Below are 72089 nucleotides of genomic sequence, written 5' to 3' on the forward strand. Positions count from 1 at the left end.
TCAATATGACTGGATCCACTAGAGCCCTGGCACCAACTCTTGTTGTGGAAGCATACCCAACAATATTGCACAGAACGTAGGTACGTAGTATTTGTGGATTTCGGTTTAGTATGTAAATTTTGGTGCTTCAACTGCCAGAGTTATTATCTAATCGATTAAGCAACTCCTAAAACAAGCACAGTAACACTACCCGAAGCGGGATTTGAATGGTGACGTTTTGGTTGTTAGGTAGTACACTGCACTCGTAATTGACCTGGGACGTGATCACGGATGTTCATAATGCAAGCTCATTATCATTAACAACATATATAATGATAACGCTATCATAGTTATTCATATGTTGCATTGTACAGTTCATTATGACGTAATTCTTGATGCCATCACATTTCATTGGAGGTATGTCGTATGATTTGTGATCGTTAAAATAAATGAAGTAAAATCTTGGGAAGCGACGGCGATCTACCATTTAAGGGGATGTCTTTATTTTACGTCAGACTTTTTGGCAGGAGGGATGTGCCATTTCATGCGAGTTCCCTACGTAGTGAGGGATACGTACGTACGTTCAGGAGGAAACTCTCGAAAGGTTTATTACTTCATCATTTTACGCATCGTTTATGAAGAAAGACTTTGAATTATCCTTGAAGGGAACAACGGATAATCGTATTGAAAATCGCTTTCGTCTTGCGTAATTTTGCTATTTCAATCTTATTTATAAAAGGTACATATTTGATCTGTTAATGATAAAGCTGAGTCATTTTGAGGAAGAGAGAGGTTCATTTTTCAAGATTCTTACAAATGTGAAGGGGTGAAAAAAGTCGAAATTAACTGATGTCATTGAAGGACAGCACGTTATAAGATCCCGCATCCTTAATACATCGGCCAGAATTCTTTCACCATGCGATATTCATGCATACCCTTGTCGAGCCGATAATCTCGTATAACATAGTCTTGCCTCTGTTGTTACTGTGCAGTCCATCATACTGTGACATTTGCGATGATAAAAATATAGAAACCATAAGGTTATGCAAAGTGGATATTTCCAGCGTCGAGTTGATGAAATTTATTCTTAAATACCTTAAGTGAGGGGATGGAAACATTTATCCGATAAAAAATTTGAGCGCAATAGTGAAGAACCAAGATGGCACAAAAAACTTTCTAAGAGTAAAAAAACATAGTTATCAGCACGAAAGTTTGTTTCATATGTGAGGGTACAGCTTGCCTAACACTAAGTCCAACAACGAGTGAAATTCATGCACCAGAGTAAGGGGGCCAAGATCATTTCCTCCTGCTGGCTGTTATTTCCCAGGAATATGTGGTAGCCGAAAATTACACAACCTGGGTGAAGCGAAGAGTGTCCAAAGACATCAGGCGCAATGGAACCCGAGCCTTACGGTTAATAAATAGTCCAGCGTTCCACCAACTGGAGTACCGCGACCCCGTTAGAAGAATCTTTTGCCTCAAAATAGCTAGAGTTGTAACGATGAGGATCAAAAGAAAGCTCTCAAAGGAACACTAACAGAAAAAAATGTCATATGAGCAAAGGGCCATAAATTCAAAACGGCACTGAATGATAATATTCAGAGAATAATCCTAAACCGTTTTGTCACACCTTAAAAAATAAAAGCAATTGTAAAAGTATTAGCGGATACAATAACGAAATTATCACCGACATGGTAAATTAGGCCAATGCCTTTGTGCATTTCTTTACTAGGCCTACATAGGAAATATCGGCGCACCAAATGAAATTACTTGAATACATGATGATTAAATGAGCTGCATAATTATGCAACAATTTCAGAGCGTAAAAATCATTCGCCTTGACCGGGATTCGAACCCAGATCCCTCGATGTCTGGCCGAGTGCTTTAGTTGCTTAGTGATATGTTGTCAAAGGTAAAAACAACCTACGTGTTTAAAGTTGGCTTTAACCTCGTGGACGACTACGAATGCCTGTGACATTGTATGCACGGTATTGCGTCACAACATCTCGTTCCTTTAAAGACCCCAAAATGTCAGCACTTCAGAGGACGCGTCGATAGTTGAACTGCCTTAAGCATTTGGCCGGGAATCGAAGAATTTGCGTTTGATACCCGCTCAAGGTGAATGATTTTTATATAGTAGAAATAATATTATATTAGTATAATAGAAATTCATATTAGCGGATGACTCCGTTAAGTTACTGCTGCGGCATCTCCCGCAGTTTCTTGGAGCTGCCTAGTGACAATAAAGAAAAGAAAGGCATGAATGCAACACAAAGAAACATTTCGGTATCGAGTTAATGTCAGTGTATAATTCCACGAAAAGTAAATATTGGCTAAAGGATTGGCACCTTACAAACTCACGGCCAATAGTTCACACCCTCTTCGTTTCTTGCTAAGAGATGTTTTACTACGTTGACGTGATTTTAGTTACATTCCATTGAATTGCATTCCCTGTTCATTTCCATTCACAAATCTTCAACATTATTTTATATAGCTCATTTAAAACTAGTCGACGGAATGGAGAGAATACAGACCTCACTTGCCAAACGTTATTAAAATGAATCACTCTTTAATATTCCATTACTAAATCAAAGCGTAGTATCCACTTCAATTGCTTCCTTTGAATTCCTTTCAACAGCCCTCTCTCCTCAACTACCATACTTTTTCCTATCATCTCCTCACCCACATCACAAAAACATCCAATCCACACCTATCATCTTACTTCAACGACTTGAGTTTTCGCGCTGTACAAAACAATGCCCCAAGTCAATTTTTTTCGGTAATATTTTCCTCTTATCCTAAATGTTCCAGCCATCAACGCTAGATCAATAATATAGAGGGAGAAAAAAAAATCATTCAGGGAAATCATGAAGAATTACGCTATGGCGATAAATAATACCCCTGCAGAATGGATTTCCGACTTAAGAAAGAGTATTAGGAAGCTGAGGACGTGATAGCCCAGGGGTAGAGCGTCGTCTACTAACCGGATGGCCAGGGTCCAATTACTGTTCATGCCTCTGACCACCCTCAGATTTACACAAACTGCATGCATTTCCGGGTACCAGAACTTCCTGGGATATGAGCAGGCCCCCCTACCCTGATATGCGAATTTTGTGTTGGGTGAGCACTACCCTCACCTATCAAACCGACCTTCCGGTTGATCACTGTGTTTATGGCTTTTATTAGGAAGCTTTTGGGTTCATTCATAGCAATTATGAGAGGGAATTAGCTAAATGACTACGCAGTATCGGAATTGATTTCCATTCTGAAAAAAGCAATATGTTGTAAAAACCATAAGTTTGACATCAGCTAAGATAAATAACTAAATAAATAAATAAAGGTTAAGATTCTCATGATAATAGGCAGAAGAGTGCAGTATAGGGAAAATTATTTGCAGGTTGGAGATCGGTCGGGCTCTAGAAAACAGAGGGACACATGATGGAAAAATAGTTCTTCATAAGAAAACTGACAGAAATCAATGGAGAATAAAAAATGCAATGCAGTCACAAGTCCCTTTTGCAAACATTGGAGTAGATGAGAGGAAAGTCCATTCGATAATTATTATGTGAATCAAACGTCACCAATAAGTTCAAGAATTTCAGCCTTGACCGGAATCCCGGTCAAGGCGAATGATTATTACACTCTGAAATTTTAGCATTGAAATGCACATTAGCGGATGACTCCGCTAAAAGTTACTGTTACGGCATCTCCCGCAGTTTCTTTGGAATTAGTCACCAATAAGGTTAGCAGAGCATTCCTATCGAGACAGAAAAAAGACTGAGAACTAAGACACGACTGTTCAATGTCACTAATTATCTGAAACGTATGGATCTGTTTGTTTCCGAATCGAACGTTGAGGAGAAACAATAAGCACAGTTTGAGTTTATCAACATTTGAGTTCGGCGAAGAGAAAATGAGCGGAAAGGAAGACAAACAAAGTGGGATTGTAAGGCAAGAAGGTTGCAGGGGGAAAAATCAAAGACAGCAACACACACGAATAGAAAATAAAATGAGTGGCGATTGCATTTGGAAAACTGCGATTGAAAGGAGGAATTTGGGTGAGAGAGGGGCGACAAAAATAGTCATAATCGACAAACTTACTGGGATTTAGAAAGAAATGTAGATACGACGAAGTTTGTTGTAATGATAGCAGATCGGTTATTTGTGCGATTTACATCGCACAAATAACCGACCTGCTTTCTTAGCAATGTGTCTGCACATTGCTAAGAAAAACTCGGCATCTTAAATGAGCTTTGCAATGAACAAACCTACCAACATAAAAACCGGTCGAATGCTTCTAAAATTAAGAGTAGCAATTAATAATTTAAAAAAATACACCGCTACAATAGATTAGGTGTAACTAAATGTAATGAGATAGATAGCCTAAATATAAAATTCTTAACATTTTCTGTACAAATATTCCTTAGCCAGTGAAAGCAACCTACTTTTAAATAATAGGAAAGATGCTAGTGAATGTGTAGTCGCTCAAAATAAGGTTATGAGGTTTTGAGCTACTACATAAAAAATGAATCGAATGATCGCAAATTGAAATCACCACATGAACTTCTTTCGTACTTCCCAGAAGGATACCTAGCTCTTTTTCTTTAAGGGCCAACATCAAAATTATATATTATTCATTCATATCTTGCACGGGATTCACCGAGAGAATGAAAAGCACCACGAAATATATGATTATTACTAAAAATTAACATACTCGTATTACACAAAACGTGGGTACCCACAGTCTGCTCAAGTATTTGCTTAAGTTGATTTTTAAGTCTGTCTGCAGCACTGAGGAACTAAAAAATTCTCATCTACACATCTCTGAACAGTAATTAAGTACAGTCTTCGAAACAAATGGAGAGGACTAAGACTAAGCTCTTTTGCCAAGTCACTTCGACATTTGGAAATGCATCTGTAGATGGTCTCATGATTAAAATTGGGACAAGAGATATGATGCTAGTGTGTATTGAGTAATCTCATAATCATGTTTGCTTCGAGAAACTCATGATACGTAAATATTAAAATGCCAATGGTCGCGAATATTATTGACTTTAACAATGGAGTTTTGACTACTTTTTAAACGTTATTCCCCTTTTTAAATGTTATTATCCTGATATGTGATGCTCGCAATCTTTCCGAACCTTTAAAAGAGTGAAAAGTTCAGAACATCGAGGTCTAAAGACAATACGATATTTAATGAGTATCTGCTTATCTCTCACTCTATTCAGCTCAGTGGTGCTTCACGGATAATTCGCGGACATATAAAAATAATTAAAATATGCAAAAATCAATCAAACACCAGAAAGACTGGTAATCAGCTGCTCATATCCTTGCGGTACCAAATATCTAGCAACAAAAGAAATTCATTGAGAGGTACAGCCATCTTACCTTGTAGAAACTCAATTCAAATGCAAGCATCTGGTGGACGAATAATTTAATCGTTTCAAAAGCGGTTATGCGATCAGAAAAGGAATGAAAATGCAATCGAGAACATTTATATGACAGAATGTTAATCACAAGACTTTCAATATGGTTCATAAAAACTGAAGTTCAACTGTTCTCATCATTTGCATTGGACCATTTTACAAATCGTGTTACGGTAAACTAGCGCCTGGCATATTAGTAAACTTCTTCTTCACTTACAAACAAACCCGGCCGATTCAATTAAAAACGTTTGAGCAGTAAAGAAATTCAGAGATTTCTGAAAATCAACCTTCTTTTAAATAAAGCTTGCCTGCAATTCCTAAATATTAATTATACGCTATTGTTTTTGGAATCATAACCTGCCTATCATAGCGGATTCTCTGTTTTACAACCAACTCTTGCCAGGACGTGACACCTTCCATTTAGCTTCTTTGCATCTTATCGAAGTTCTTTAAATGTTAAGTTGTAGTGGTGCGACGTCCCCGGACCAAGTTTAGAGCTCCAAATACAACAGATGATTTGAATATATATACGAATATACGTATACGAATTTAAAAGGGTGACTGAAGTGCCAAAAAATTAGATGAAAAAAGAAGAGGTCATGAGGTTAATTCAGTGCTAATAACAGCATACCTGAAATTTTTTAAATGAACGAATAATAACAGAGATACGGAATTCTCAGCGAACTTAATGAGCTCACGGGTGATAGCAACTAAACAAAATCCAAAACTTAACCTGGGTCATGTTCGAGTAAAATTATTCTGGTGTGTATTCACCCCCTGCCATACACCATAGCGGTGGCTTGCAGAGTATATAAATAAAGAAACCCATCTAAAATTCCTATCAGATGTATATATGTTACACTAGTACGAAGGGCGCATTTAATTAAAGCTAATATTGGCAGCAAAGAATGAAATGAAGCGAAGTACAGAAACTTCTACTGGGAAAGGCAGTTTCCTTCGAAGGGCATCAGAAGTTAGCTCAACGAGGGGCATTTCTGACACTATATGTACTGTTGAAACACTTCCCTGCCCACGGTTCGAGGAAATTATTGATGATTCATGTGATGAATGAAATACGTCCTAGAATAACTTGAAATTGAATAACAGCTCTTCAAGAGAAATATATTTTTGGAATCTTAAAATGGCATCTTACTGGCAAGAATTTGACATTACTTTCATTTCCAAAGACGGTGGCTCAGTTACACTCTGCTACTTCCCGTGGTTGAAGATGAATACCCTGGATAGTTGAATCCGTTTATGAAGAGCCCTCCATGCTGTAGAGATAGATTACCCAAGCATAAAATGAAACAGATTATAGCTTACATTATAAATCATTTTCGTTGAAGTTAGCTAGCATCTCAATACAGTGACTCATTATACGGCAAATAAGTACATTATTAATAATGCACATGCTCTTCCGAAATGGCCACAGAGTGCAAGCGGAGATATGCTATCAAAATAAAGAAACGAAATCGATCGATATCAGGTATAATAATTTCGCAGCGAATGATTGCTCTTGCGCTCCTTCACAAAGTTCAGTTGGCGCCACCGTAAACAACATGCATAATACCCTAATGGAGTGAGTACTTTATAGATGGCAGCACATGACGGTAACCCGCGAATACCACAGCGTTATAAAACATCACCATAATTGCTGAACTATTCGAGGATGAATTAAACCAGTTCTTTGGACATAAGAAGACCACAATGTAAGCAAATAGGAATTTCTAGAGAAAACCCACATTTGTTCACGCTTCTATATGCTCTTGCAGTGCGAGGTATTACGTTGCGAATACTTCTCACTCTAAGCAGCTAAAATGCCACTAAAAAAGAAAATACGACGTTCATCTGAAATATTTCCGCATTCTTATAACAATACTCCTACGGGAACGGCATTTGTTGGCAATCAAACAGCACCAGGAAAGGGATTGGAATACTAGATTTTGAAGAATTTATTTGAGTTATCGCCGACGCAGGAGATGAAGATTTAGCCAAAAGAAAACAAAATCATTAGAATACTCGAGGAAAGCCGAGTAGGCCATTTAAGTAGAAGGGATTAAATTATAAGGTGGAACAGTAGCCATTTAGTAATATTTCATCTATGCACAGGGTGGACATAGGATACCTGCACTAGTAAGAAAGGAATTGACTAGTATACTTCAGTAAATATGTGAAGGTCAGCACTTTTCAATATGGAATAAAGTGCTTAAATAACATGACCTAGTTTCTGAAGCAAGATGAATCAAGTACAACAGAGGTTTTAGAGATATGAGCGTGGCAGACAAAGAAGGAAGTAATTTTGATAGGGAGGAAGACATATACTAAAGTTAAAGTGTGAGCAAAAAGTGGAACTTACCTATTGAAATCTGAACAAGGAAAATTGAGATAATACTGAAAGGTGATGGCATGTTCAATCCAGTAATAATGTAGGGGATAAGAAGGGGTGGGTTTTAAATGCAGCATTAACACACGGAAGTTAACAAGAAATGATAACTAAGGTGCCAACAGACTCTGATTATCTCCATGGTGAAAACTAAAGCATTGATAGAGAGCTAATTGCATATCCATCAACCTTTATTATTAAAGACCTAAAAACAAATAGGTTAACTCCCTGGGCTAATCAAGGCAAGGGATTTTGCATTTACCACCAGAAAAACAAGGATAACCAACTTCTCTTATAAAATGGGCATCTATGATAAGTTTGCAGAAAAAATGCACCCAGGGAAATTTATTTAAATGCCCTGATTTTCAAATGGGTAACGTGATCATTTGTATTAAAATTTGCAAACAAAATGGCAAAAAAGCATTTCTGCCCCCAAGCTAAACAGGAAAGTTATTAAATTTAAGGCACAATAGCTGATCTCCCAGTTGGTCAATGTCAATTCTCAGCAAATTAAATCCAAAAAATTGGTACATCCACATACTATTAGCCATTCCATATTTTTTATTGAGTTGAAATTATTTTCTTTGGTCAGAGTTTTTATCATACATGAGACAACTTTATTTATCATGCACAATAGTACACTTAAATACAAAAGACATTTGGCATACTCTTCTGGCGGAGATAACACAAGTGGTACATCACATCTATAAATATGGCCTGAGCTAACTGGCAACTGCCAATTAATCTAGTAACTGAAATTATATAACATTAAAAAATAGCTCTAAGAGCTCATACATGGATGAATATCATTCAGGACAAATTATCATTAAGCAATCTTCCTTTAGAATCCCAAATCACTCCTGAGAATGAAAATAATCTTTTGAGCCCTTAGGATCTGGGACCATTGTCTTACTGCCCGGTCTCCAATTGGCAGGACACACTAAAATAAAAAGCATTAAAACACAAATTACAGCAATGAAATACAGTAACATTAGTCATATGACAACAAGACAGAAAAGAGATTCTACAGGAAAAATTAATGAAGCAGCTTACCTTCACCATGCTCATCGGTGAACTGAAAAGCTTGCACCAGTCTCAGAATTTCATCAACACTCCGCCCAACTGGGAGATCATTCACCGTGACCTGCCTTAAATTTTGCTTGCCATCAATTATGAACAAACCACGAAATGGAATACCAGACTCTTCGTTCAGAACTCCATATGCTTTTGCAATTGCCATTGACTTGTCGGCAAGGAGAGGAATATTCATCTCCCCTAATCCACCTTCCTTGCGAGGAGTGTTGATCCTGCACAAGAAATTTATAAAATAAACAAAATTGTTTAAAATGGGCACCAAGAATTAAAACAGGCTTGAAATTTTATTTTCCCAATTAAGTGCACTTACCACGCTAGATGGGAGTAATGACTGTCACATGACACACCAACCACTTCACAGTTAATTTTCTTGAATTCATCAGCCTTTTCAGAGAAGGCTATTATCTCGGTGGGGCAAACAAATGTGCTGTAATGCCAAGGAGCAACTATTAACCAACTACAAATTGTCATGCACTTAAAAATTTTATAACTATAGAATAACATTATATGAGATCTGAAAATGTTTACACCAAGAGTGTAAACATTGGCATCAATGTGGACCAAAAACACTGCATGAAATTATTTAGACTGAAAAGTTTTTACACTTACAAGTCCAGTGGGTAGAAAAAAAGCACTAAATATTTGTCTTTGTAATCAGTCAGAGAGATATCCTTGAATGCTCCATCCACAACAGCAGGACCCTTGAAAAATGGGGCTGGCTTCTGGAGTTCTGGAAGACCCATACTTTTGGAAGAAGTTTTAACAAATGGCAGATCTAAAACCTATAAAAAAATAAATCAAACAGTTCTCTGAATCATAGCACTACTTTCTCAAAATAATTATTGCAGGAGAAGTGTCTAGAATTCTTGCAAATGTTTCCCAAAATGAGTCCTTTATCAATGAGTTTTCACTATTAGGATCATTTTTGTAAGTATCAAATTTTAAACCTGCCAAACACTGGTAATGAGGGCAGGTTTCGTGTATTCATAATTTTAAACACTTACAATTTATCTTCGTCCATTATAATACGCAAGATCCAAAGAAATGCTAGAGGGGGTAAATTTTTTATTTTATAATACTGGCATCACCATCGAGAATTTGCCGCAAAAACCAAGATGTAGCTTCATATATGCAGGTTTTAGGCCCACAGGAAACCAACCATTCATCTTTGCCTTTCTACATTTAGCAACACTCCATACTATACACATCAAGGGTGTGTACGACCTTTAAATTATGGCAAAAACCACATCACATCCCCAAGCAATGAAAAAGCTCGTCCTGATTGGCATTACACAGGCTGCAATAATCTCACAATTAGCTCATCAATTTACTCAATTCATCCCCCAATTATACAAGTTATCACTTCAGAGCTACTATCATAGCTAATATTATAAAGCCACGTAAATAAATCCAAAAGAACATTTTTATATCTAGCTCCCTACAAAGCAAACTATGTCCTTTAATGATCCCTTCTTCAGATTGTTGAAGTAAAGAGTTTCTTGACAATCCTAATGGAATGTAATGGAGACCACCTTAACGTTATTGCTTTTCCGGTTTTAACAAAATTGGTATACACATATTTAAACAAATGATGCCTTTCACCTAGGAAATTATTTTCATTAATAAAGCAATATTCCTTTAGATGACAACTAGAAAAGTAGATTATTACCAGAAAAATACAAGGAATTGCAATATAGGAGGTGATGTCAAATTTGAGCCTGGTATCACTTAAATGATTCTTGAACATTAGAACAAATGCAGTCACACACACTGAAAGTTTAAGATTGAACAAAATATACATTTGACATGCATACATTTGGTTGGGTCAGCAGCCCCCTCCCCTTTTAGCAGTCCGGCCCCATGCATATTGGCAAGAACAGCTGGTTTTCAAGAGGGGGTAATGTTTTAGCCTGGCTAGAGTGTTGAGAATGACTACAATGCCTCTTTAACCTTCATTGAGCACAAGATGAAGGCTTTAAGAGAAAAAATATGAAACTGGAACCCTTCAAAATTAAATTTTCTTCCTAACCAAGATTTTTATGTGTTTTCAGTCCTGCACTCCAATCTGTCTCATATATTGAAGATTGAGGTCCTCTGGGATTTATTCTGTGTGGGTCCATATTTCTGGGACAACAGTTTTGATTGTATTGCAGTCTGTCTTTTCAGGTTTGGACCTGAAGATACCAACACGAAATGTTATCGAAACTGTCGTCCCAGAAATATGGACCAATGCTAAATCCTGAATGACATCTTCAATATCTGCACACTGTGGAAGCCTTCACAAGGAACTCTCACATATCTTTGCTCATCAACATTCTCACCTCAAATCTGGGTGTCTATGCTTTAACAGCTCCCCATTTGTGCACAAATCACTATGAACCCTACCAACCAGCATTTCATCTCTCTTCAAAATCAATATTAATATGAGACCTTATGTGACAACCAGACAATTTAACTTTCATATTAAACTAGTGCCCTCGTTGATGGTTTGTCATAAATCGTACAACAACGGTATTATACCATTTAAACAGTTTGGGATGGACAAAGTTCAAGATGCCAGGCCTATCCTATTTCTCTCTGGCCTGACGTCCTATCCTCTTTTGAGCAAAAGAGTATGAAATTTAACCCTGATTCAGAAATGTAAAACCCTACGAAATAGAACCAGGAGACTCATTGCAAAAATTCGGCATTAGTACCACTAAATTAAGTAAAAATCATCAGGGCGGTCAAGGGCCGAATTGGTAGTACATTCAGAAATGGGCCCAATACAAAATGGTAACATTGACTATTTTCAGCTATGAGATCATGCTGGAAGTTGTTTTATCATGTTTTTCGCACTTTTGTTCACACTACCCACGAAACTAATGGTAACCGAGGTCGAGGTCACCAGGTACTACACCCACGAAATTAGAAGGGCCAAAATTGAACCATGAACTCGAAATGGGTGAGTGGGGATGTTCCATTTCTTCGGCCACCGGCAATATCGCATTGAGTTATGGCACAGAAAATCTCAGATTAGTTAATTTGAACATTCACTGACAACTCGCCTGAATCAAAAAGGTTCAACGTCCATTTCTCATTGCTTTCACATTTTGTTCAATTTTAACCAGTTTTCCATTGGAAAACAACAACTACAATAGTTTCCCTAAATTAAAGGGCTCGCAAAATCCGAAAATGTGACATTGCAAATGACAATCACCGAGGAAAAATTTGAAGGATATAAATAGAAGAAACGAAAACTGCCGGTGGAAATTATATACTAACCCATCAAGGTTCAAAATTCTCGAGGGCTTCCCTAGCCGAGGCAAATACACTTATCAGCATTAACCTTAATTCTTTAATAAATTTAATATTGTCATAAACAGTCGAAACAAAAGGATCCACTTAAGGGTCTAATAGGAATTATTGTGAAGCAATATGCCCAACGACAGTCGAGGATGTCCACAACTCGAATGAAAAAGTCTAAAATGTTTAATTTTAAGCTGCAGCTTCATGGAATATGAATCTAATTTCCAAAAGGGAAATTCAAGTGCTAACATGATTTGTATGTCATTTGGAGAACATGATTTTGGAATACTTTCAAATGCTTTGATTGCGTATAGAATTTGTCGCTGCATAATAGTTACATTGAATTCACGGTGAAATCTCAAACGCTCAAAGTGCTCGACATAAAATTATGATCAAGAATCTTGAACCGGAACTGGAATATCAATCGCAAAGGCGGATGATTCACGTCCAAGGCCACGGAGGGTGTTTTGAAATTCAATTCCTTCTAGACGTTCGATAAGACATCACGTAACCCAATCCTTTTGCATTAAACTGTAATTCTTATGAGATTTAAGTGTAATTATAGTAAGCTATTCTCATTGAAAATTGGAGAAATTCAAGAATTGTAAGCGACAATAAAATACGTACAAACCACGTCATTTATGACATTTTCAATTATTCTAACGCATAAGAACGTTAAGTCTTATGGAACGTCGTAAGAATGTCAACACAATACTCGCACAGTAGCCTAACACAAGTCGGAGCAGCAAAAATTTTGCTGTCTTTGTCCCTAAAATACCGAAATTATGTTTTATAGAGAAGCCGCCAAAACCGAGAAACCTTGACTACAGCCCACCACTCGTATGCCAGGAAGCCTAAAGAACTTTCTAGATACAGCAACTGTTTAAATTAATCAATTGAAAAGAAAATTAACGTAATAGCGTTAATTCAGGACAACATTACAAAATGGCCTTTCAAAAGTGTAGTTTTATAAAATATTCGAAAAACTGAACTACCCAAGTAAATCATTGTCTTCACTTTTGTTACACTATTTCCCGATTATCTCCACAAGATACTCAACAAAGTTCAAAATTAATCAGTCATTTTCGTTTGATTTCTGTTTAAACTTACCAAAGCAATCTGATGCTGCCCACGACAACGACTTGAAAGCTACCGGCAAACTGTTAAGATATGCTTACACCCTCATGTGAGCAATGGAAAAGAATCAACTTCCGTCAACAGCTCCAAGCACCTCCAACCCACAATACCCTATCCCTGGCCACCTGGCGGCACTCGCTTCACTCTCCGAATGACATTGCGAAATTATCGTTTTTTGAAATAACCGCGAAAAGTGTTGATTGCCCGGTGCTTTCAATTAGTATATTAATATTAAATGTGTTTTAATTGCTGCAATAGAAATGTATTAAGTGGAAAAACACATTATATTTATTAAAATTAGGAATACGGACACACTAAATCAGAATTTTGTGTGATTCAGAGCGGAATTTTGGGTTATTCGGAGCGAATAACTAATGCCATTCAGATAAAACCATTGTTGGACTTTAAAATATGCATATATTTTACCGATTCATGATAACAGAATTTTCATTTAATTCATTATGCCGAATCAGCAAAAATAAACGTTTAATGCCCACTGTTATTGATTAATTTTGTAAGAAATTACGGAGATTATTCCAGCATAAAGTTTCATAATGGGTTGAGACATGGGATAAATTAAATGATGCCTCACAAAAAAATGAGGCTGTAATACTGGGGAAATACGAGAAGAAAATGGTTGAGAGGAATTGGAGAATTAAACTATTTGGACACCTGTGCTTTTGGTTGAGATTGGCCAAGGTCTTTTTTTGGGATTCATTTTAAGATAGTTGGAAGCTTTAATATGCCATCATAATCGCTGAGATTATTGTCACTTGTGATTGAAATTTTGTCTGCTACCTAAATATTACTTGAGAAAAATGAAGGAAGTTAAGAAATATTGAACCCAAATGCAAGAGATGTATTGCCAAGCCAAGTAAATGAAAAATATTTTTCGGAGAAAAGAGTCGAACATTATTAGCGAAATTGATTTGACATTGGTTACACCACGTATAATCATGCAACTTAATGGACAGTGCTTTGTTAACTATTGAAGCAAAACAAACCATAGTACTCACCGTCTCTTTTACATTTTCAGAGAAAGCACAGTCACTTTTTTCAGAATAAAGAGTGGAAAGTAGGCCACGAGGAAGACCCACAGGTTGTAAAATTCCCCTTCCACCCATGGCTAATTCCCTAAACCCTAGAGGGAATTGATTATGGGTTGGGGTGGAGGGGGAATTGTTTTGTATGATAATTAATTTAAATAATTGATAAGTTGTGCGAGGAAATCACTGATACATAATTACCTTGAATGAGTGGGCTGAATTTTGGGAGTTGAAAGAAGTATTTTACCCTCTTTACCTCACTCTCCACCCACTCATTGATATGAGCAACAGAGTGAAGCTGTTCAAGGAGTATAATTGCTAGTTTACACTTAAGGAAGACTTCCTTGTAATAAAGACACTCAAGGAGATACACTGATATTTCAGTTCTCCTCAAACACAAAGGAAGTGGACGGATGAGCAACAAGTCCCCTAATCCCTTCCATCTGCCCCACTAACTTAGGTAAATCCTTTGGTTCTACAATTCCAAGGCCTTAGCAAATTTTTGTGACACAAGATTTGAATATGATTTCGGCTGACTTTGTTCATCTTTTGGCTGTACATGACTTTAAATACAATGTATCCATTCTTTATCAAGCTGTATATATTTCCTCTGAAAGTGGGAGAAAATTACCTTAGTCCCATCTCTTGGCCAAGTGATGATGTACATAGTTGCAGAAACCATAACAGATTGCAATAAAAATTACATGTGGAACAATACATATTGATTAGATTTCACCCGCAGTTTTAATGCTATTTATGGGAAATTTTAAAGTTATTTCAACACTCCATTTCCTCATAAAGAAAGTGAAAAACAATGAACCAGGGTAATCATAGGTTACAGTGGAGATCAATTTGTTTTTCGTCTCCCTGAAAGACTTGCTACAATTTGTATCGAAATTACACTTCCACAGTGGAGGCTGAGTACAAAGCTACGAAATGAGAATATCATTTTTATTAAATGTTAAGAGAAGTTATAAAGATCAAAGAATTTCGGAGTCAAATGTAAATCTAAAGAGATTTGGCACATCAGTCACTATGATGGCAGCTATGGATTTCTACAAATTAAGCTAGCTGAAAACCCAGGAATACTAGCAGCTATTAAAGGTGTGTTAAAGTTCCAACATCTTCAACTTTTTTTGCAAAGCTCTTGTATAGGAAAGTCCAAGCTGCTGTTACCTCTCCACATAATATCCATGTAGATGTATACATTTTTCACATCAATACCATGATTCCACACCAACCAAGAATGCTTCTGAGAATATTTTTGGGAATGACGGTCAATTATGTTTACACTATCACTTAAGACTAATGCAGAGTACTTAAATTTGACAAAATGATGAACAAAGTTTATATTTATAGTCTACTTGTTTAATAGTGTCTTTTTTAGAACTTATTATAGAGACTGAAAAATTCTTAGAAAAAGAGAAAAAGTGGGAACCACTATGTTCTTTTACAATGTACATTACATGCATATACTATATTTTATTCAATGCTATTCCACTGGGTCATACTGAAAAGGGGGAAATTAATTTTATCTCGAATATTTTTATGATCTAAGCATCATTGCTTTTATTCTTGCCTTTATTTCTCCTTTCTCCACACTGCAGGCCAGGTCTAAGATGTGGAGATCTTCACAGCAACATGTTATCAACATCAGCTTCATTTGCAAAATTAATGTCTCCAGGTTCTTTACAATACCATAAATAATAAACAAATCATAAAACATTCATGCATTAGGTAGAACACAATTTTCACAATCATGGGGTCGGCCAGTGAGTTCACACATGAACATGAGAGGCAAAGAGAAAGCTAGAATAATATGGCTGATTACAAATCCTGATAGTGCAAACATCCCCCGACAGCAAGTAAAGTTATTTATATAATAAAAGAATCATATAAAATTCATGCTGAAAAAATATGGTAAGCAGAGCTATTATGGACAAAATTTCATCTGCTAAAAATTAAATATTGAAACCAATCTGTTACCAAGTAGTTCTCATAAAAATGTCAAGATTTATATGCACGTTCAGCCAAAAACCACAACTTTATTTTTACTCAGTGTTCGGCTGAAGTCACATCTTTCTGTTTTAATGACTTCGCCAGGACTTCATTCCATCTAATGTGTATTTATCTTGTAATTATACCAACAATTATGCTTTCCTCAAAACAAATTATTAAATATTTGTCACCCACAATTTGACTTCGCAAGGACTTTACAAAACATATGCTAATTAAGTACAATTGGTAAGCTCTTCAAATGCATAAAATTGAATTAATAACTCTGTAAATATTTATTTATAATTCTGCGTATTTGGAATACACATATGAGAAAAAAGGTAAACTCAATTATATTTTTAATGATAAGTATTTTCATTGAAGTAACATTTAATGACAATACGTACAACAAATTTTTGAACATACCCTTTCCCGTAACAAATTATTTAAACCAAAGATGACATTAAAAATCTATTATGTAGTAAAAAGTTTTAATATCACTGATTTCATCATTTACACAATGGATGAAAATATTCACTAATGAATCAGGATGAACATAAAAGCATTTCTCAGCCAATAGAGATCCAATTTTATTACAGAAGTTCCACTCAATGTTATCAATAGATGCACAGGTGACCCTGAGAAATATTTATACAAAAATCTTGGATACAATAATTGAGACAATTTTTTTATTTAATATAGAGGTCTCACACTAACATAAGCCTCGAAAAATTGATACAAAATAAGTGCAATGCTATCTTATCAACTACAGTAAAAATGCACAACCTATATGGGATGTAAAATCAAGCTATCACAAAATTACTTGAAATGCAAAAGCAGCCACCATTTTGAGTAATTATGGTACCAAATAACAATGATAGTACTAAAGCATGTCAAAGGCATACAAAAGGCTCTATATAATAAGATATAAATTCAGGCTGAAGGCTTATGATCACTAAACACAAAGAGAGCCAGAAAATACAATGCAGTTAATTCAATTCTCTCTCTTCTTTATAATATTTAAATGTATGATACAAAATACTCTCGAAGGTCTGAAAAATGAGATTCCAAAAGATAATTTTCACATTCCTCTAAATCTAATATATAATCTCCAATATGTATTATTACCTGCTATTTCACATATGCAAAGATTATTGTGCTTGATTAGGTATGTAACATGTAAGGTCATGTCGTGAAAGAAAATGTTAAAAACACTACAATCATGTAAAGAGAATAAAAGTTATAAATAAAATATAACTAATTTGTTTTCAGTAAAACAATTTGTTCATTGTAACAAAGTTCATGTTCAAATATTTGGTAAACTATAACAATAAAATCCTTATGGAATTAAACACCTTATTTTATTACTTTTTGATCAAGGTGCAGTATAAAATACTCATGCATGAGCAATATAATACTTAGATAAGAAATGCAACAACTAAATGAGCCAACATCACATAAGGTATTGCCGATGTTTAACTGATAGAGAAATTATCATAAGGGGCTACAGCCAGTGACAGAACTTCATTCAAGGGACTCAATCATCAACAATGCAACCCCTTACACAAAACTTTAAAAGCAGCTCAAAAATATTTGTCCTTCTGCTGTGAGAAAAAATATTCCTTCCACAGCCCTTCATTTCTCAATTCTTTTAAAAATTAAGTTTTCTATCATCAATTTGAAACTGTATGGTGCCCCTTGTCAGCACTGTCCTACTTCCTTCCAACATTACAACAATGCTTTTTCCACTCTAGTTCTGTCACTGATTATCATCGCCACACCTTTTTATTCTGTGGCACATTACTCAAATGGAATGGAGAAAGTAAACCTCCAAAAACAGACTAACTCCTTTGGTAAGGATAAAGTTTTGTACAAATGAGATGACATAGATGGTTCAATGCAAAGAACAATAAAAAATCATCAAAAGTTATTAAATCACAACAAACACACAAGAGGCTCGTCAATCATGGCTAAAATCTTCTAGAATTCCCATTACTACTGAGCTACTTTCTATTATGAATTAATAAGCTGATAGAGAAGTTTAGTTTTTCTTAAACATTCACAACAACATTTTAAACAATGTTTATTCCCTCTTATATGTGATAAATCGCACATAATCCATTTTAAACCATGTCCACTTATGACACGATGATAAACTGAGAAAAGGGACATCAACTGGCAATTAGCTAAAAGATAAATGACTCACAGATTGATGTAACATTCGAGTATTACAGGCACAGTAGATCAAAGAGTGGAAAAATATGTTACACAAAGACAAACACTGATATGGCAAAACTGCTGAACACTGTCAGCATGGAGACCATGTTCCTTTCACTACCACCTCCAGCTCGGAGCATTAAGATCCCAGGATATGTTATACTTGGAATAGGAGTTTCTGGATTAAAAAAAACACATTTATACCATCAGTTTGATTGCTAAAAATAAATAGATTACACAAAAAAATACATGCTTCTTTTTAAGTTATACTGGTACTTAGGTCAACTTCAATGCTTCAGACTAAAGGTATCTTTTACACTTATCAAATGCTCATTACAGAAATTTCACCATGTAAAAATCATTCACCTTGACTGGGACTCAAACCAGAATCCCTCAACTTCCAGCTAAAATGTTCAACCAATTAAGATACTGCAGCACACTCTTACACTGAGAATATAGTAATAAACTCGGGCATAAATCAAGGCATCTGGATTTGAGTCCTAGTGAAGGTCAATGATTTTTACACTGTGAAATTTCTGTCTTTCTTGAAGAATCAGCATGCGACTTGGTAAAATTAACTGTTACAGCATCTCCAACAATTCTTGCAGTTTATTATAGAAGTGATATTATATTAATTCTTGTCCCAAAATTGTTCAAAAATTATATTTTTGTTTTGACTAAAATCATTTAATCACTGACAGAGGGAACCGTATCAGGCTTAATTTTGTGGAAGTCGCCCATAATGGGGATAATGAAAAATTCAATACCATTTATGACATATCAATACAGGCTGGGTTCTGTTGAGACACATTGAAACCCAGGTTATATTAATACATTATTTATTGGATTTAACTATATTTTTTCATTACCTTCATAACTAATCATTGATATACATTAAGTATGTATGTATTGCAATATTGCATGGTTGTGACAATGGTCTTGTGGCGGTACTATCTTTTGTTTTAATATTCACAAATAAAGATTTTCAAACAATGAAATCATCATTTACAGCAAAGATGGGAGGCAAGACTCCTTGGAAAAGGGGGATTCAACTATAACAGGAGGGGCATATTGCCAGAGAATGAAAGTCATGTATACAATTACGAAAAAAACCAAAGGCTCAACTAAAAATGGCACTTAACATACGATTTGGATTTTCATAATATGATCAAAACTGCACTCCTTTCTATGCTTCAAATTCTGCCTTATATATGATGTTCAACATATGCTATTGTCCTATAAAACTTGTAACTGTGCAAATAGTGAAAAACAATTTTTTTGGGTGGTGCATACATATATTCAGAGGTGATGAGGTCATGCATTGCAATTAACTGCTGAAGTATGATGTGACGGCATCCTTGGACTAAACCTTGATATGGTACATAAGTTAGACTGAGTTACTACAAATTCTGGTCTACAAAATCACATTATGATTATGCAATGCTTTTAATTTCACCTAGGGCATGAACTTAAATTGGGCAATGTCACTTGCTGTTCAATTGCTCCCGGCTAAACTTTGTGGAAGTTCATGTTCATTTAATGAAGAACACAATGTATATTTCCACTGTTCTTTATTTATGTACTAATTGAACAAGGAAAGTGGAAATATACATGGTGTTCTACATTTAATGTCCCTTGCTGTATTTTGCAAATAATTATAAAATTTAGTTTTAAAAGGTTTTCAATGTCATGCAGCTTTCCATAACATGGATGCAAATTCTGTTGCCCAACACTCATGTTCAAACCTAATTTCACTGTATTTCATTTTACAGCTCTCAAGAAAACTGATGGCAATGTGCAGTGGACAATTTTTGGATTAGAAGGGACTAATTCTCTAAATTTAATTCGTTGTTCCAAAGGGGAAAGGTAATGATTTTATCCTATTGTTTAAGATGAGCCCAATCATGGGTCTTTTTGGTTGACTTTGGAATGTACACCATTCTGTCTTCAGCTATGCCATGTCAGTTAAGAGTCCTGAGTTCCTTCCTACCTGCAACCGTATAAGAACCTTTGAGGTATTGGGGCTTACGAGCCCTGCAGGATGACTCACAAGTGAGCTTCTGATTATAATAATATAAAATCTTTTTTATTTTCCATTAATTAGACTAATATCATTCAACCTAATGCGAAGGTACTAAATACAGGTTAGAGTTAATATAAAATGGCATTCATTACCTATACTATAGAAATAAAGGAAGGAAATGTGTCATTCAAAGTGTAAGAACTACAAGGTGACATTGTAGCAAGAATGCAGAAAGACCTACAGGCAAGAGTGGTAAATTATGTGCTGGAAAATTAAAAGAACAGCAGAAGAATATACTCAAGGGGAAGTATATTCTTGAGTATCATGGATAATTTGACAGAAAGAGCAGTAATGAATTTAGGTTATAGTAACATGGACAAAAGTGAGAGTGATTAACTTTGGCAAGTGATGATTTTCTTAAAAAAATAAACATATTCCTCAGTTTGTCAAATTTAACTGGAAATACAGTTGAAGTTATGGCCCTCCCATTGTATCAATGTATATGCTTTATCTTGTGGGCCAATACAGGGGCATGTGGCAGGGGGTATTTGGGCACAAACATTGCAAGACCTTGGTAGATGATAGAATTGAGAGGTCATTATTATTTTTCAATACATTACATTACATCTTAAGCCTGAGTACAATGGTGAGGATAATAAAAAATCCATTAAGAATGCTGAGGAAAATGAAGAGAATTAAGAGTAGTTTAGGTTCAAATTCGCCAGAAAACCACTAGGAATAACACTACAATATTTGTTATTGATTGATTCTGAAGAAGATAATATTATGGTTTTTGGACGATAAGTTCACAAGTGAGTCATTATATAAGGGCCTTCGGTCTGCAACCCTCTGATGTGTTTGGGAGGAATGCTAAGGAAGGGTTACTGGGTTGTACTACCTGCTCTGAAGCAACTGGAATGGTCCCACCAAAAGAATTTTTGACCTAAAAAGTTCTATTGTGGCCTGCCTACTAGCCATGCGCTCACTTTCCCCAATGCTCCTATTCTCTATCCCTCCCACAAAACTCACCCCTTCCATAAGTTGTTCAGTACATAAGAGTGACATTTAATTTCCTGAGAGCTGCACATGCAGGAAATAATTGACCATTTATGTGATGGATGAAATTCTTGAGTATTCCATTAAGCAGCGGACAAAACAGTTGTATTGGCCAATACAAAGGGACAAAGTTACACATTTAAGAGCAACAGGGTTCAAGTCGCAAAATTTTTATGTCAAGGTGCAACTAGAAAATGACAAAAATATCAATGGATTAGCAGATGTTATTTGGTCAAGGAAAGAGTGTATTAGGATGCTTATAACACAAAAAGTCGACATCGACATTCAGTTCTGACTCCCATTAAGAATGCAAAATATTGATAATGATCTAAGAGTCAGATCCTGTCAATAACCAGGCAAACATTGTGGGCAAAAGCAAAATTCTGATGCTTAAGCGGACAAACATGCTCAACTCTGCTGGGCCTACTCCCCAACATTACTATTCCACTTCTGACCAGCAAACTTAGAGAAGGACCAGACACTCATGAAAAAATAACCTAACGATACCTTTCTTTGCCCTTCTCTGGCCAGAGAAGGAAGATGTTTGAAACAATCAAACACATCAATTCCAGTGGAGTAAATGAGGTATTTTACAGAGCCCTAACTCCATAGTAAATCCCCACTCTTTATTGCAGCATTGTACAGTGCCTCCTTCACTGGTGTATGAACATTTGGTGAAGGTACTATAAAGCCTATGTCCCTCTTTTCTAATAATAGTGGCAACGTAATTGGAATTTTTCACTATTGCAATTTATTTTTACAGAAATTTTATTAATTTTTTATTCTATTTATATAACCTGCAAGTGACTGCCACGATGAGTGGCAGGGAGTGATAATACTCCAGAATAATTTTACCCGAAAATGACCCATCCGCGGTCGGACAATATTATTATGACCCCTTAATGTTGGTGGAAAAAGAGACAACTTAAATCTGTTCTACACTTAATCTCCCTAATATTACTAACATGATCTATCCTAACAATGTACGAGGGGGATAATAATACATTTGCTTCAATCTGTAATTCAACCTTCACTCTGTCGTATACTTGCAGCATATTTTAAATGAGGCCTAAATAGTGACAGATAACATTTCTCTTTGACTTTTTCATCACATTTATCTAGTAATCTTCTAATAAATCCCAATTTTTAGTTAGCTTGTCCACATATTCCCCGTATGTGTTTCACCAAGGAGAGAATGTGAGTGAGGGTGACGCCTAGGTATTTAATCAAGTATACATATTCCATTTCGGTTTTCCCGATGCAGTAGGCGTTTGAGAGGGAATTACTCTTTTTCCAAAAAATTATCACAACATACTATTTCAAGTTTAATTCCAATTGCCAAGTGTCGCACCAGCGTTGTATAGCATTAAGGTCATCTGATAAAGCTGCTGTGTCCACAGTATTACAGATATCAAAGTAAACCACTACATCATCGGCAAATAAATGTAACTTAATAGTGACTACGGGGTCAATGTCGTTAAAGTGGGTTCGATAACACCTCCCTGGGGAACACCTGAAGTAATTTCTACAGCACTGGAGCCAACTCCATCTATCACCACTCTTTGAACCTGACATTCAAAATGTCTCCAATTCGACCCACACATTTTTATCTATGCCATATACTTCAAGCTTTGCGAGTGGTTTACTATGCGGTGCTTTGTCAAAGGCTTTCTTAAAATCTTGAAAAATTGCATTACTGGAACATTGCTCTCTCCCGAAATTCAGTACCTGTATTTAAATTTACTCTATCAGGTCAAACCAGTCCCACTTCTGCACAGCATGCAATGGATTTGTGCCACTGGGCCCTCCTTTCAATCCTTTATAATTTTATTCCATTGTGTGACATCAGGTAAAGGGAAATCTTTCATTTTAAGTTATTACCACCAACATGGTCAATTTCATACTTCAATGTATCACAGGAGAAAATTATCGTGTCAACTATTTAAATACAATTTGATCTTAAAAGAGTAGACTACTTTCATCCGAGTCAATTATGCTTCCAAGAAGGGATTTGGAATTGGAAATTAAAGAGAATATTCACATTCATGAGAAAAATCCTTTTGAAAAAACAATTAAGTGATTAGGTCCTTCAAAAGGGTTCAAGTTTTTACTATATTCCATTGATTTACCACGGGGATACATTTCTGAATTGAAAGCAGTAATCTTCATAACCAAAGGATCTAACAAAAACAAAATGTAAAATTTAAACTGAGTTTCTGTACTATTCTTATACTATTTACTCATTTAATTTGTGCTCCAGATGTCCTATACCAGCAATTCCACTCAAATGGAAATACGAGGGTAATCCAGAGAGAAACCTCCGTTTTCGTGTAGCATAAGAACTAATGGAGAGAGCCAAATGGTTGCTGTATTGATGTGCACAGTAGGTCGGTACGCCTCAAACTGCAATGGTTGGAAGGTCTTGCTTGTCGTTTGCTTACAATAACAAGTCAAAATGAACAATGCAACTGAAGTTCCTGCCAAATTTGAAGATTGTTCCGTAATAAGGTTTTTACTGATAAAAAACTTCAAAACTGCTGAAATTCATCAGAAAATTATTGCTCTGTACGGGCCATACTACCTTGATCAAAAATTTCCCGGAATTTATTCAGAAAATTAAAAATACAAGTTTATTCATCTAAATCTATATTGTCCCCTTCAAAGTAATCCCCATCGACTGCAACACACTTATGCCAGCGCTTGATCCAATCCTCGAAACATTTTTTATATTCGGTTTTCGGTATGTCCATCAGTGCTTCCTGCGATTTTTCCATTACTTCCTCTCGGCTGCTAAAACGAGTTCCCCGTAATGGTTTTTTAACTCGATTGAACGGAAAGAAGTCACAGGGAGCCAAATCAGGTGAATTCGGTGGCTGTTGGATGGTATTTGTTGCATTTTTCGTCAAAAAATTACGAATAATGATAGCACTGTGCGACGGTGCGTTATCATGGTGCAAAATCCACGAGTTTTCTGCCCACATTTCTGGTCTCTTTCGGCGAATTGCTTCACGCAAACGTCTCATAACGCCCAAATAATACTCTTTGTTTACTGTCTGGCCTTCTGGCAAAAATTCATGATGCACTACACCGTTGAAATCCATGAAAACCGTCAGCATTGCCTTCTTTTTTGACTGAAAACGACGTGGTTTTTTTGGTCTCGGCTCATTTGGTGAACGCCATTCACTTGCCTGATGTCTGGATTGCGTGTCGTACTCATAAACCCACGTCTCGTCTCCAGTAATGATCCTTTTGATGAATGTGGGATCGGATTCAGCCTCGCAAATCATGTCTTTTGCGACGTCAACACGGTCTCTTTTTTGCATGAAATTGAGGTCTTTTGGAACCAACTTTGCTGCTACACGACAGAAACCCAAATCATTAACCACAATGTCTTGGGCGGATCCATAGGCAATGTTCAAGTCCTCCGCTATTTCTCTGATGGTTAATTTGCGGTTATTGACCAACATTTCTTTTACTTTATCAATTTTTTCACCGACTTTCGATGTCGATGGTCTGCCACTGCGTTCATCATCTTCGATTGACTCACGACCACTTCTGAACCGCTCGTGCCACTGGTAAACGACCGTTTTTTTTAGAGAATCGTTGCCGAAACACTTTTCCAACATTTCCAACGTCCGTGCGCCACTAAATCCGTTTTTTACGCAAAATTTAATACAAGTTCGTTGTTGCAAATTTAAATCCATTTCTGCAATTGTAAAAAATCGCCAACACACACAGAGATAGATGTACTCTTGGCTACGTAACTTTTGCAAATGTCAAGTTATGACACTAAGATTTAACGGGAATATCAACAACAGATGTACCAATTTAACAAAAAAACAGAACTCAAATCGGAACGATGGGAGCGCCACACGGTGGTTATTCCGGGAACTTTTTGATCAAGGTAGTATGTGATGAGTGAAAATCTGACATTGAAAGGAAAGAAGGCATTATTTCATATTTGGAAAATACACATAGGGCCAAAGTACAAATAAATGAAAAAATTGCATGAAAATCCTAAGTAAAAATTGTAGTGGAAGGGAACAATGCATTTTTATACAAATGACAACAAATACAATGGCACCATCAATGGAGATTATTAATAGCATTTTGCTAATTTTCATTAAAATTAAAACTTAATTTTCATTCATCAAAATACGAATGCTTTCTTGACATTTTAAATTAATTGAATAATAAATATCTCTAAAATGCAGCAAAACAAATAATTCTCATCTTGGAATACTTGATTATACAGGTCATAAGAGTCTTACAAGAGGGTAAGTAATGTACACGCATTTAATGGTTTATAATGGAAGAGAAATTTGCATGGGCATATAAAATAAAAACCGCAGTGAAAAAGATGTGGGTATCGAGATCCGATAAAGACAAAATACTTAGAGACTTTAAAATCTACATCAACTCTGCAGCTCACTGCTCCCCACCCATGTTGCACCCTCCCAATATCAGTTTTCCCTTCGCATCAACACTTACCAAACATTTTCAGCTGAGTTCCGTGAAAATTCACTTTGTTCACCAATACATATTTTGTGGCAGCGGTGTATGGGGTATGGAGTTTTATCCTGGGTGCTTTTACATGATTTTTAATTGTGCTCTCTTTTCTTCACTAGCCCCTTTGACTTAGGCGTCACTTCCCTGTTTCCTGCTCACCCGTTCTCTAAGGCTACATACACTTACTAACTACAATGTAGAATACTAGTTCTCAGTCTAATTAACAAAAGACACTAGTAACATTGAAAAATTTCAGCATACAACCAAAACCTCACTCCTTTCCTCAGTGAATATCCTAACCAAGCGAAAATTATCTGATGACAAGCCACTGGAAGACAATGTAAACAAAAAGGCATTATTTACTCAATATTCCACGTTTGATATGCAACCACCTAATTACAAAGCATGAAAGAACAAATCAGTGAACTCTGGTTTGAGTTGCTACAGAATCAGAGGAGTCAGTGGAAATGAAGAGATGGAATTGAGCTGGGAAAGGAGGAATAGTGAGAGCAGATATTATCAAATAAATTAAGACCAACATATCATCTGGTTCACTTGCACCTGGTTCAAAAACCAAGCCGAGGGATAAAATAAAACATAATAATTTTATTCTTTTTCTTGCAGCCAAGATAATGAAAAGAAGCTTGGATGATGTAACAAGGAAACAGTGATGAATCATGAAATTCTGTAAAAATAGTGATGTTTTCATGACAAAGAATGAAAAGCAGACAATTTCACAGAGAAGTGATGCTTTTTGAGTCCTTATTAATTCAGTTTAGATGTCATTAAATCCAAAAAATGGAGCACATTTAATTTGATTCATTCTGGGAGGAACTTTAAGTTCTCGCTCTTAAGCTAAGTTTCTGCCAACTATACAAGTTTAATTATTGGAATTTACAAAGGTCCCCACACAAGTTCATCTGTTATCTGCAGAGTTTGTTTGGCTTAACATAATGTTTTGTTACAACTTGATGAAAGCCATGTTAGGCAATGTGAAATTTCAGTACTTTTGTGTAGGAGTATGCCTTTGTCTCCTTACATTATACAAGACATAAAATTCTTGTTCCTAACATAATTATCATTTGTCTGACAATCCTGTACACTGTAATGACAGCAAAGAATTACCACACATTGAGGGTTTGAAATAAAACCTAATAGTTTGCATTAAATATTTTTTAAACTGTGTCAGAACCAGATAAGAATTTTAGGGGGTGGGACAGCCATACAGTTGGGGAGTCTTTATTTTCTTTTTCAGTTTTACAGATACCCAGCCGCACTTTATTTGTTGCAATGAATCTTTATCAGCACTATCAGCAGCTGAGGTATAATATTTGAAATGATTTATTTTTAATAATTATACCATCACTGTTGCCTTGTAGTGGTGAGCACAATAAGTTGCCTCATTTGATAAAGGGGTTCACGCAAAGCATAAAACGTAACAGCATACTCAAGCAAGTGAGAATTTGAAGTGGCCCTGTATGACTAAATGTGTAACATAAAATCAAATGCAATGCAAGCACTAATATTTCTGCTCTCTACTAAGGAAAAGCAATTTTTCTTCCTCAAAGGTATATCTTCTGATAATCAAGACAAATTAGGTAAGGAAAAAGTGGGGAGTACAACAAATTAGGAGGACTACCAATCAGCTGGCTACAAGTAATCATACCAGTGGAGTAGGAGTAAAAGGGCAGAGATGAGGACAAGGGCCATGCTGGTAGTAATCTGGACGGCATCACCATACTGGGCTTGGCCACACGCTGGAGGGCACACTGGGATAATAGATTCTGCAAAGTGGATACACAACATTTATGCAACAAAATTAAAAACAAAAGAAAATGAGGCTTCAGGGAAAGATGGCATGAAATAAAAACTCTGGCAGGTAATACCTGTATGCACATATATGCAATGAGGCACTATCAAAAAAGCCAAAGCAAACATTTAGAGTATCTTAAAAACAATAATTAAATACATGCAAGCTCACATAAGGAAGCATAAGCATGACAAAATTGAAATGTTTACAGGATACATGCACTATTATAATAAAAGATAGTTGTGACTCACCAAAAAGTTCAACCTCAGCTTCTGCTGAACCTAACCTATTTGTTGCCTTGCAGATGTACTTTCCATACTGGCGCTTTTCAATGGTAATTACACGGATTGTGGTGTCAGTATATTCATCAGCTGTTGCAAAGTGGGAAATACTAGAGGAAAAAAGTAAGAAACATATAGACATTTACTCACTTGGCAGGGTGATATTGAAACAGTGACCCCTTTCCAAAACCAAATAATCATTGGCTACTTAAATAACCTCAGAGGAACATTTCATTGGCATTTTGTAATGTACATATCTATAGGATTGAAAAGTTAATGCCTACAGTAGTTTGGTTTTGTATCTTATAGGAGGGCTGATGTCAAAACATACAAAAAACTACTCTAAAAACAATCTTTTACATGATAATACAATTATTAAATATGAATGCGATTCAAGCTCTCAACCTTAAGGTTAGGTGGCAAGCATGGCATCAAGCTGATTGAATTAAGCAATGTTAATACCAGCTTTCCATTTTTCTTACGGGTTTTAAGATAAATGATGAATTTAATAACCTCAGAGGAACATTTCATTGGCATTTTGTAATGTACATATCTATAGGATTGAAAAGTTAATGCCTACAGTAGTTTGGTTTTGTATCTTATAGGAGGGCTGATGTCAAAACATACAAAAAACTACTCTAAAAACAATCTTTTACATGATAATACAATTATTAAATATGAATGCGATTCAAGCTCTCAACCTTAAGGTTAGGTGGCAAGCATGGCATCAAGCTGATTGAATTAAGCAATGTTAATACCAGCTTTCCATTTTTCTTACGGGTTTTAAGATAAATGATGAATTTACACAGTTCACTCAAATGCATGCCCTAATTCCTAAAAAAACAGCACATCCTGCATATGCTGCAAGGATGTAACCTCTAACTCCCTTTATGCTTGAGCTTTTGAATTTCTATGACATTTTATTTAATGAATGTATCAAAAGATGACCAAAAAACAATTGCTATAAATGCTGAAACAATAATGTGATTTTTTATGCTAAATTATAAATTTTATATCTTTAACTAATATTTCATTTGTCTCATGATGCAAATTATAAATAATCATATTAAATGAATTTGTAATTTTCCAAAGAACTCAGAATATTACTAACTCATTTAATATGGATTTCAAACAATTCCGAGATATGAAGCCTGAAAGTGTAAAGTATAAAAATTATAAATATTTAGATAAAATTCGACTACTAGTTTTTCATTTCCTTAGAATGTTATCACTCAATTTTTGTGTCATAGCATGCACCTAAATTGCAATCACTTCCATTCAGAGGGTGGTTCCTCTAATGTACAAATCACTTCATACTAAATCTACAAATTACAGAAGCAATCATTGTCTATCATTTTTCCAATCACATCCCGTAGTGTGTTGACTGGTGCTAATAGAAAAAAACCGTGATTGGCATTTAATGATTAACTTGATCACAATTAATTATTCAGTTCGATGAATGATTACATTGATATGCTATTACACAAATGGAATGCAATGTGTGAACGGTTGAATGTATGTACACATGTACCAAATGCATGAAAATATAATTAATTTTAAGCGCTGATTATCTGACAATTATAGTCTGCAAATGAAATAAATTTTCTGTGTTTTTAAACATAAACAAGAACCAAGAAAATTATATGCATATTTACCTGTAGTGCTGATTATTTGACAGTTGTACGTTATCCTTGATCCACACCAATGCTGGAGGTGGATAAGCCTCCACATGGCACTCAAGATCCATATCATACTGCAAGGCTTGACCCAGACGAGGTCGAGGCACTGTTATGACAGGCCTGAATTCAACTTCCACAGCAATATTACGGCGTGCTCCCTTACCAACACCATTTTCAGCAACACAATAATATGTTCCTCTGTCTTCTTTCTGGACATGGGCAAGCTTCAAAATGTTTCCCCTGAAAAGATATAATATTATTCCAAAAGTGACTATTGGAATGTAACTAAATAAATAAACCTTATTGAAACCGCTGTATAGTTTAAAACAATTGTTGATTGGAACACCTTACCCGCAAAACTATTCGAGCCCTTTCCTAACAGAGGGTATACTTCTAGGAAAAGATGTAAGCAATTTATGTAATAATTTGATTGATGTGAAGTTTAAATTATATGTAACAGCTTAATTTTTTTAATTCATCTCTTTTTCTTGCTGATTGATTGATGTTGATGAGATGGGGATTATCTTGTTTTGTGAAAGAGATTTATGTTTGCCAGTTTCCTTTAAGAGTACTTCAGTTTTACTGACTGATTTTATCTATTATCTTTTGTGATTACTTTGGACTTGTGTGCCACCTGACACTGTCTATCCACACATGTAAATTTTAATAATAATAAAGATACAGCAATGATTTCATTTTTTTAGAGTGGATGAAATATTTCAAAAGACATCATAAATGTTTACATTAAAGATTGGTCAGCTAACAAGGGCAGCGATAAACGTTCACTGCAACATACAGCCACAAAAGAGAGGATTTCAGATTAAGTGAAGGTCCAAGGTCACTTCTTGCTAGCTGAAAGATACCAAAGCTAATGTCCCAAAAAATTACTGAAGCCTGAAGTTATATTACTCATTGCACTTATTAGACTAATATCACTGTCAAATTCTTACCTCTAGAGACCTTTCTATCTGCTTTCTCTTTCTTTTGACAGCCATAAATTGCAATCTTTTCTCTTTTAGTTACTATGTCAACAATGTACAAGTTAATTCACATTTACTCAAAATATTGTCATAGCAGCTATAATTGTTAAAAGTGTAAGCTAAACAATAGTTAGATTGCAACAAGCATAATGAAAATACCTTAGAAAACTAAACACAGTGAAGATATACCTTCAGTTCTACGAAAAGGCCTGAAATCCCTAAGCTTTCCATTTCTCTCATCAGTTGACACCAGCTAAAGTTGATGTATTGAATGTAATGAAGCCACCAGAAACATTTAGCAAAGTGGAAAATGCACAAAAAGCTATCACACAAAATTCTAAAATTGCTATTATTATCTTTACAAGAATCCATATTGCAAAAATATATTTTTGGTCCAACGTGGAAATGCAATTGAAGTTAATTATTGAAAAGAATTTCCAAGATCATAAGAGAATTTCTTTGCAATGCTATTGGCGTCATCTTTAAAGTTAGTAGTATATGCATTACAAATTACAGAAGTACGAGTTAAGAATATTACATCCCAATCCCACAAAAGAAAATTTGTTCACATGAAAAACATTTACCATAATATGCATATGATGACTATATAATATTTCCTAAATAAAAGAGGTATGAGCACAACAAGGTGCATATTCCTAATGGTGCATAAGGTGTATATTTTTGTATTTCTAGAACCATTTATCAATGCAAGCAGGACCTACCTAAATAAAACAATTTATTTGAAAGCATGGCGAGAAAAATGTCCATAAAAAGCAATCAACTGAGTGCAAAAAAAACAAACAAAAATCATTGAAGCAGCCTCGACTATAACAGCACTTGGGAGGGATTTTCGGGTCAACACACCATCTAATGATGTCTGGACAGGTGAAAATAGTGACACCTTTGAGTGGTGATGGTTGACAAAAGGCACTAGGGAATAGGAAAAGTTGACATAGATCTTGGGGTTGCTTTGAAATAAACAATGTCTGCTAGTTGACTTTGGACATAAAGCTAAGCATTGTCCTTGTGGATATGGAGAGATGACCGAAGGATAGGAACTTTGGTGGTAAAGTGAAGACCTGCCTAGCAGAAGACTAATGATGACACAAATATTTGATTATAATATGGTATGCTTTTGATTTTGTTCCCACTACGGTAAATAAAATAAATCATTATTGCTTAAAATTTGTCAAACAATAATTGAAATAATGACATACAGGCATGTGCTAATAATCATTTGATAAGGAAAATAATCCTATAGTCACCATATTTTTTAATAGTTTAACTGAAATAACTAGTAATTTCTGGGGAGCCAGTAGATATAAAATAGCAAATCAATGGGTTAAAACGCTCACATAAAATATGCCTATGTTAAAGTGAAAATAATGATTGTATTTAATGTTAAAACACAACATTTCAAAATTTGGTACATGAGTTTTTCCACTTTTAAAGAATAGTAATTTTACTCAACAGCTTGGACTTATTTCAGTTGCCCCAATTAATTAATATCTATGGATGAGATTACTGAGTAAGAGTTGATAAACAATCTCAGGAGGGTGTATACAGAGCAACATGCATAGATAATTCTCTCACTTTTGGAAAAGTTTACATTCCTTCTTTCCAAATTACATGCATTTTGTTTGCGTGATTACATGGCTCGTGGTTATTCGACCAAATGATTCTAGATAGTGAAAAACAATGATTCCTGATTTTTAAGTCCCAACAGGGTGTCTCATGGCTTCTATCTAGAAGCTTTATTTTTTCCAACAATATCAACATTGTTAATGTTGCACAATAAATTTCAAAGCAGCAGACTTGAAAATTGATGCGCTGAATGTTTAAACAAGGATACTGACTGCCTTAAACTGCAATATAATACTGATTCTGCAGCTATATTGTACTGTAATAGCAAAATGACACTATAAATAGTTCAATGAAATGTCTTCATTCAATGTGTTTAATTTCCAATTCCAAGCCTTCACCATTTTATTAGAGCATAAATTATATTAGACTTGGATACTAGAAATCTTGGGGATGTTATTTGATATGTATTTTACTTAAACTTCAAAACTGGACGATTCCTATAAACTTAAAATTTTTCCACTTTTAAGATCTAATTTCGTTTTTTAGACCACTTAACAGTGCCTCATAATCATTTTCCAGATAAATAACGATATGAACCTCTTTCCCCAGTCATGGTTAGACTTGACAGCAACTACGTTTCATAGGGAAACCTCCTAATAACTAAAAATTAATGATTAACCTGATCATATTTGCATGTGATGTAAATGGCATTTTGTATGTGATGAGGAAGTTTTTTTTGTATTTGATGTGGAAGTGTAATTATATGTAAGAATATTTTGTATCCTATCTGTTTTTCTAGTGCGTGTATGTATTTTTTGTTGTAAGTGTGCATTGACCAAACCTGACCGTTGCCACCAAGAAAATCGCCTAATTGCAACGTTAAAAAAAAAAATATATTTTTCATTTTGATGAATGTATAAATTGGTAGGCTATTATTACTAGGTAATCTATGTTTACTATGCATTACTAGGTTAATGAAGGTGTGGGATGGACACAACTACCAAATAAACATTTTTATTTCTCCCACCAAAACACGACCCAACATCCTCCTCTACAACAAGTCTCTCTTGATCTCTGTGTACTTCCTTCCTCCCATCCAACATCCCTATCCTATTCCTGCCCTTTCCTTATTTTCCTCAAATTCTCCCTTCTATTACAGTCTTCCACATCCCATTGCCACTTTTCACCCATTTCTCCTACCTCCTTATGATTTCTCCCTTCTCCTTGCCCGCCACACCCAGCCCTTCCTCATTCGTTTTCCTTTCGGTCCATTTCACCTTCTCCACACCCATATTTCAAAAGCCTCCAATCTAAATCTATCATGCTGCTTCAGTGACCATGGTTCTGCACTGTACATAACTACATTCTATATCAAAGTTGTGACAAGCCTTTTCTTAACATCCCTGTCTCCCTCCTCCTTGAGAAAGCCTTTCTGCCTAGTTTATTCCTCTCCTTATGTCCCTACTACTTTGACCATTTTGGTTCAAAACAGTTCCTAGATACGGTAAAACCTGCATTAGTTTTTGCCCTCCTTTATTTTAACTTTAACCTTAGCCTTTCTCTTGCTGGGAAATTGGATAATCTTTGTTTTATTTATATCGACTCTCATCCCATATCTATCACACTTAACTACCAATTTACTCATCAATGCTTGCAACCCCTTGACTGACTAACAAACTAGAGCTTGGTCATCAGCAAACCTACCTGATTTTATGAATTCCCTGCTGACTTTCATTGATATATCCAGTTCTTCCCAAGCCTCTTTAATCATTTCCTCCACACGTACACTGAACAGCACTGGTGAAAATAGACAACCCTGCATTACATATCTTCATAACACAGCCCATCCAGACTATCTGTTCCCCACTCGCACCTGAGTATTCTGAGACATTTATGGGTTTCGGATTAGCCTCCTGTCCCTAAAATCTATTCCTATATTCTGCAATATACTCAATAGCTTTTCCCAATTCATGTAAATGAAATGAAATGTGTGTATGGTTAAATATATATACACAAGCACCAATCACATAAAAATATACTTTCAATACTAATTATCCAAAAATGATGGCATGCAAATGAAATACATTTTCGGTGTGTTTATACATAAATGAGAACAAAGAAAATAATATGCATATCTACCCATAATAGACACTATAAAGACACCATAATATAGAAGAAAGAATTTATGTGCTTCTTACTTCAAATGGTGAATAATACAAGCGCACTCTTTCCCACACTATGTTTGTCAGCGTATACGTATTTTACCCAATTAAAGTGAACGCCATTTCTTTAAATTGGTATCTTATGCCATTTTCTCATAGAAATCTTTCCAACAACGTTTTCAACGTTGCCACAAGAGTTATCCTGGTGAGATTTAACACTTAAATATTTATTCTGTCTTTACGTAGTGCAAAGGATATATTACAATGAATTTAGTCTTATGCAAATCCATAAAAGGGTTAGAGCCGCGCATAATTTGAAAATAATAAGCAAAATACACTACAATAACGTTACATGATGAAATTAGGCAAAAGCAATATCGGAAAACAATGCTTGGATTAGTAATAGAGATGTTTTGCCAGAAATCACTGAAACCGGTCAGACTGAAATTTAATATCAAGGTCTCTTATCAAATGCGGAAATATACGAAATTTCATCACCTTAATTCAACAGTTGTATGAAAAACTTACACAATGGCAACCGGCATGCAATAATTACCTGTATATAGAGCCGCCAGTGGGTAGTATAGCATTATTCTCTCGGCGCCAGGAAATTCGGGGTTGGGGGAAACCACCAGCATAACATTCAAGTCTAACTGCTTCACCCTCGCTGACAACCAAAGACCGCGTAGAATTATCGGAAATAATCGGTGGCCTCCGAACAAGAAGTTCTACTTCGGCTGAAACTTTACTGGTTATTGAAATAATGAGCTGACAGTGATACACTCCTGCATCCGTTTCCTGAATATCTTTTATCTGTCAGGAAAAAAAGAAAATTAGTAATACACTAGTAATTGATAGATTCGCAACTAAAATGGACATTCTATGCATTACTTTGACCTTAATTTATCAAAAAGAAATATTGTTGACAACTTGGCAAGTTCCAGAAAACACAGATTCCTCTGCAGAACTAATAACCTACCTGAAGAGTGTACGTTGAACTGTGGGAATCATAGCGAAGAGCTAATCGACTGTCTTTAATAATTAAAGCTGACCCACTAGATATAGGCACTGGTTGGCTTATGCCTGAGCGATCGGTCTTCAGCCAGACCACAGGTATATCTGTTGAATACTGAACAGAACATTCCAGTTCGACGGTACCTCCAATATCTTTAATCTGTTCTTGGGATATATATGATATTGTTGGTGTTCTTTGGCAAGTAGCTGCAACGAAAGCATCCATTCTTTATTTTAAAGAAATGCCACAGTAAATATGTAATAAGTACACAATTTATAATTTTCAAATACGCTGGAACTGAGGCATGGAATCAATTCGTGGCTCAGAAAACATCACATGGCAGCAGGTTATATTCTTCGTAAATATACATTACACACATAAACACTGAACATGAACAATCAAATTAGACTTGACAAGTTAACACTCAATGACCTTTCGAGACTATTTAAAACTCTAGAGGATGTTGATTATTTTAGGATATAGAGATCAAAAATTGTTATCCTTTAAGGGGAGATATTGAAAACACATCTCTAATGAATTTTTTATAACGAAAATCTATTTATAATGTGCACATAATATGTTCTTTTAAATACATATTGTCATTTTCACAACTTACCTAAGGTAAATAGCAACAAGGACACACACGAAAAGATAAACATTGTGAACGGCTTCTTAACTATAAGCTCTTAATTGATGTGGGGAAACGCCTAAAACAGTTGAACACCGTTATTAGTCAGATGAGAGACGCTTGCAAGAAAAAACCCTTACGACTTAGCATCAAGAGAAATACTTGCAACAGTATGACTAGTTTAAGAATATCGCGAATTTATCAGCATCCTAACTCCTAACTATTTGTGGTTTTTAAAAATGTAAGTTTTAAATTTTAAGGCGAATGTAATTGATTTCCCAAACCGACTTATTATTTCAAAGTTTTGAGGAAAGAAATGTTTCTTGGAGGTGCATTTAATTTTTAACAGATAATGACTTCGCCAATTACTTATAAAAATGTTTTCATTCGATTGAAAAGGGAAATAAAAAATGTGAAGCCTTCATGAAGCAATGGCGGAATTCTTTGAATCCTAATACATCTCCATCTTGCAGAAAATTGTCAAACTAAGGAGCGAGTTGTTCGAACGAAGAATTAGAAGTTTAAATTTCGTTTTGGGTTAATCAAAGTAATTTTTAAGTATGCATTATTTAAGAGGTATAGAATAGATCGTAGTTTTCCCTGTTTCACGATGAAATCTTCCTTTTCATTAAAGCTATGATATTTAAATGAAAGAATCTTTCATATTTACCTACTTGCACGGGCAGTACCTATTTTCACGAATGCAATGCTTATTCATCTATCCTTTCTGTTTTTATTCTTGGGTGTGAAGACAACTGGAACATAAAGCCTTGGCATCCTCTAAAATTATTGGTAATGGTAATAAAGATAGTAATATTGTACAATCACATATTGTTTTTCCATGAACCAATGTCTTTATCAATTATACTTATTTATTTAAATACCTCCATAAAACCAAGTAAATACTTCTTCAGGCCCACCTTACTTAGGCTTGACTGACATCCACTGTTGTAATACTTGAAATGTCTACTTACTCGGTAAGACCATCTATGCTGTTGAATTCTTTTACATTACTTAAAAGTGATATTATTTCCCCCTATATTTTTCTTATGTTCATTTGTGAAAATATTAATTTTCATGTAACAACATGCTGGTCATGCACTGAACTCGAAGATCAAACTGGAAACGTTTTAAAAAAGTAATGAAGTGGTAAAATTAGGAATAACATAAATTTGAATTTCCCATCATTCAGGCAATCTATCAAACATTGCCTATTGTAGTGCATGATCAACTAATAGCGGCACTTGCTGTGAAAAATGTTGTACTAAATGCATTTTAAGTTTCTCAAAGTCACTCAAACACAATGATTTTCAAACATTATATATATTTTTGATTCATCATATCCCTCCAGTGGCTTCAATTTCAAAATTTTTCTCCAAGCTCAAGTTGAACGCTATTTTGATGAATTTGTCTGGCTTTTTCCAGCTTCACAATGTTGTGGCATACTTGCAGCATTTTAACTAACTTGTATTAAGGGGAGAGTTATAATTATCAAGAATTAAGAATCTGATTTTGCAATAAGTACAATGAATGCCAGCAAGCACCGTTTGATAAGTATATAAGATCTGATTCATTTTATTTTTCAAGTGCAACGAGGAGTGGATTTTAAAACTTCCTAATGGTGGTGGGGTCCAGATTGTGTTGAATTTCTAAATTTAACTTTTGTTTTTGTCAGATTTAATGCTTTCCGTATATGTGTAATGATTAACCCTGAGCACTGTTCTTATTCCAAAATGAAATGCATGTTGAGGGAAGGAAGGACTTCCAGATAAGAGAGCAAATTTACTTAACCAAAATTTACGCTTGCCTATTTATCTATTACTATCCCTGGCTATTTATTTAACTATTTTGTTCCTTTGGGCCTAATTATTCCAAATTCATTCTCAAATGTCAAAATTGAAATGTTATAAAACAATTCCACTGTTTAAGAATTTCCGAGATAGCATTGCCAACAATTGCGACCTCTGACTATTTTCAGTAATCACATTTTTTCGAGATTAAATCGATCGCAAACTCCTATTTCCGTAAAATAATTATCGAAAAGGAGGATTTATGATCAAGTTTCCGCTAATACACCTGATAAAAGAGTAAAAGGTGTAAAAATAAATGCCAGTGCCATATGGCCACAAGAAGTGGCTATATGCGAACGTTTTAAGATTCGTACGACATTTTTTTTCAGTCATCACGAAATCGGTATTTTTAAAAGAAGAGAGACAACGGAAGCAACGCACTTTTTGTGCGAAATATACCAAATTGCCGCAAAAAAATCATACCCCGACTTATTGGGAATAATCAAATATCTGTGAATTTTTCCGAAATTTCATTTTGAGCCTGAGGATCAACCTCAGAGATGCCCCCTGATGTTCCAGTATCACAAAGCACATACAGAGCTAAACTCAATTTTCATTTGATTGGAGCGGAATTTGCTCGGGAATGAGAATATTCCGCCTCGCAGAATGCTTTACCTGGACGGCTGACCCAGCCAAATAAAATTGTTCATCGTCGCTCTTCAAATGCTCAAGAGCACCATTTAAGAATACCAAAATTTGTAGGAATTTCTTATTGTGCTACAGTTAAGGTTGTTCAAACAAGGAATTTTCCTCCCTCGGCGCAACTCCATTTACTTAATTCTGGCGAACTAAAGTTTGGGATGCCAAATGACATCAAGAGTGGAAGAAACACCATTGAAAGTTGCAATTTGAATGCCTATCAGAGTCATTAAATTTCATTAACATGCGTGCAGGAGGGCACCATCCTGCCGAGGACCCCCTGATTTGGAGAAATAGGGTCTCGAATGAGACTGCGCCCAGGGTCCAAGGGACGGCTTAGTGACATGCCGATGACTTCGCCTACGACCATCACTTCCGAAATATATATTTACGCATTGAATAAAAATTGGGAAAAATGTCGACCGCCTGTTAGGCATTTCCACGTTTCTCCGTTATAATCATAAAATAAATCTCATAATAATTTGACAGACATAGTTTGCGCACGGTAGCAAAGTTATACTGACAGAAGCAGCTTTTATAAAATAAAAAATACCCAACTGCAACAAATATAAACAAAATCAACGGCTCACGGAAAGTAGACTTTTTGTTATGATAAAACAGCGCCAATGAAACACGCGAAATTCAATTTTCACATAGCTGCTCTGCACATTTGTTTAGTTACAAGTCACTTCTTCAATCATTAGGTTGGCTAATAACGTAAATTTCAATATTGTTTACTTACCTAATATTGTTTTTGCTCACCAAACCCTTAAAACGAAAAATTTTCCTTCATCCGTAAAAAGTCCCTGAAAGGAACCAACATACTGTGTTGGGCGTTTCTTGTAAATTCGAATTCATGCATGAAACAACATTTCATCCATGACTTCGCAATACTTCACTGTATTTCATGAAGAAAATGACCAAAAAACAGATACATGAAAGTTCCACGAACAATTCAGTGAAGATTTGTTTTCTTGCTATTTTACAAATAAAGTGGATATTAAATTAAAATAGCCAGCCTGCGAAAAAAATCAGAAAATACTTCTTATTCATTCTTCTGTCTTCATTTTATCATTGCAAATAAGGGCCATGGGTACCGTGTAGGCAAGTACAACTTTCTCGTGAGGCGGAGGTGGCACAAAGAAAGGAAGAAAGTAACCCATCTACCCTAGATATGAGAAATTCACAAGCAGTAGTACCTGGGACCAAGCGAACTCTACCAAATTAACGGATTTTCAGATTAAAGACTCAATTCAGCCTCTCGTGGCAGCACTTCAAAATGTTAGGCCAAAATAGTTGTCGGTTTTGGATATTCTAGGAGAGGTACTAGATTTTCACGGGCTCTGGTGTTATATAAATGAAATTTTCCTCTGAAATTAAACATACCTATTTTTCTATTTCATTTTTTTATTAAAATAAAATAAACTTTTTAATATGCACAAAAAATTTATAAAGTCATGGAAATCAAGAATTTGAAAACGAATCGTTTTCATATTTATCAACTCCGGGCTTTATAATTCTCTCACATAATTTTCCATTTATCCCAGTACTGAATTTCTTAGAAGAGAATTACGCAACAGTGACGGATTACACGAGTAACTCCTGACGTTGTCGCAATTTTCGGACCGCAGTCACCAGTGACCGAGTGGTTGTGTATTTACAAGTGCATTTCAAGGAAACTTATGGTGCCTCCCCAAGTCCCATGTACGTCACTCGACATGGGTTCCCCTAATGCGGAAACCGTTACGAAATGCAAGGGTGTTTGAATGCATTGGTCGCACTACGATCGAAGAGAAACAAAAACTTCCCGCTAGTGAGATAGTTCCGAGACATGCGCAGCACCTCCCTTCCCCAACCTCCATCCTCGCCGCCGCTACCCCTTATTTTCATCACAGCAGTCGAGCAGAGGACAGAGAGGAGAAGACAATCGAGGAAGGGCTACAGAACAAATATAACAGGGGAAACCAAAGCGGAAGATTCGACCAAAACGTAAGTACTGAAACAATGCATGTTTACCCTACTCTTGCATTTTTCCCCTGACTGAAGCATTTGTGGGTTGGCATAGATGAAGTAAGCTCTGCGCTAATGAATAAATAAATTACGCGTGATATTTTAAACTTTTGATTTCCTCAGTGCGAACGTTCTGAGGTAGTGCTGTATTGTCTCGAAACATCTCTTGTCCTGGCTTAACCACTGTTTATTGACTTTGAAGCGTTATTACAGTGAATAATTGGGAGAAATTTGAATCAGCCTTGGGAAATGTTTACTAAATAATCCGCAGAAATTTATATCAATTCAATTGGACATACATTTATGTGTGTTTGTGAATGGGGATAAAAAATCGCACCGATTCCCGTCCGTTCCAGACGGATCCCATGCCATAAAATTTTGCGAATATCGTTAATTCGTGGCGTCATCTACTGCGACATGCGACTGTTGACTTCTTCTGACCCAGGAAAACATTTCCTATTGCCTGGCAGGTGGAAGAGAAATGAGTGGCGTCATTTTCAAGGCCCAGTTGATTTCGGAGTGCAGCGCAGACGGTGACCTGTGCCCCGGCGGTGGTGGCGACGGTGTGTTCAGGATGGGATGGTTCAGCGTCTCGGGCAAGGGAGTTTCGGGGACCCAGAAACCTCCATCACCCACGGACTACCAATACATAAGAAACCGTTTGACTCACATTTTATGTTTACCTTCGGGCCAAGATTTCGACGTGTGTTATAGAGGTAAATCGGGATGGGTGGAGCGGACATATCGCAAGTACACGTAATTATAGCGATTGTAATCCATGCAAATCATTCATCTAAACCGACTGCAGAGAGCCATTTCAAATTCATTCTCACTGATTCAAAATTTCTACCTGGTATTTTGACTCTATGCGCCTTGTTTATTATTTGATTTATATCTCAAATAGATATAACGGGAAAACGTGTGTTTTTCCAGGGGTAAAAGACTAGCCCCATACTTAGTCATAAATATTGATGTGGAGATGGCCTCTGGTGGTTACAGAGAACGAGATTAAGGTCATTTTTGGTAAATAACGATCTTTACATGCATGAATACTTGAATAATTGAACTTCTTTCGCATACTTTTTCAAAACATCCATTCATTTTTATCCATTATTTGAGAATTAACACTGTCCTGTTTGGTTGTTTTTAAGGTTCCGACGGAAAGAGGATATCAATCGATCAGGATGAAGAACTTCGGAAAGCAGTGTCTCAGTTGGATGATGGATTGTGCAAGGTCTACGTCTGTCTCAAAGGTCCCAATATGGCCTGCGGTTGATCAAGTTCGCCTGGAGTGTCCTTGGTGAGGATGTGCGACCTTTTTTTGGGCGACACCCTGCTCAAAAGCCGTCTCGTTGAAAGTGGCTAATTTCGAACGCTTCGGCACACAGATCACCACGAAAAACATTTTAATGATATTTAACGGAACAAATTTCCTGCAGTGGATCTCGGAGAAATCTATTTTTATTGGAATAAAAATGTTATTTAAAGAAATTGGTGTCCTTTCATGCCAGAGACCCGTCTCAAGCTTGTATTTAATCTAGGCGCAGTTAGCGCAACAGTGCAGCACGGTGTTAAGATTTATTAATTCTCTTGCGTAACATAGCCTCAGGAATGCTGTAGGTGTGTAGCTCACTGCCAAAGTTGTGACTGCACCTTAAGACTTGGTGCCAAGAACTTTTGGGAGAGTGTGGCCACCTTCCTCTCTGTGACAGTGATTTGGCAAGGATGCATGTTTAATTAACGGGTGGACTAACAACCTTAAAGGTAAGGAACGATTATTTCATCCACCTGGATATGTTTAGCTGGTGAGACTGCGGTGGTGTAAGAAAAGAATATCTGAGAAACGGGCATTCATTTTGATGGAAAAGAAATTAAACAAATTATTCAAATTAGGTTAAGTCCATCGAACCAAAAATATTCTGTTGAATAAATACATACATTAGGTATTTAGAGCCGGAAGCGAAAAGAGGGTTCTCGGGAGTGTTTGTAGGAGACATAAATTACTGAATTATACGTACATGTATGACGGTATTTGATAAAGGCCATCATTCAATTCAGTTGGTCACTATTGGAGAATAACAACTTAAATAATGGAGACAGATTGGTGATTAATACTGGCAAGACATGTCAAAGATTCGAGATAGGAAAATTTATGAATAGGGCGCTTTATAGAGATTTGGACAAGTGAAATATGACTTTCGGAGATCGATAAAGGCATACAGAAAAGAAATGAGAGAATATAGAAAAAGCAGACTATTAAACGACATAATTTGACAAGCAATTTTTTAAAATGTTTCCATTCAATCATTAATTTCAACTTTTATGCGTGTTACAAATTATAGCACATGCCCTAAGTAATTCAAATGCCAATTTGGGGGTTTTGTTGACAAAGAGGCGACGGATACTCTAGGTCATATTGTAAAGAAATATTAGGATTAACATTAATATGGAGCGTAGTTTTGTATGGCTCGGAAACTTGGTCGTTGAGGCAAGAGGGTAAGGGTAGATTAGTCTTTTGAGTGAGGATGCGAATGAAGCAAAATGGGCGGAGAAGAAAGTCAACGATAAAGTTCTAGGCTTAGTAGGGAAAGAGAAAAATCTTGGAAAAAATTCGGAGACGGCGGGGCAAGTGGTTGCCGTAGATATTGAGAGACCAAGGAATGCTGAGAAAAGTAATTGAGGGGAGAATTCAGGAAAAGCAAGGTAGAGGTGGGGGGAGAATAATAATTTTAGATGAAATCAAGGGAAACAAAAAGTTTGCAGAACTTAAGAGCAAGTAATCGTAATATTTGTAAGGGTTTAAGGATGTTATGTGTAATGCCAGTTAGAGCTTATGATTACAGAAGTGCGTATGTAGAGCCACTGTCCATAGAAAACCTACCCCAAGCCGGTAGACTACTGTTAATACAAATGAAGAATAAAAAAAACAAATGGTTTTTCAACGTATCGAGTTTCAGTAGAAATTCTAATAACATCATGTCATGGCACTGCTGTTTTAACTAAGCGTAATATAATTTTGTCGAGCGCTGATCGTCCAATTTTAAGCTATAAAACAAGCCTGTGATGTAATAAAACAGCTTTGTGATATGCCACAAAAAATTTAATAAAACGTCGTTTGGTTTCGACGAATTCACGTCATTATCAGAACTAAAATATTACAATCAGACCAAGAGTAATATATTTTACCCAGTACAGGAAGGAAGATTCACGAGCGAAAGGATGAACGTTGGGAGGGGGGAATGGGGGAGAAGGGTAGGTGAAGTTTAACTTCATTGTTAAAACGCGGGGGGGGGGAAGGCAAGCATAAAGGTTAGAAATACTGGAAGGTGGGGGAAGAAACCTATCCGGAAAGGGTAATAGGTACGGTGTAAAGTTGTGAGGATTTAACGGGAAACATATAATGTAGAACTAGTATTTTATTATAAATATTATTATTATTTTGGTGGTCAACAATTCACGGTAGGTTTTGTATGAACACTCATGCTAATCACACCTACATTTCCATGCCTCACCAAATGTGATATGACCCGATCCCCAAGACCACATCAAACCTTTCTTCAATTTCACATCCTTTCAACCACCCTCCATTTCGTCCAACTAGCCTGTCCTTCTCCTCTCCCGACCTCTCTTGCCTAACTATCACAATCTTCAAAATTCCATCATCAAACAAAATGCTCTGCTTCATCTGTTCTTCCCTCCTTTGGATTACTCCCAACAACTCTCTCTCCTCTCCTATCCTGCCCAGGACCTAACTTTTTTCTTTCCGTCCATTATAATTTTTCATCCTACTCCACACCCATATCTCGAAAGCCTCCACTCTATCATCTTGCCTCAACGACCAAGTTTCCGCATTTAACAAAACTACACTCCAGATCTAAGTTTTTGAAAATCTTTTCTTAACACCCTTGCCCGACTAAAATAGAGCTTATTTATCAAAATATTTTATATGGATCAATAAAAGCATTCTAAAAATGCCTCTAATTGCCGCAAAGTTTAAGAAAGAAGGAATAAAATTATTGGAATGAGTCTCTTAACACACATTTTTATGAAAGAGAAACTTGCTATCTACATTTTGAAAACATTTGACATGTTCTGAGCTCCTAGGGCTAAATTTACTGTCCGGCATATAAACAATTTAAACAGATAGAGTGACATTTTTATTCATACCCACACACCCTTTTTGTCCAAATTATTTAATTTAAATAAAAAACGATTTGCCAAATATCGATTGGTTATTAAAGCATACTTGAAAACTTTCTTTTGGTAGTTGTCTGTAAGTTTTGTAAATTAAATTCCCAAGGAAGGGATATTCTACAAGTCACTCAAATCATTTGCTGGGAAGAATGCTAGTGACTTCGTGGGGTCATGACCGTTGTCGACGTATTTGAATAGGGTTAAAAGCTGGTCAAGTTGTCTAAAATTATGCGTCCGCAGGCCCACGTCCTCATTCGGTCGATATTTTGTTTAAAATTTGTGTGGTATGCATATTAAAAATTTGTCTTCTTTTTGTCGTCACGATTCCACAAAGAATGTACGCCTATAATAATTTTAAACTAGTCTATAAGTAGCTAGGACTGCAAAGCAATTAGCACTGCCTGATTATGTCAACCAGAATAGATTCGTTACATACTACATGGCCATTAAGATGCAACAGAAATATACACACGGAATACTACAACGGATTATTGAAAAGCATTTTGAACTAGTTCTATTACTTAATAATACAATAATAATCTACTATGAAAGCCAGCGGCAGTCATGAAAACATAAAAACATGACAGAATTTCAGGACTATAAGCCCAACTAACCTTTCAAGGACCTTGAAGTCCATGTGACAGAGTTATGCACATGCATGTGTTTAAATATATAAAAGGAAAGTGATAAATTATTTTAAGAACTAATTGGAAGATGAAGAAAACCGGCAAAATTACGACCATTTTCGACGAATTTCGGGGCGTTGAACCTTGTGGCGTTTTGCTTCCTGACAACAACAACATTTAGACACCAGACAACCTTTTTGACTAGTTGACTATCTTTTAGGTACTAAACCGAATTTTTCAGCATCATGAGATTGGCACAACGCAAAGAATTATGCCAACTGATAAAATATTATGAATTGATAGTAAACCAGTTTATCCACCTCCCCTTTCAATGTCCCTATGCCCTTACCTCAACTGATTAAAGATGTGTGACCCTTGGTTCCACGTCTTTTCTTTTCAAGAAATCACCCACCCACCATGTCTTCTCCTACCCTTACCTCAAAACCTCTTCCCCATACCCTCACTCATCGCGACCAATTACAGCAAGACGCCACACAATCCTGTCATTGTAATCCTCTTTATGATGATGCATTAGAACCGATACCGGTAAAGCTATTTTAGTAATTGCTGGGAGCATTACATAGCGGAATATTATATTGTTTATTGAAATTTTTCCATTTCAAAAGTAAATTGGAGTGTCCCCTAAAATTCAAAGTGAGGCCTTAGGTTAACAAATAGCGCCCCACAAAATAAAATAATAAATCATTCCTTAGTCTTCTCTAGTTATTTAACGTCTTTATCTGATCCCGGACATATCTCACAACGAACAATATCGCACATGATATATCACACCGCAGTATGCTTTTACTGTGGTGAAACTTAACTACATGTAACAAGTTCTTTTAATGTATAATGCAAAAGGAAACTCAAACTGAGGACTAGTTTTATGTATACCAGTTTCCGATGTATCGATACCCTAAGGACAAACTAAATGAAATTATTACACATACTAAATTTGAATCATCATCACGATATTATATTTTCTATCTTGAAAAATATCGAATATTTGACGATTGGTCAAGTTACTCACCGAGGACAACACATTATCCGATAAATAGAGTGGCAAATCACGTTTTTCTGAGAGGCAGGACGATATGAGCTTACGCACATGTTTCAAAGCATGGAATAATTAAATCGCTCCATCGGATAAAGGGAGACATCCCAAACTAACCACAGGAGTATGATACAAGCAGAGTAGCGGGAAAACGAATCAGAAATAGAACGTTAAGGTGATGGAAGGCATAGCAAGGGGGAGAGAAAAGATAAAACAAAAACAAAAAAGCGCAGCGACAGAAATACATCTTGCTCTTTTAGATACACGCATATATAGAGCGTGGAAATTTTAAATAAAAACATATTTTTAAGGTGTTATATTATTTTTCTAATTCCGGTCAGTATTTGATTTATTAACATTGATTATCATCAGTGTTATCAGTTTATGCTCATAAATGATATGAGTGAAAAACCAGAATGACTTTTTGAGTTCCAACTAATCAATATTTTTATGAAAATGATAATAAAATTGATTTCGAACCTGGGGCTTTACGAATCATTGATTTCATCCACCTGCTTATCGTACGATAAGCTAATGACCGACGGCCATACAAATTCGATTGATGTAATTGCACCCCATATAAAAATTGATTCGAAATGGCAAACCTAGTTTTCATCAGTGACTTTTAGAAGTATATGCACTATTTTAGGTTCGATGTCATATATATGCGTGCGCGCGTATTTGTATTTATATTGAAAACAATTAAGTGGCACAGGCCTGACCAACAAAACCATTGGACGCATAAAAAAACAGGAAATTTTATGAAGTGGTATGAAATAGAAAATTTAACTGCAGTACTTCACCTCCTTCCGAATATACATAAATTGTGAAATATATCTGATGCTTGCCTCTTTCCGTGGAACATTTTTTTCTCGCATTTTTGACTTGATCTGATCTGGAGAATAGCCTGATAATTATGGAGGAGTGAAGTCTGAAAATTTAACTTTTCCTCATGGCTCGAAAAAAAGGTAGGTAATTGGCCAGGTAAGTGATATTTCTGGCTTCCATAAAGTGCTTCCAAGAAAAGATGTAACCCGAGCAGGTGGCTTCCCACGAGAAATGGAAAACGAAGTAACAATACGCAATAAAGAACGCTTGATGAACGAGAAGAAATGAGTGACTGGAGGAGCAAGAATCAGAAGTTGCATGAAATCAATGATAATCCACATACTGCGAGTAATCCTCCTGTCTCAAAGCAGTCGTTAGTTATTTGGCGATTCTCCGACGCTGGAAATATTTTTTTGGCATCTATTAACTTTTATTATTTTTGGATGTACATATTACACTCAAACTGCAAATGTGAAAAACTCTTCTATTTTTGTCAAAAAAAAGTTGCTTAAACTATACACTAACATTAACAATAAAATGATACAAGGGTAGGTATTAAACAGTGAGTTAAATAAGATTGGGAATGCAAAAAATGAATTATTTAAGGAAATTAATAACCGACTGATATTACCCTTCTTAATGCTGCTATGTTGGTGACCAAATGAACTTATTACTTATGGCCGTGTGACGGAGGGCTATGAGAACCATTAACATATTTCTATTTTCCCTAAATTTCCACATACGCTACTTAACATTTTAGTGTGCACCGTGATTGTAAATTAAGGTATTAGCATTATATTGGTGATCAATCGGTGGCCATGGGTGGGTGGAATTATTGTAACAATCATAATTTATTGTTACTGGAATTATTATGATAATAGAATCTAAAATTATCGATCAGTATACACGCTAGAATAATAGACATTAATTACAATGAACAGATGAAGGCATAATCAGAGGTAAGAAGATATCAACATTTCCCACAAAATATTGATAATTACTGAAACTGAAAGACATACCTTTCGAATTGAATTCTAGTTTCCCTATCTTGGCAAATTTCCATGATGGTATTACTCAAAACCTATGCCTTATATTAATAGAGTATCAACTGATAATATCCATATGCATATATTAAAACAAGACGCTGCATATGTATAAGACCGTTTTGGAAGAACTTAACCTCGAATCACTCAACTCATTCAAAAAAAGGACATCTTCAAATGGGTTTGACTTCTCCTTAAAGCCAAATTTTATATTAATAAGGCAAAATATGGACTCTCACGGTGTTTACTACATTTTTGTTTCCAACTTCCATCACAATACTCCATTACGTTTCACATTCCATCACAATCAACCGCTGTCTTATGAAAAGCAAGTAACATTCGCTGATGCGGGGGTTTTATTTATATCAAGCGAGACTACCTACCTATCTACCAATTAAGCTGGGTTTTCGGTGCTAACAACCGATACAATTGAGCAATATTACATTTACACGTGAATGCATATCTCAATATATTCATTCTAAATTATTATTCTTATAAAATTCTTGATAAAAGTACGCTCATAAAATTTTCACGGTAAGAAATCACCGCAAGAGATTCTTTCCCTTATAAACTGCCTATTTACATGAAACCTCACTCAAAATAATTAGAGAAAAATTCGAGATTATTTGCGATAAAATTCACCCATTTGCCCATCATAATTACCGATGACCTACTTGAATTTTGTTACGTTGTGAAACTCTTTCACGTCAGAGTCACGTCTCTACAGCAATCAAGGTTACTATTAAGTGTCACAATTTTTTTGCATTTGAAAACCACATTAGGTGAAGGCAACATCAGTGAAAAGCGAAATAAATAAAAGCACCAGAATAAGACAGATCGATGAAATCACTTTTTAAATAAGTTGCGGGATGTTATTATTTGACCGGGCGTCTGCTTTTCAAGTTTCACGGGCGCATTTTACATTTTTCGCCATATTTCCTCATATAGTTTACCAATAATTAAGCATCTAAATACACTCGACAGCGTCGCCTATTTTACAAAACCATATATATATACCAATAAATTAGTTTGGAGATACATCAGCCACTCATGGACAGATCAACACCAATTCCGCTCGGTTGACATAGTTTCAACGGTTTAACAGCAAATGAAAGGCGTCTTGGCATTTTAAACCTAAAAATGGCCTCATGGTTAAGATTTCAGCTGATAACTGGAGATTACCAGGTTGTAATCAATGTTTTCTCTGGACACATTCAGCTAAACCAAAGTGCCCCAATTATCAGATCTTTCTCGGAAACCGCATGTGGTATAAGGAAATGAGCTACTAATACTGCAGTCATGAATTGAGCATTTATTTATTAGCACAAGGTAGAGCTTACCAATCTATCTCTATCCTCACCTGTCAAACTTGCCTGGTTGACGACTGCTGCTTTAAAACGTTGAATAATCAAAATTATCTCAACTAGTTCAGGAATTCACATGTATTCCTGCCTCAAATCATTATAGGCCAGTTCACATTGGTAACGTAATAACATAACCTAAATGGCGCATGGTTAAACATTATCGTGAAACCGGGAGTCATCGCAATACACCGTGAAAGCGCAAACGAAAAGATAATCAATCTTTAATGTTCAATCTTTAAACTACCCATCCAAGAGTAAGAGTTAGGTCATTATTTTGGTATATGTAATCGTCAAATTGTTATATCAATGTTCAAAATCCGACGTAAAGGTCGAAGTGCTGTTTTGGGACTAATGCAAAATAAATAAATAAGCAATCATGAACGATAAAATATAAGTAGAGAATTTCCAAGAAACTGCAGGAGATTCCGCAATAGTAACTTTTAACTAAGTCATCCGCTGAGTGTGCTGTAAACAAAATGGAAAGGATACGCGTAGAAAAGATTAGAGATAGCGTAGATAGATTTAAGATATCATTTTTCCCACGATCGATAAGGGATCGGAATAACGTTTTCCGATCGCGCTAAGGGGTCGAAATTTGGGTCAAAATTAATCTGGTGTGTAATCATCAGGATACTATGTAATAGTAATACAAAAATCAATTTGCTTTTACAATTACGAACGTTTACTATGAAATGAAGGGGTGACCTGGTTCACGAATGATTTCTGCCACGTTCTTAAAGCACAATAGGCGTTATTACAATTTGACGATAGGTTTTTGTGTACTTTTTGACTGCGGGTAAGTGTTGCGATTATTTTTCAAGTCTTCCGGATAATTTAAAGGTATTTTTTTCTGTATAGTTCTCAGCAGGTAAAAAATTATTGCAGTTTTTAAACCTGACTTTGGTTTCCTTTTGTCTAAATATTATGTTTGGGCATTTGCTTAGCGTTGGACAGTGCTAGATCGAGACAAACGGGGATCGAGATGGTGCGGGGGCTAACGTACTGGCTTCCCACCCTGAGGGCGCGGGTTCAAAACCCGGCGGTGTTGAATATTTTTCAGAGGTATCTCGATCCCTACTTGAGATGCTTTGTGGAGGGCACTTTGAGTGAGTACGCCGTCCGTCGGATGGGACGTTAAACTGCAGACCCCTTGGCGCCTTTCGTAAAGAGTAGGCTAATGCCGACGCCGGGTTTCTCTCCACCCTTCATCCTTTCCTGTCCATCCCCTATGGCGCAAATGACCTTAGCTGACGGTCGCCTCCCCTAAAAACTACTACTCGAGACAAACTTCTTGGAGCAAATGTCGTTATGCGACTTGCCGCCGGTTCGTGGACGAAGTTTCTCATTTTGCTCTCTGTCATTTTATTCGTTATTTTGAACGTGTATCCGTCCCTTCTCCAAATTTGAATAATGCCAAACATAAAATTAACAGAAAGGTTAACATACGAAGTAGTATGACGAGAAAGATAGTTGCTGGTGGGGTGAAATTCGAGGAAGGCAGGGCAGGTGGATGCAGGAGATACGGGGAGGCAGTGGGATGCTGGAAACTTGAAGAGAGGGGAGAATATTAGGTAAGCGAGGGTCTAAAGGAAAAGGCAATTTGGAAGAAATTACGGGTGATAAGAGTGTGTTCAGAGCTAAAGATGAGTTAATGTAATATGTTGAATGTATTCAGGGTGTTAGACTTAGCAATGAAGCATTGTGCAGTGACTGCGGCCGTTGAAAAGCTGCTCTAACCCAGTAGACTAACGATAATAACAATATCAGTTTCGATTTAAATCGATTATTAACAAAAATCAGTTCCTTGTCGCTCTTTGGAGGCGTTTCAGTTCGTTTGTGCAACTTTGTTCGTTAAGGGACATAGTGAACAGACTTACTCTCAGAATTCTGGAAGCCATCAATTTTATTTGGTAGGTGTAGGTGAAGGGAATCGGTTTTCATGTGCATTCTTTATTGGGCCTTATTTCTGAAAAGTCTGAAATACCTTGGTTAATAGTGGTTTTTAATCCTTAAACGTTAGGGGAATATTGTATTTCGATTATGTGAGTTCAATGTATTGAATTTTCTTTTTTCCAGTTTTTCCGTAAAATCCATGATGTCGCATATCAAAATAGCATTACGTGTATTTATTTTTTATACTTTTGTCTGAACAAAGAACGAGGCAAGTCTGGGAACATTTTCATGAGTTTCGATGTCTGATCTAACCTTATGGTGTAATTATGATAAGTAATGAAGTAATCAGCTCCAGATGGACCTCCAACAACTCATTACGATACATGGTAAAGGAACGTTTGATTCACCTCACCCAACTAGAAACGTGCCTGTAATTCGTGACCGCAACACTTTCTCGGAATGCGTCTCTGTAGGTAACGTCATGCTCTTTGGAAAGTAGGTACGATGACTAAATGTGAAACTTCCAGAAAATGAACCTTGGCTCAGAACGTTTTATTATGGGGACGTATTTTGTCCAAGAATTTACGAAAATAGAAAAAACTTTTTTTAAAGCGGTCCTCTCATTCCATGTGATGTAAGCACAAAATGGATTTTTCCAAAAGATAACGTGATTAATGCGAAAACGTGCCGAGGGTAAATATGTGTATAAAAGAGGGAGTAAAGGTGATCGAGGATGAGATAAAATGGGAAAGTTCTGGACTGATAAATAAATCAGTGGCGATATGAAAAATTCAAAGCGATAAGCGTGAGAACAATAGCTGGGAAACAGATGGCATTTGGCTGGTTTCTCGAACCTTACCGAGAGAAAGTCACTGGGATCTCTGTCAATAAAAGAATAGCTGTTCATGACATTGTCACAGCTTAGAGGTCGATGGGCCTTATGAATACCGTACGGACAAATAAAAGGTCGAAAACAGGAAAGGAATTCCAAGAGTTACCATTATTTTGCTGCAGATGAAATATTTCTGTAATTTAAAAAAATGTAACCCAATAAAAATATCTTGGAAAACTTAACAAGCGAAATATATTCAAAGTTCGCTTAGACTATTTTTCTTCCATTGTTCTATATTTTTATTGATAGCACAAGTAAATTCGTTTTGAAATCACCTCATTATTCAAGATAAGCTAATTCAAAATTTAGTGACAAGTTTTAAATTATTAAATCACATATTTTATTACCCCTAACACTCAAATTTTAGCCCTAATTTTCAATTTGATTTTACGGTGTGAAAATTAACAGATTATCCAGTAAGTACAGAGTACTACCATTGGTAGTATTTTGCCTATACTTGCATCAATGGAAAGGACTGCCGATGAATTTCCAATATCCATAAACAATAAAATTACAATAGTTATTATTATTTCCAAGCCATGTACAAAATTGGTGTGGCAGTCACTCAGCTAACCGTAGTACAGTGAATATCAATTAAAATTGAATGTGAAATTATATCATGTAATATTGGATAACTCAAATAAAGTTTCACTTACCTATTACGATAAATTAATTCAAAGTGATGTTAACTCCTGTCCAATAACAAATAAGAGGTAAGAACATGGATAATTGAGTTCGCGGAACGCTTTCAAATAAGACGTCAAGCGGACACTCAGAAATGGTGGTGTATCAATTTCCAATTTTCGCTGAATATTTAGTTAATTATTGTGATTAAAAAAATAAATTCCTTATCATGATTGCAGAAGTAAATTGAACAATTAGGATAGGTTTTCAACATAACGATCAGATTTAAGTAAATAAATAACATCATATATTTGAGAGCGGATATTTTAATTTCTGCGATAAATGCAACAGAGAGCCGGCTTTACTTCCCCAAAATACGATTAGAAATAAGGTAGCCAAATAGAAACATAAATAGTTCCTTTACTATGCCTTAGGTAAAATGAACGTCGCACACCCCGATGAGACAATAGAATTATTAAAGCCGGCATGAGAGCGAGATAATATGGGGGTATGAAGAGGCTCACTGATACGAGCATTGACTGGAGTTGTATCTAAATAATTCTGGGATATACGTCGATTGCTAACGAGTGATGAGATGTGAATCTCACGCTCTAAATTTAATTAAAATAATCTTAGATTGAAGTTTTTTGCTGCGGTTGATGTTTTTTCACGATATTTTTCCGGGGTTTCCGCTTGCACATTGTCCAGAGCAGCAATACGTCGAACGAAATCTTGGTAAATATTTTACAGAAAATTTCACATTAAAAATATTTTCAAACTCAGAATTAAATCACTGAATAAGTAAACTGTAGTTTTTCACAATAAACTTATCATTGTATGGTAAAAAACTTAGGCCATGAAGGTTAGATATAGAAAAGGAACATGACATAGAGGAAGATAACTTAGGTCCAAGCATACTCGACGATGAGATACAAAGGGCATTAAGGTAGACGATATCAAATAAGGCCATGGGAGTGGACATCATTCCTGCGGAACTAATAAAAGGTTCAGGAAAATGTGGGAGGAAGAGTCTATATCCAAGAGAGATGGAAGGAATATATAGAAGAACTGTATAGTAAAGAGCTTAGACCAACAAAGTTAGACATAGGAAAGGAACCTGACGTAGAGGAAGATAGCTTAGGTCCAGGCATACTAGACTATGAGATAGAAAGGGCATTAAGGGAGATGAAACTAAATAAGGCCGTGGGGGTGGATAACATTCCCGTGGAACTATTGAAATGCTTAGGAAAATTTGGGAGGAAGAGGCTATATGGGCTGATCCGTAGTATTTATGAGGAGGGAATCTGGCCGGAAGACTTTGTGAGATCAGTTTTAGTTCCTATTCCGAAAAAAGCAAAGGCCACGTCATGTGAGGACTATAGGACAATAAGTTTGATATCTCACGCAGCTAAAGTTGTTCTTAGGATCATAAACAAAAGGATAGAGAGTAGGGCAAATGATTACTTAGGGGATGATCAGTTTGGGTTTAGGAAGGGGAGAGGTACGCGTGATGCCATTGCAGTAATGAGATTATTAATCGAGAGGAATATAGAACACAACCAGGAGGTATTTGCCTGTTTCGTAGATTTCGAAAAAGCGTTTGATAGAGTGAATTGGGAAAACTAAAGAGCATATTGCAGAAATTAGGAATAGATTGGAGGGTCAGGAGGCTTATCCGCAACCTGTATATGTCTCAGGCTGCGCAAGTGCAAGTTTGGAACGGAGATTTCGGATGGGCAGTGTTAGGAAGAGGTGTAAGGCAGGATTGTTCATAATCACCGGAGCTGCTCAATGAATGTGTTGAGGAAATGATGAAAGAGGTATGGAAAGAACTGGAGATAGATATGAAAGTCGGAGAGGAATTCGTAAAATCAGTTAGGTTTGCTGATGATCAAGCTCTACGATAATTTGTCAGTCAGCTAAGGGGTTGCAAGCATTGCTGAGTGAATTAGAAACTCAATGCAATTGATATGGGATGAGAATCAATATTAAGAAAACAAAGGTTGTGCGATTTTCTAGAAAGAAAAAGGCTAAGGTAAACATTAAAATAGGAGGGCAAAAACTAGAGCAGGTAGAACAGTTTACGTTTCTTGGAAGCGTTTTGGACCAACACGGCCAAAGTAGTAGGGACATAAGGAGAAGAATTGCGCTAGGCAAAGAGGCTTTCGCAAGGAAGAGGGAGTTGATGACAGGGACGTTGAGTAAGGATAACCTAATAATAATAATAAACTTATCATATGTTCTACCACCGTTGTCGACGCATGATTAACCAGGTAGATAGATAGCTGATGATGTCGCCTGTTCGTCAAAACGGTAGTGTAGTGTGATAAAGTTTCGGGTGAAAAAATACAGTTTACTTATTCAGTGATCATGAATTTTCAGGAAGTACAGACTGAAACCACTGCATTCAGAATTAAATATTTGATCCAACGAATCCCAAACTATCAATTAAAGCATTGGAGCATCTTCAAGCACATAGTTGCCACACCACAGGGTAGCTTTTATCGAAGTACACGTCCTTTTAAAGGGTGGCAATTCATTTTTTTATTTTAAATTCCCTACTTTTTTCCGACATATATATATTATTTATAATATATATATATATATATATAATATATATATGTATATATATATATGTATATATATATAATATATTATATATATATATATTATATATATATATATATAATATATATATGTATATATATATATGTATATATATATAATATATTATATATATATATATTATATATATATGTATATATATATATGTATATATATATATAATATATATATATATATATATATATATATATATATATAATTCTCTATTCCCTACTTTTTCCTTGCCCAGCTTTTCTTTACCTTTCCAATGCAAGAATGTTTCCATAGGCTTTATATTTTTAAAATTGGAAGCCTTATGATCTAATACTATCATTTTAAATGGTAAAAAAATAGTTCCCCGAAAACTACGGTATAGGAAGTGGCACTTACATAAATTATTATTATTGATCTTTACCACTCGCTCCTGTCACTTGTCACCTCAGCTGATCATATTATAGTACTGTTTTTTTCCAACGCTTGAACACGCGGTTGCCAAAGCTACGCTCCAACGCGACAAACTAAGAAAAGCATCTTCATTTCACCGGAAATCCCCAAAAAGCAGATGATATTTCCGATTTCTTCAAAATTTGAGCCCATTTGTGGAAAGTATTCGAAGAAAATGAGTAAATACTGATTTTTTCCCAATTCCCTCGACAGAGGGGCAACCATACGTCTAATAAGTTTAAATGGGAAAGATATTCATTTCACGGGAGAAACTGGTGGCACCACACTGATGAAGTCCTTTGCATGCCAGATACTCGGTTGGCCGAGGGCATTTCTTTCCCCAATATTGTCAGTCATGCACCATAAAATATGACTTCGCAAAAATCGAAGACCCGTGTCGGGATCATAACCTTCGGGTATGAAAATGAGTACACTATCAAGTTGGTCGGCTGAGAGGATACCCCATGTATATTTTATAGCAATGTATCCAAGTCCAAAGAAGAATTTTCAGTGCTTATTTGTGGGAAATATAACGCTCCCAAAACACTGAATTGAGGATTGACTAGTGTGGGTGGAGGCATTGCTTATCATCCAAGCATAAGAGGGGTAAAAAAGAATATTTTTTTACGTTTAATCACTGATATGTTCATTTTCTATGATGGACTGACGTAGAAATGAGACCCATTTCATAAGAAAAGAATAATATTTATGTTGATTTAACGGCCCAACTAACTTTGTACAGGGAGCGATCCATCATGAATTATTATCACGGAAAATCCTCCGATTAGAGAATTTGAGATTAGCGACTTCTAGCAGAAATTGATTGATAGTAAACGTTTTGAGGACAATCATGCACAATGCCTTGTTGTCCGTAGAGAACTGGAATCGGTAGAAATAGGGTTAGACCAAGTAAAATACCTAAGAATCACACCATCACCAGATTTAACAATGAATTAAAAAGCTACGAACATCTGCGGAGTGGCGTTGAGGAACCTAGTGTTCATCAAACAAATAGTAGGAAAACATTCGAATGAGCGAAATAAGTGGAGACGCTACCATTGGTCAGACCTCACCGTGAAAACGCTTCGGATGTGTGGGAATCTTCACACAAGTACTTTAATAGAGAATTAAACAGAATACAAAGAATAGCTGGCTGTTTCGTTAAGAATCGTTGCGGACGAACAGGAAGCATCACATCGTCAGTTGAAGGCCTTGATTGGGACATATTGGAAACAAGAAGATTGATTACAAGCGCATCATGGGCTTAAAAAAATTAAAAATTATTCGAGTTTAACGCTGACACACAAGGGTCAATCCTAGCCCCCAGTTACATCGGTAGACGAGACCACATTGAGATATTGAGGGAAATTAACTACAGAACCGAAAGCTATATAGAATCATTTTTTCCTCGCAAAATTCGATACTATATACAATATTATACAAAAGACATTTGCATACAATCTCTATCATATAAAATAGTAGTGTAAATTAAAAACTCATTCTAGTCCTTCTAAGCCAGTCAGTATAACAGAATGAAACATATTTTACTACAATTCAATCAATACGAGGGTGGTCTGAAAAGTTCTGACCACCCTCGTAATTACTCTAGTGGCTGGTGCCCTAACACTCCCTTCCAGTCACCCTCGTGCAGGGTAAGAGTAAATATAAAAATATATGAACTAATTTTGCGCTACCCAAATACCATTCTTCAGTTCCTCAGTTTCTATCCCACTCCATGTTGTCCAAAGTCTTTTCTTCTTACTCCTCTTGCTTAGCCGCCTCTATTCTACGATAGCCTTCGACACCACGTTACCTCTAAATATTTTTTTTATCAATACGATGTAGTGTCTTGTGTTTATTTGTCGAAGCGATAGATGACCCAAAGAATACACTTTGTATTTACATGCAAAATATTTATTCAATATTTTCGAATAAATGTGGACAAGTTTGATTACATTTTTATGTGGAAATACCAAGCGTAATCTTTGAGTCTTCTCTACTTGATTTCCCTGTCTTCCATTAATTTTATCCCACTTCTTCATCTCTTCTCTTATTCCTACTTCTTCGCCTGTCTCTCTACCTAATTCTTTCCATAATTCTCCCAATCTGCATCTCAAAATCCTTAAATGAACGAAATCCACTGCGTTAATGCGACCTGATGTAATTCAAATGTAGTTCCCCACTATATTTAAAGTAAAGGTAAACGGGAAAGCAATAAGGCATAAGAGTACCAAATGTATACAAAATAGAAATACGAAAATGCACCACCAAAAATACGCAAATCATAGACTGAACTTTGTTTACAACTGGACTCATTTACTCTTTGAAACTATTTAATGTCTCCTTACTACATTACTTTTTGTGTCTTCCCCTGCTCATATAAAACTTATCCCTGTGTCGTGTTTTATAGCGGCGGTCAAATTATTTCACTCTATTTTTATAAACCATGTGGAAGTTATTTCCAATCATTACTGAAAACATTCAAATCATTAACGGTGATTTTTGGCTACATGTTCATTCTACTTACATCCATTACACACGACCAATTTTGCATCAATAATAACAGCAAAATTTAGAACGATTTGATGGGCGTGAATGAAGATGTTCTTGCAAAATATGTTTTTATGTTTGATCAGTCTAGTCACCACCCCACCCTCCAATGTTTAAGTGAAGGAATTCTTGCTCGACACCCGGGACAATTTCGTTTGACCGTCACGAAGAGCGAGAGGGAGGAGAACTGGAGAGAACGAATGAAGAGCACGTGTTTGAATACTCCTTTCGTGACTACACTGGCTGGTGGAGGGAAGCAAATATTTGAACCGTCCGAAGCCCTAAGGGCCTTGTTTTTTGCATGTGATGCCGGTGGGTTGTAAAAGCCTCGACGCAAGGAATGGGAGGGAATGGCTCCTCGATCTTTCTCAACTCCCCTACTAAGGAGGGGAGTTGAGAAAGATCGCTTGACCAAGGGCGAGGGAAGGGAAACAAGGAAGGGAGGAAATGGGAAGTCGGCGAGGTAGGGAGTGTATGCGAGTCCAGATAACGAAGGCAATCCGAACCATAGTAAAGAGGGAGGTGGTGACTTCCAAGGGCGGGGAATGTTGAGGCTACGGGGATGGAGGCGGATGAGGGCAAGCTGGATGTGTGGGATGCGATCGGTCTGACGCGACATGGGAGAAGGGATGACCGCGAGAAGGGTGAGTGGGTTTCCCTCCGGGGGAGGGATTGGGTGAAGGGTGGCGAGGGCGCGAGATGAGGGATAGCGGCAGACGGATGGAGGGAGGAGGGGAGAAAAAGAGGAGAGGGCAGTCGTCCTCGATGACATTTGCTTGGTAAACGTGCGATCAATCAACTCCTCACCACGTCAGGAGTACTATGCATCCACAAAGTGTGGAGACGAATCAATCGATCATTAACTGAACAATAGGCCGACCTCATCAGAATAGTTCGATCCGTACGAGAAGCATGTGGATGCTCTAAAAACTCGCTGCCAACGTCAACAGGCGAGTGTACGGACAATCACTCCGGAGAGGGAAAGGTCACCGGGTGAAAATCAAAGAGGAAACGTTAAAGGGACAATATGCTCTATTAAACCCGAATTATGTAAGTAAATATTGATTTAGGGTTGGGACAACGCCAAAGGAGCGTAAAACTCTCCTCGAATCATAGACAATGCCATTATATGTAAAGCCTCTCTTCATTATTATTTGGATGAGTCTTTGTGGGGGAGGAGATCATTTCCCCAATTCCTTTAATTGGGGAAATGATCTCCTCCCCCACCTGCACACCATATTTAACCAGAAAATCATACTAAAATCGAAAAAACTGGCACAAACTGCAATAGTACCAAAGTGCATCGACGTTAAGACGCTTTAAAAAATAGCAAAATTTTCATTTTAAAATGTATAATTTAAGCTAAAAACATAGTGGGACGATTGAATCATATATAGATGATAATTCACCACGTTCGAGAGTCAATGGAAAATGGGAGCCGTCCGAATAATTATCTCATCTCAAATATTAATCTCATCTGTGACTATAATTAATACTAGTAAATGGATGATTGCAAGAGAGATTAAATTAAATGAAAGAGAAATACAGGAAGATGAGTATCTATCTTGACATGTTTATGAGAATAAAATTTAAATAATATAATGGTTAAAATATTAATGCCACTTCAGTTCTCTGAGAGTAGAGTTCTCATTTCTTGCCGTACGCCGCTAGGTGATCTTGTATGCAGCGCGTAGTTCCGTCAATGTTGTGAGATCATCTACAATTCCATATTACATGCTAACGCTCATTATGCCGTACACAGTAGGGCGACTTCCTATTATCTAAGAATTCAATAATCATTAAAATCTTTAAGAATAATTTTACCCATACGGTCTAAAGCTAATGGAACGACAACATTTCCATGTCGACCGATCTGTGAAAAGCGGAAAAAATCACTAAAAATTCGCTTTTCAACGCAGCCTCGTTTAATATCGAGGGTCATATAAAAAACGACTTAAAAAACTAATTTTCAACATTTTAGCCACATAAAAGACAAGCTTGAAATCTCTGAAAGTGTTTCTTTCGCATTTTTATGGGTCAAAGAAAATGGTTCTAAGAAGTAGGGAAACCCACTTTACAACTTAATCAAATGGAATTTTGAAACTTGTTTCGTCGAACCTGAGACTTCTACACAAGGACCACCCTTTCGTGTTTTAGACAAAAAACGTGAACAATAGATTCCTTTCAAATTTCAGCGCGTTTTCTTGTGTCATTTTCTTTACAGAATTTGCTAAAAAGGTCTTCAATGTTAGTCAAATTGGAAATATTGGATATTTGGGATTTTTAGCATTTCATCCGGGAAACTTTGGGATGAGGTCGCGTTTTTTTCTAAAAGCTTCTGGATGCCTATAAATCCTGAAAAGTTCAGCCTAATCGCCCCGCTAGTGTTGGGAGGGAATTTTTATCCTGTATTATCATCGCCTTCGTTTACCCTCGTAGGTACCTTTGCAGTGATACATATCTAAATGTTTATGATATTTTAAATGGATATTAATTCTCATGGTGACACGCAATAAAAGGAAATTATACACGGAGATTGGGGGATTGACATACATTTTTTATAAGCGTGTGGAAATATGAGATCGAAAAGTGCTGATTTCATTTAGTTAAGGGAATACCAGTTACCAAAGAGTTGGACGAGCGCTATTATAATATTATCAACTTTAACAACTATCTTCGCTGTTTGATGTCAGTGCAAAGTGCAGGGCATAATTACGTCCCGCCAATTGGCGGGACGTAATTACGCCCCGCCACATGCGGTATCTGGCGTAATTACGCCAGATACCGCATGTGGTGAAGGACATGGCAAGCCGCAGCGCAAGATCATCCGCCTACACGCCTCTTTTTACACTGTTGTGATCGATCTTAAAGGAGAAGCATTGTTGAAGGAATTTGATGGTGGGTGCTAAGCAGGACATTATAATGTTCGCTTGGTGGACACTCAACTCTAAAGATCAGCCCGTGTAGCGTTTATAATTTCCCATAAGAAATTGTCATCTCACGGAAGAATAACGTAATCACGGTTTCAATTGTAATTAGGCTTAAAGGAGGATCGTGATTTTCTAATTCACACGTACAACTGGTATCTATGTAAACGTGGTTCATCCTTGAGGGCAATATAGGTCCTGGGTAAGGCAACTCGAAATTAGAGGAAGCTTAAAATACTCTCAAAGCTAGAAGCATATGGCATAAATGAAAATATCCTGGGTTGGATTAAAGACTCTTTGAATGGTTGGTTACAAAGAGTAGTGATAGATGGAGTTCGCTCAAATGCAGTAGAAGTTACTTCGTGTCACCTAGGGAAGTGTTATCGGACCTATTTTATTCCTACTTTACGTTAACTACATTGACTCTGTAGTCACTAGTAAGATACGTTTATTTGCCATCGATGCAGTGCTTTATTGTGATATCAGTAATCCCGAGGACACTGCAGCTTTATCAGATGATGCAACGTTGGTGCGACACGTGGCAATTAGAATTGAACTTACAAAGTTCACAGTCATGCATTTTTGGAAAAAGAGTTATTGCCTCTCAAACGCCTACTGCATCGGGAACACCGAAATGGAATGTGTATGCTCGATTAATACCTAGGTGTTACCCTCATACACGACCTCTCCTGGGTGAAACACATACGGGGCATATGTGGACAAGCTAACAAAAAATTAGAATTTATTAGAAGAGTACTAGGTAAATGTGATGAAAAGGTCAAAGAGAAATATTATCTGTCGCTGGTTAGGCCTCATTTAGAATATAATGCAAGTATATGGGATCCTCACCAAGTTGGATTGATTGCCGAAATTGAATCGCGTGCAGCGTTTTGTGAAAATCGCTGGCTAGCAGTGGCTTAGGGGGTACTACAAAAATATATGCAATATAGCAGGCATAAATACCCACTTTATAGGGATTTGTGCTGATACGTCATGGGAGGATAAAGGGTGGAACGTTATTTGGGGGGGGGGGCTTTAAAATCTCCTCGTACGCCTTCAATCGTGAAATTCATTCTGCTTCAAAGAGAGTCAAAAACACTAGGTATCTAGGTATCCGTAGTTACCATTTGCTTTGAAGATAGTATGCAGTGCGATAAAGCACCATCACGAGCACGGAAACTTAAATATTTACGAAGCCTGATGAAAGCATTTTTCATTTTGAAGGGCGAGATTACGTTTAATAAACTCGGGATCCGTAGGCTGTAAGGTAGCCAAATGACGTACTCTTTCCGTATCTGATGCCTAGGTAATAACATAAAGTGATTGCTTGGCACTGGTGATAACACGCGGAAAGATGTGTCGATCCCTTTAACTGAATGGTGGTGCACAAGGCGAGGCAACAAAGCTAAACCCGCACACAAAGGAGGAGTGGGAGTGGTTGGAACAAAGCCAATGAAAACTGACTGGGTTCTCAAACAAAGATCAGTTTGCCTCGCGTAATTGTATCATATTTACATTTTTAATGGACACCAGAAATTTATCAAGCAAATGCAAATGTTCAAATATAAACAGGAGCTTGATCACACTCCCGGAACTTTTCCAAAAATTTGCACTAAGTCCATTTTCGTATGAATCAGAACTGAATGCGGTCAATGGATTCTGTTAATATTACTCACTTAAGTTCAAATATTTAAAAGAGAGAAATGCCTAAGTCATAATTTAAATAAGAGTTGTAGAGCATAAGCATATATTATTTCTTAAGACTTCAGAGATTCCATAATGGTAAAATGGAAGTGATTCTTTCGCAAAAAGTATTAACTGAAACCAGGTCTGACTTCGGAAACCAGGACTTGGCATAGACCAATGCGAAAATGAGGAGATTTTTTTGGAGAGCAAAGGTTTTTCATGACATCTATTGGAGTTTTGCGTACTTAATAATTTTTTATTTTTAAAATAGTTTTTCGTCTGATTTCGAACATTCAGCTAAAATTCCAAAAAAACCATCCATTAGTAGTCAAAGGTTTAATGCACACAATCCATTCATTATGCATTTTACAAGAGGAAACAAATTTTTGAAGATATTCAGTTAGTTGAAGATAGTTAGGTTAGATTTTCTCCACTTCTAGATTTGTTTTCACGTAAAGAATGATGGACTTTCAAATTCGATTCTGTATTTTATCAATGATATGGGATAAGTATATCAAAAGCAGGACCAATTTTTTAAGGAACAGTTAGCTACTTAGTCGTCTGACTGAACATTGCCAGGTTGAACCAGGCGGCATTCCTTTGATACTATCATATATGTAATCCCTGACGGTCACATATAGTCGGCTATAAACATTTTCTGATGTTTTCTAAAAAAAATAGCGCTTGGTATTCGCATTTTTCCACTTCTTCGGGTTCAGAATTTTGAGATCATCCTATAAAATTTTCATGTCAGAAATATTACATAGTTGTCTTGGGAGCAGCCCCTGTAAAATGAACAAAGAAAGTAATCCATAATATAAGAAGGAGAAAAGCACTTTTCCGCAGGATTTGTGGAATACGGACTATTTCATTGTCCTTTCCAATGTTAAGGAATTGAATGACTTCAACTAAGTGAAGCCTGAAATCACAAAGTTTGAAAGAAACATTCATTAAATCATTTCTTAGTTCTAAAATCAAAATTAGGAAATTGGGAGAACAGGAAAGAAACCAAGAAAGTCAATAAGGGTAATGCTGAAATGAAACATGTAAACAGGGAACTGTAGCATGAACTGAAGGCACTATTTGTATTAGTTATTAGGGTAGGTGGCCGAGAGCGGAGGCCATTTGCGCCATTAGGGATACCTGGGTAATTTGGAATGGGTAGTGTGATGATGTATAGATAGTATGATGTTCAAGGAATGGAGAAGGGTGGAGAGAAACACGGCGTCGGCATTAGCCTACTCTTAACGATAGACGCCAAGGGGAACAAAATTTAACGTCCCATCCCACGGACGGCGTATCCACTTCAAGGACTCTCCACATATCACCCCAAGTTGGAATCGGGATACAACTGCAAATTTCTGCCAACTCCGGGATTCGCATACCACATTCCCTGGTAGGATAAGCATTTTTTAACGTATTTGTGCACGACTTTGATTAATTGACTTCCATCTAAGATGCTCAGTAAGTACGATGTTTTCTGCCCATAAAATAGCTAACTCTCGTCCCCTCCACTGTATAAAACTTTGTAACTACATGTATCGCTTCAATAATCCCCACTACCTTTTCATCTCACCATGAACATGACCGACATCTATATTTCCTCTCTCGCTTGTTTTTTCCAATTACTCTGTCCCAACATTCCAAAGCTCTATTTTAACAGCGTAATATTCCTTCCCTGTCCCTTCTTGCATGCTGACAACCCTTTATCTATAATGTGCCATCCGCTCGGGTTTGCTAGGATTTCGCGAGCTGGGGACCGGGGCCATTAATGATCACCTTGATGCACAGTACATTGATACAGTGTCCGCTGGTCATCACCATCTCGAGAATAGCTTTTAGGAACAGGGTTGCCGTTATTATAAATAGTTGCTTCGAATTTGACGAGCATTAATCAATTATATTTACTTGTTAAAACCTCTTCCTTTTCGTCACCCGAGATTTCTTTATGCCATTAAGACGCCTTAGAAAGTACCCGATGATTCCTTAATAAAAGAAATAGGACGTATCCAAAAGTTCACTTTTCAGTATGAAAACGATTTTCATTGTTTTTTTTATGTGCATATTTATTATCAGAGCCGGTCAAGGTATGCCTTCATGGATCCACTACCCAAGCACTGTTGCCCCACATAAAATGGAACCGCATTAGTACTCTAAAACCGGGGGTACAATGCATTATTCTTCGATCATTTATTATTGCAAAATAATAAAGTTAGATATATAATATAATATGTGGGTCGCGGTAGTCCAGTGGGTAGAGTGTTGGACTGCTGATCAAAGGGTCTCGGGTTCGATTCCCGGGCAAGGCACTCTGGGCACCTAAAGCTCCACTCAAGCTAAAGTGATGTTTCGGGTACCAGGTCTTCCTGGGAAACCATAACCGGCACAGGGAAAGGAACTGGCCCCCCTACCCTGTTGTGTGAATTTTCACGCGCCGTATAGGGCTTAGTACTGGGTGATCTCTACCATCACCTACTAAACCGACCTTCGGGTTGATTACTGTGTTTATGGTTTATATATATATATATATATAATATATATATATATGTATCAGTTAATAATATAATAAAATATTGGGCCGCTCTCACTACAAGCCTCAATCGTTGATACAGGTATATGCGATTCTTGGGTAATCGCTTCTCATTGGACCCTTTGCAGTAAACAATGGAAAAAGTTTTTCATTCACGCTTAAAAACTCAATCAAAATTTCAAACGACATATTCCAATATCATTGAAATAAATAATTTGAAATATACATTGAAATATATCGTCAAGTAAGTAATACGAGACTGGGTGGTGTTACGTGATGTCTCATTCTTAGACGGCAAAATAAAGAATTCGAGGGCCATTTTACCCGGGGTTCTCACGCAAGATTTGATGATTTTAAAAAACCGAATAGCACTAAGATATATTATTAGGTTAAGTAGATCACTTTCTAAAGGGATGCATTAAATGTTCCCACCCCGCGACTCAATTTTTAATCGCATAGGCGATTAGTTGAACCCCAGGTTAGACAGTAAATGCTGAACTTGGGACATACATATCGCAAGTTACCACATACAAGTACACATGTGTCGGTCCCTGCTCCAACTGGGAGTGAAACCAAGAAATTTATGCGAAATATTAATGGAAAAGGGAGACCCACGATACAAGGTGATCGAGGTCGGCGACCCGAGCAGTTCACTATATGCTTGTGAGCCAGTGCCTTTTTGTTTATACACGTATCCATGCTCTCAGACTCCTCAGAATTCAATTCCACTCCAGCGTTCACGCGGACGGCTTCCTCTTTTAAAACCTGTCGACCTCGGCGTGTCCAACAAGTGGCTCCCACTTGAAGATTAATGAGAAACCATCGGAAACCCAAACGAAGGAAGACACCTGGGATGTTGAAATTTCATTTATATTTCCTTGTGCATTTACTCAGGGCTGATACGTATTTCCCAACCATCCTTGCTAGGAAGAGTTGTTTTGCATAATGTTTACTGTGTCACAACAATATTATGATTTTTACTCTATGTGCTTATCAAAATTCAAATTGAGGTTGTTCTGAAACATGATCTATTAATGCAAGAATACTGGAGGGAGGTGAAGTGGGAGGATGAAAGGTGGGACCAGAGATCTCCCTTAATTATTTTTTCAATGTAGGCTTTGTAGTGGAAATACATTACACTTGAATGAGCTGATTGGCGTATTCATAGTGGGCAAAACTTTTCCGTTGCTAGAACCCTACACTCCATATATAGTATTTGCCCTATTTTTATATTTAAAAACTTTAAAATCGCACGGTGCTAGAACGACAAATGAAATGCTTACGAAAAACTGAGGTCGGGGTCGAATGATGTAGTTACCTATGTCGGTACAAAAGCGCCGTTGGTCTATGCCCTCCACTCATCATCTTCCTCTTCGTATACATGAAATCCGACACAGAAAATATCTAATTTTCTCAGTTGACCTATCTAAGCCTTCGAGTCAATATAAGACACACTGGCAAGGATTTTAATACAAGTTCATGTCTAAAATACAAGAAAAATATCCGTCTGAATTATCAAACACCATTACAGCCAAGCAACTTTAAAAGTATGGAAGAATACATTGATAGGGATGCATAGAGAGCAGGAAACAACAGTCACCTTATTCCAGTCACTCTTAGCCCATCTTACTTCTAATATAGTTAATGCTTTACAGGGTATTTTGGTGTCAGAAGTAGAGTCTAGGGAAAAATTAATGAAAAGAGCCCCGAAACAGATGCAATGTCGCCCTAATAAGCCAATTAATAAATACAATCAAAGATTAACTACAAAAAACAGTTTTTTCCCTTTAATCTATTTCTGCTTAACCGTCTATATTTCTGTACCGTCACGCCACTACCTTGCACTTCTAACTCGCGTATTTAATGCGTGGGGCATTAACCAAAGATTTTTGCCTCATTACTTTAAATACGCACACTAATCGATATCATTTGTGAAGGAATTGATATTGCGCAAGGACGCAAGTTATTCAGGAATTAAGCGCAACATAATAAAATGGCAATGATATCTTTGATCAATTAGCCTACATAATTTTCATTTTATTTTGTCCTTTTACCTTTTAACCTAAGTTTTGGATGAACACAATCAGCATGAATGAGTTTCTTAGCCTCGCCTAGTGAGACAAAACCTGACACCCCACATCCCAATAAACTGTCCTTCAATTCCAAATGCATTCGATCTCCCTTCATTCTGGCCACCATACTTATCCTTTTCAAATCCCTACCTTTCGTACCCAACGTCCTTCACTCTTATCTCAGTCTTCAGTCCTCCACCGTCAATAAAACTCTTTGTATTCATATTTCCTGCCTTCATTGGATTTCTCCCAAAAACGCTCCCTCCTCAGGCAACATGCCTAGTACCTCTTCATTTGATTTCCTATCCGTCCAATTCACCTTTTCTATACTTCTCCACACTCGCATCCCCGGTTCACCCTTATCATCTTGCTTCAGCAAACAAGTGTCACCCCTGTCATCAATTCTCTCATTTTTGTGAAATATTCTTTAAGGAACGCAATTCTTATTCTCCCATCTCTATTACTATGACAATCTCCATTCAAGGCACTTCCAAGATACCTAAAATGTTCCACCTACCCTTATTTTAGCTCTTCTATTTTTAAGTTTAATTTGGCCTTTGTCTTTCTAGGAACCTTTGTTTTGTTTTCATTGTTTCTCATCCCGTATCCATCACACTGATTTTCTAATACACTCCGTAATGACTCTTTTCTGACTGGCTGGCTAAAGTTTGGTCATCCGGAAATATGATTTTATGAATTCCACACCTCCTTTCATTCCAATCTCCTGATTCTCCCATGCTATTGGTACCATTTCCTCTACACATAAGTTGACAAGCACGGGAGATAATGGACAGCCCAGTCTCACCCTTCCCAGGACTATTCATCCCGATTCTCCATCCTCCACACGCACCTGGGCAGTTTGGCACATGTGCAAGTTACGGACAAGTCGTCTGTTCAATCAATCTACTCCTATCTTCTGAAATCACATTCGTTAATTTTACCCAATTAATCTAATCCAAGCCCTTCTCGAAATAAGCAAATACTTCCTGATTGTCCTTTATGTTCCTTTCTATTAGAGATCAAATTATTGCTATGGCATCATCTATACCTCTTCCCTTCCTGAACCTAAACTGATCATCCCCCAATGTATCATTAGCACTCCATTCCATTCTTTTTGATGAGCATGAGAACCACGATAGCTGCGTGCAAAATCCAACTTATTATTCTATAGTTGTTACGAGCGGTTGCATTCTCTTTTTTAGATGAGTGCTATCACTGATCTAACGGAATCTTCCGACCAAATTCCTGTCTCACAAATACTACAAACAAGCCCATAAAAACTATTTCTTCCACATTTCACTAAACGCTTAAGCAGTTCCGCAGAGATGTTATTTATCCCCACGACTTTATACAAGTACTGTATGTATACGACCTTGAATGATATCAATTCCTTAATACCCTTTCTATCTCGCGATCCCGATGGGGATAGCTTAGGACCGGTAAACCTGATCCTAAGCTATTACCATGTTCATTATATTCTCCTTCTCTGTTGCTACCTGTTTGGTGGCCTAATATGTTTACGATACAGATATTCTAATCTACATCTACATCTACATAATACCCCGCAAGCCGCCGCAAGGGCGTGTGGCGGGGGGTGTTAGGTCACCAACCGTAAAAAAGAAAAATACCACATGCAAAAAAACAACACGGAAAATTACACCCACAGCAGCGCACACACTCATGCAAAAATCCCTTCATCCAATACTCATGCAAACACATATACCGCAAAACAACTAAAAAACTGCACCCCATGATGCAGCACGAAAGACATCCTACAACACGGAAGCCAGGACACAACAAGCAAGAAATTGAAACATCACTACCACATGAAAATGCACCACGAAACACTCTACCCCCAAAGAGTCTCTAAATGGCAGGGAATGCGACCCAACGTTGCAGGTAGCAGGAATTTGCCCCCGCGGAGAGGGACGAGGGATTGAAAGGGAAACTTAAAAACAGATGAACAGAACATGAATGAGGTCATTCGGAAAGAATGGGTTATTATAGCAAAACACATAAGGTTAGTGGAAGAGCATGCATTTAAATACAACTAATTATTTTTTAGACGCTGAGGGTGGCAAGTGGAATTTTTTCTATCTATAACCCTGCAGTTGCTATCCCGTATTGTCCGTGGGAAGAAGGAGTCCTTGAGTCGGCTAGTTCTGGCATCTATTTCCCGAATTTTATATGCATGATCCAAGCGACCAATGTATGTAGGAGTACGAATAATTTGCGAGACCTCGGTGCTGAAACATGCGGATCTAAATTTATTTAATAATTTCAATCTTGCATTGAATCGTCTTTCAGCCAATGATTCCCACCCCAAATCCATGAGCATTTCGGTGACGCTTTGCGATTTATCGTAGGAATTTTTTACAAAACGGGCTGCCCGGCGTTGAACCTTCTCAATTTCCCGAATGAGACCTTTTTCACTCGGATCCCACACGCTGCATGCGTATTCTAAATGAGGCCTTACAAGAGCGTGGTAACAACGTTCCTTGACCTTCGAGTCACTTTTTCCGACAACGCATCGAATGAATCCCAATTTTTTATATGCTTGACCGCAGACTTTACGTATGTGAGTCCCCCAAGTTAAGTCTTTTGTGAATGTGACACCTAGGTATTTTACCGTATCAACTACTGCTAGGTCACCTCCAGCTAATTTGTAAGCAAATCCCGTTGATCTTTTAAAGAAATTTACCACTAAACATTTATTATAATTTAGAGTCAATCCCCAGTTAGAACACCATTTAGTAATGCTATCTAAATCCTGCGCTAGAATAAAACGATCCTCATCCCCAGATATCTCCCGATAGATCACCATGTCATCCGCGAACATCCTAATTTTACTTTTCACTTCGCGGTTCAAATCGTTAACAAAAATCAAGAAAAGCAACGGTCCGATCACACTTCCCTGAGGTACCCCCGACGTGACTCGAACGCTGTCGGAACTAGCGCCATCAAGGACTACCCTCTGTTCCCGCTCCGAAAGAAAATCTTTAACCCAACTTATGGCGCCCTTATTTATACCCGCGACCTTTAATTTATGAATGAGTTTACCAGGTGGGACCTTATCAAATGCCTTTTGAAAATCTAAGAAGATGGCATCCACTTGCCTACCTCTCTCACCCGATAAAAGTAAATCATGTGTAAATAATCCTAATTGGGTCTCGCAGGAGCGGGTTTTCCTGAATCCGTGTTGATTGTCACTTAAAAAGTTAATATTGTCAAGGTGTCTCATTATTGAACTGACAATTATGTGCTCTAAGATTTTGCAACAGATAGAAGTGAGAGATATAGGTCTGTAATTACTGGGATCCTCCCTGTCACCACCTTTAAAAATAGGCGTTATTTGCGCGGTTTTCCAAATCTTAGGTACTTTGCACTCTGTGAGGGATTTGTTAAATATAAATTCAAGGTACGGGGCAATGTTTGGAGCTAAATGTTTTATCACCCTAGCTGGTATATTTTCGGGACCCGGGGATTTGTTGGGTTTAATCTCGTTAAGCAATTTTAGAATTCCTTGTTGGTCCACTGTTATTTTTTCCATGGGTGGAGTATGTATTGTTTCTTGGAGATATGCGGTGGCAACATCATTCGAGAAAACGCTTTGGAAGAATGAATTTAAGATGTTAGCTTTACCCTCACTGTCTGTATGAATTATATTGCTACAATCCCTTAAGCAAGCCACGGTTTGTTTACTCCCATTTACTTCCCTAACATATGACCAGAAAGCTTTGGGGTCTGTGTCCAAGTGCTCGCAAAGTACTTTACGTTTAAAGTCCAGTAAAGCGCTACGTAATTGTGTTTTGGTTTCAATTTTGGAGGATCTATATGTGTCCCATAATTGTTTATTCTCAGGGGATGATGTGTTCACGCCTGCCCTCTTTACCCTAGAGTGTAGCATTCTCTGCTTTCGAAGGGCTTTTCTAACGTCTTTATTGTACCACCTGGGGTCGCGAT

General features: G+C 36.7%; 2 protein-coding genes and 1 long non-coding RNA gene across 5 annotated transcripts; 1 reads left to right on the forward strand and 2 right to left on the reverse strand.

Moving 5' to 3' along the window:
* Positions 1 to 8359: 8359 nt before the first annotated feature.
* LOC139693419 (peroxiredoxin 2-like) lies at positions 8360 to 13416 on the reverse strand. 2 transcript variants are annotated; one of them, XM_071591555.1, is made up of 5 exons: positions 12151 to 12261; positions 9496 to 9668; positions 9197 to 9313; positions 8845 to 9098; positions 8360 to 8731 (listed from the first exon to the last, which is right to left on the reverse strand). In XM_071591555.1, the coding sequence occupies exons 2-5, from the start codon at positions 9627 to 9629 to the stop codon at positions 8646 to 8648; spliced, it is 591 nt and encodes a 196-aa protein (XP_071447656.1). In that variant the 5' UTR covers positions 9630 to 9668; positions 12151 to 12261; the 3' UTR covers positions 8360 to 8645. The 2 variants fall into 2 exon arrangements, with proteins under 2 accessions (XP_071447656.1, XP_071447655.1); XM_071591554.1 differs by lacking the exon at positions 12151 to 12261 and adding an exon at positions 13285 to 13416 and having other exon boundaries at positions 8361 to 8731.
* A 5069-nt stretch (positions 13417 to 18485) lies between these two features.
* Lac (septate junction protein lachesin) lies at positions 18486 to 36401 on the reverse strand. Of its 2 annotated transcripts, XM_071591547.1 has the most exons (7): positions 36285 to 36401; positions 35633 to 35874; positions 35210 to 35466; positions 29904 to 30167; positions 28219 to 28358; positions 27824 to 27941; positions 18636 to 18747 (listed from the first exon to the last, which is right to left on the reverse strand). In XM_071591547.1, coding segments are annotated over exons 1-7 (1065 nt in total). In that variant the 5' UTR covers positions 36328 to 36401; the 3' UTR covers positions 18636 to 18746. The 2 variants fall into 2 exon arrangements, with proteins under 2 accessions (XP_071447647.1, XP_071447648.1); XM_071591546.1 differs by lacking the exon at positions 27824 to 27941 and having other exon boundaries at positions 18486 to 18747.
* Positions 36402 to 40585: 4184 nt separating this feature from the next.
* On the forward strand, positions 40586 to 42287 carry LOC139693426 (uncharacterized). Its single transcript, XR_011702046.1, has 3 exons — positions 40586 to 40774; positions 41266 to 41511; positions 41947 to 42287. It is a non-coding gene; the product is annotated as an uncharacterized lncRNA (long non-coding RNA).
* The last annotated feature ends 29802 nt before the right edge of the window (positions 42288 to 72089 follow it).

This window comes from Hetaerina americana, unplaced genomic scaffold (assembly GCF_022747635.1).
Source record: "Hetaerina americana unplaced genomic scaffold, ioHetAmer1.1.p SCAF_49, whole genome shotgun sequence".
Lineage (NCBI taxonomy): Eukaryota > Metazoa > Arthropoda > Insecta > Odonata > Calopterygidae > Hetaerina > Hetaerina americana.

Coding starts and splice junctions, on each gene's coding strand:
- LOC139693419 (XM_071591555.1), bottom strand. CDS start 9,629: ATGGGTCTTCCAGAACTCCAGAAGCCAGCCCCATTTTTCAAGGGTCCT. Junction 9,314..9,495: donor TTTTTCTACCCACTGGACTT/GTAAGTGTAAAA, acceptor TTGGCATTACAG/CACATTTGTTTGCCCCACCG. Junction 8,732..8,844: donor CACCGATGAGCATGGTGAAG/GTAAGCTGCTTC, acceptor TTTTTATTTTAG/TGTGTCCTGCCAATTGGAGA.
- Lac (XM_071591546.1), bottom strand. CDS start 36,327: ATGTTTATCTTTTCGTGTGTGTCCTTGTTGCTATTTACCTTAG. Junction 30,168..35,209: donor ACTGGCGGCTCTATATACAG/GTAATTATTGCA, acceptor ATATCTTTTCAG/GGGAAACATTTTGAAGCTTG. Junction 28,359..29,903: donor TCAAATAATCAGCACTACAG/GTAAATATGCAT, acceptor TTTTTCCTCTAG/TATTTCCCACTTTGCAACAG.